The sequence below is a fragment of the Protopterus annectens genome, chromosome 8.part0 (assembly GCF_019279795.1).
Source record: "Protopterus annectens isolate FY-2018-M chromosome 8.part0, PAN1.0, whole genome shotgun sequence".
NCBI classification, from domain to species: domain Eukaryota; kingdom Metazoa; phylum Chordata; order Ceratodontiformes; family Protopteridae; genus Protopterus; species Protopterus annectens.
This window is the reverse complement of record NC_056741.1, coordinates 1,584,443,000-1,584,515,088: the sequence shown is the minus strand read 5'-3', so window position 1 is coordinate 1,584,515,088 and position 72,089 is coordinate 1,584,443,000.

Here is a 72,089-nt window from a genome sequence, read left to right as displayed (position 1 = left end):
GCCACTGAGGATGCACAAGCCAGTGCATTTCTTTGTGCCGGTCCCAAGCCCGGATAAATGGGGAGGGTTGTGTCAGGAAGGGCATCCAGCGTAAAACTTCTGCCAAAAATTACTGATGCGGAGAACTTTTCATAATTGCATACCGGATCGGTCAAGGCCCGGGTTAACAACGACCGCCAACAGTACTGTTAGCCAACAGGGTGCTGGCGGAAATTGGGCTACTGTTGGCCGAAGGAGAAGAGGAGGGCGAAGGCATGCCCGAAGGCAGGAAGATAGGAGGAAGGTTAGGAGTGTAGCAGTGAGGGTAGGAAGTTTGAATGTTGGCAGTATGACTGGTATAGGAAGAGAGCTAGTTGATATGATGGAGAGAAGGAAGGTTGATATATTGTGTGTGCAAGAGACCAGATGGAAGGGAAGTAAGGCCAGGTGTTTAGGAAACGGGTTCAAATTGTTTTATCATGGTGTGGATGGCAGGAGAAATGGGGTAGGGGTTATACTAAAGGAACAATATGCCAAGAGTGTTTTAGATGTGAAGAGAGTGTCTGACAGAGTGATGTTTATGAAGCTCGAAATTGATGGTGTAATGATGAATGTTGTTAGTGCATATGCTCCACAAGTTGGGTGTGCGATGGATGAGAAAGAGAAATTTTGGAGTGAGTTGGATGAAGTTGTGGTGAGTGTACCCAAGGGTGAGAGACTAGTGATTGGAGCGGACTTTAATGGGCATGTTGGTGAAGTGAACAGAGGGAATGAGGAAGTGATGGGTAGGTATGGTGTTAAGGAGAGGAATGCAGAAGGTCACATGATTGTGGATTTTGCGAAAAGGATGGATATGGCTGTGGTGAATACGTATTTTAAGAAGAGGGAGGAGCATAGGGTGACGTACAAGAGTGGAGGAAGATGCTCACAGGTGGATTATATCCTATGTAAGAGGGCCAGTCTGAAGGAGATTGGAGACTGTAAAGTGGTGGCAGGGGAAAGTGTAGTTAAGCAGCATAGAATGGTGGTATGTAGAATGACGTTGGTGATCAAGACGAGGAGGAGGAGTATGAAAGCTGTGCCAAGGATTAAATGGTGGACATTAAAAAAGGGTGATTGTGAAGTGGAGTTTAGGGAAGAGTTAAGACAGGCACTGGGAGGCAGTGGAGAGTTACCGAATAACTGGGTAACTACAGCAGAACTAGTAAGGGTGACTGCTAGAAAGGTGCTTGGTGTGACATCTGAACAGAAGAAAGAGGACAAGGAGACCTGATGGTGGAATGAGGAAGTACAGGAGAGTATACAGAGGAAGAGGCTGGCGAAGAAGAAGTGGGATTGTCAAAGAGATGAAGAAAGTAGACATGAGTATAAGGAGATGAGGCGCATGGCAAAGAGAGAGGTGGCGAAAGCTAAGGATAAGGCATATGGAGAGTTGTACGAGAGATTGGACACAAAAGAGGGAGAAAAGTACCTGTACCGATTAGCTAGACAGAGGGGCAGAGCTGGGAAAGATGTGCAGCAATTAAGGGTGATAAAGGATAATGAGGGAAAGGTACTCACAAGAGAGGAGAATGTGTTGAGTAGATGGAAAGAGTATTTTGAGAGGCTGATGAATGAAGAGAATGAGAGAGAGAGAAGGTTGGATGATGTGGGGATAGTGAATCAGGAAGTGAAACAGATTAGCAAGGAGGAAGTAAGAGCATTTATGAAGAGGATGAAGAATGGAAAGGCTGTTGGCCCAGATGACATACCAATGGAAGCATGGAGGTGCTTAGGAGAAATGGCAGTGGAATTTCTAACTAGATTGTTTAATGAAATTTTGGAAAGTCAGAGGATGCCTGAGGAGTGGAGAAAAAGTGTTTTGGTACCTGTCTTTAAGAATAAGGGTGATGTGCAGAGCTGTAGTAACTACAGAGGGATAAAACTGATTAGTCATAGCTTGAAGTTATGGGAAAGAGTAGTGGAAGCAAGGTTAAGAAGGGAGGTGATGATTAGTGAGCAGCAGTATGGTTTCATGCCAGGAAAGAGCACTACAGATGCAATGTTTGCTCTGAGAGTGTTGTTGGAGAAATACAGAGAAGGTCAGAAGGAGTTGCATTGTGTCTTTGTAGACTTGGAGAAAGCATATGACAGGGTGCCTAGAGAAGAGTTGTGGTATTGTATGAGGAAGTCGGGAGTGGCAGAGAAGTACGTAAGAGTGGTACAGGATATGTACGAGGGTAGTGTGACAGTGATGAGGACTGCAGTGGGAGTGACAGATCCGTTTAAGGTGGAGGTGGGATTACATCAAGGATCAGCTCTGAGTCCTTTCTTATTTGCAGTGGTGATGGACAGGTTGACAGATGAGATCAGACAGGAGGCCCTGTGGACTATGATGTTTGCAGATGACATTGTGATCTGTAGTGAGAGTAGGAATCAGGTTGAGGAGAATCTGGAGAGGTGGAAATATGCTCTACAGAGCAGAGGAATGAAGGTCAGCAGGGCTAAGACAGAATATATGTGTGTAAATGAGAGGGAGGGCAGAGGAATGGTGAGGATGCAGGGAGTAGAGTTGGTAAAGGTGGACGAGTTTAAGTACTTGGGATCAACAGTTCAGAGTAATGGTGAATGTGGAAGAGAGGTGAAGAAGAGAGTACAAGCAGGGTGGAATGGGTGGAGAAGAGTGTCAGGAGTGATTTGTGACAGACGGGTACCAGTAAGAGTGAAAGGGAAGGTCTACAAGAGGGTAGTGAGACCAGCTATGTTATATGGGTTGGAGACAGTGGCATTGACAAAAAGGCAGGAGTCAGAGCTGGATGTGGCAGAGTTAAAGATGTTAAGATTTGCAATCGGTGTGACTAGGATGGATAGGATTAGGAATCAGTATATTAGGGGGTCAGCTCATGTTGGACAGTTTGGAGACAAAGCAAGAGAGACGAGATTACGTTGGTTTGGACATGTGCTGAGGAGGGATGATGGGTATATTGGGAAAAAGATGCTAAGGATGGAGCTGCCAGGTAAGAGGAATAGAAGAAGGCCTAAGATAAGGTTTATGGACGTGGTGAGAGAGGCTATGCAGGCGGTTGGTGTGACAGAGCAAGATGCAGAGGATAGGAAGAAATGGAAAGAGATGATCCGCTGTGGCGACCCCTAATGGGAAAAGCCGAAAGAGAATGATGATGATGATGAATGTGGCACTGTGGTTTCAAGCATAGCCAATTTCCTTTTTTTCTGCTCAAAATGACCTATCCTATTTGGTTATAGACTGGCCTTACCCAAACCATGCTCCATAATTATATATTACTCCTAATAAAATAACTGGAATCATACCATTGATAATTTGAGATGACCCATTCATGGGATAAAGCATTTAGGAGTTGCTGCTGTGCATTAGTAGTACAGGGGGCAGTCCTGTGGTAAATTTTCTGTTTCCCATCCATGCATCCAAGTTGTGCTTGAATATGGACAGGGATGAACTTTGTTTTATGCAAATGGGGAATCTGTTCCCCAGCAGTGGTATTCTCTACCAAGTTTACCTGTCCCTCCAAATCCTTCTGTTGATGTTGCAGAAGAGGTTTAGATGCCTACAACAAGTATTTCTGATGCCATCTGAATTGCTGATGTGTAGTACAGTAATTGGTCAGAGGATACCTTGTATGCCAGACACTAGTCACCTCTTATTAATCTGTAGGATATCAAGTACAGTAACAGGGCTTTGAGTTGATCAGTGTAGGACAAGTTGTTTAAGCCTCATATCCTTTTAGTAAGATATCTCTGTGGATGTTCCAGTTGTTGCATTTGTCTGGACAGATACATGCCATAGGGGGCATTATATTCAATGACTAGCCTAATGAGAGGCAAGTAAAGGGGAGCAATGACATCCCTAGATCAAGACACAATCCATTTGTTTATAAGCTGTGCAATATAGAAGGGCTTTCTTACTACAATGGAAACATGTTGGTCAAAAGTTAGGTCCCTGTCTACATAAGTTGTGAAAATCCTGAATCACTGGGTCAACACTTAGGGTTGTATTGTCATTGTGGTAGTTCCCTTGGATAGATGATTTCCCAAAGGATACAATAATGTATTTTTTGGCATTTCATTTCAGTCCACGATTTTAGCACCAGTTATGTATTTGGGGCAGATATTCCTGCTAAGTCATTTGGGGACTCAATGACTGCTCCCAGCTTGTAGCCATCTGCAAACTTAGCCACTGAAACTTAGTTTCAGACTGAGATTCTCAAGAAACACAAAATAAAAATATCAATTGATTAACAACCTGTTTGCAACATGCTAGTTATGAATTTTCACATTCTGTTAGTCAATCACTTTGTATAAAAAAGTCAAAAGTTTCAAAATCTATGCAAAAAATACTGAAATTAAGGGCTCTTATAACCCCTTTTTAATCACTGAAAAGTTAACCAACACATCATTTTTTCAAAAAGTACTTTCTACATGGTACTAGCCCATAAGGGTAGATCATGTCCAATGTATCATAAGCACCCACTACAAAGCACTAAACAATTTAGAAATAGTTTCATGATATTCCTTTATTTATTTTAAATTATTTGTATGACTATATTGTGCATGTTAAATGTGTACGTAATGCCTGCAACACAACCTGCCCACTTAATCCCATACAAGAAAATATTTATTGGTATTGTAAACTGATTCTTATGGTATATCTTTGTTTATTTAACTTTATTTTATTTACTTCACTTCTCAACATTATATACTGAGTAACTGGCAGTTGTAGGAATGCATTGTGTGCGTGCCAGATATCGACAACACAACCTGCTTATAGCTACATATTTTGATTGTTCAACTATAAAAGTTACTTTAACAGCAGTTCTAGGTACAGATTGTACATGTCATATGCCAAATGAGGTGTAATTCCAGCAAAAAACAATGACAACAAAGCTCGATATTTGCCTTGCTCGACTAATGTATTTTATTATATTTTCTTTTACTTTTGCTCTGATGTTAAGAAATGTCCTAACTGCACTTCTAAACATGAGTCAGAAGCAACTGGTACAATATAGTTCAGTACACAACTTTTATACAATGGGATAAATGCACAAATTCAACCTACTGGGAATTAAATATTGTCTAGAAGGGCTACCTGTTACCAAGCAGAGTACAAAACAAAAGCACCCATTATCAAGTACCTGACCCAGCACTTGCAGCAGCTTGAGAAACAACAGGGGTTACTTGCAAAAAGAAAACATGGAGTAAATAACAAGGCCTAAGCAGACTGTCTCAAAGCCCTATACCTGAACTTTGTCTTCCACAGACTGCTGCATGGTGATCCATGCATAGCCTACAAGGCGTCCTTCAGTTCCACTGTGAGAAAAGGAGGTACTGCCAGCGCAGCTAGATGGAATTTTCTAAATAATTATATGTCATTTGTGAATATCAAACTAATTTAAATAAGATGCTTGGTTACAAATGTATTAGAACTGTAAGTCATGCGTATATCAAACTGCGTTGTACAGATGTTTATGCTGAAAAAGTATTTTATAAAGTGTGTTTGAAATGTATCCACAGTGTGCCCTACTGCGGAGAACAGAAATGCACATGCACTATTGTAATTGTTTAAATATTAAATGATTTAACTGAGGAAACTGGAGGGTTAACCTCAATCCAGCAAACTTTAGAAAAATATCTGAAATGAAATCACTTTATAGGCCAGGCCATAAAGATGCTATATCACAGGTTTCAATGCAGCCAGAGACACAAAGTCTGTACTAGAAGTTTTCTGTATTGTCTTTGGGGTGAAATAATCACTACTCTGGAAGCACAAGGTATGCAATTGTTTTAGGACTTCTAGCATCTGCCAAAGATGTGAGCAAAACCCCTTGTGCATGTATTTTTACAGGCAGGTGCTAAGTCCTGCCAGCTGCCAGCAATGATGGTTAACATGAGAACTACAGTCAGATGATAAGAAATTATGTCGTTTTGCAAGCTATCCAGATGTAATATTTTAGATATTATTTTGAAAAGTCTCTTGGTGAGACAGAGCATTCTGCATTCTGTCTTGGATGTGACAACAAGAAGAACGATTCACCACATCATCTGCCAGGTTTCCTCAGAAGGAAAAGAGCACCCAGTGCTATATCTCAGCCATAGGCTCCAACCCAGGGAGGAATGCTATGCAGCTGTGGAAATGGAATGTCCAGCCATAGTGTGGGCACTGCAGAAACTTCAGCCTTATCTGTCTGGAAGGAAAGTCACTGTAGTTACAGACCATAATCCCTTAACATGGCTACATTGAGCCAGCCAGAAAAATGCCAAGTTACTAAGGTGGAGCCTAGGGTTTCAGGCATATCATATGACAGTGTAGCACCGTACTGGGGTCAGCAATGCCAACGTAGATGGGCTCTCAAGACAGGGAATGGTGTAATGTATTCCCAGATAGGCTCATTTCTCTCAAGCAACATTTCTCACGGGACACTTGAAAAACTAGCTTGAGTCTTTGAAGGGGGTGACAAAAGGAAGTACTGCCAGCACAGCTAGCTGGAATTTTGTAAATAAGTTTATGTCATTTGTGAATATCAAACTACTTTATATAAAATGCTTGGGTCATTATTTTGAGAAGTCTCTTGGTGAGACAGAGCATTCTGCATTCTGTCTTGGACCTGACAACAACAAGAATAACTATTCACCACATCATCTGCCTTGCCCTATTAGTAAGTTACTAGAGGATAGTATAACTCTCTTAGATTCAGTCAGGAATATAGTGAAGCTTAGTTTAGATATTATTTTTCTTCACTTGTTTGAGACTGTCCTTCAATGTTGTTTTAAATATTTCCTGTGATTTTGAACTCTGTCACTGTAAATATATACTTAGTATTTTCTCATTCTTTTATTATTTATTATTAAATATATTTAAACATTTCATTGTGACTGATCTTTGTAGAGATATTTAAGTTTCGAGAGTACCTGCATATTTATTTGGTGACACTGTGTGGACCACTCCTAACAGCCTTGCTCTTGGTCAAACTACCATTTGTATTGATATTCATATTACACAGTAAGACTGGACACCCTTTGTTAAGGGCCTTAAAGTAGTTGTCAAGGGGTTCTTGTGGCAGTAGTAACTGCCTTACAGCTTGGGCAAAAGGGGGCATAGCTAGTAAACGTGTGCAGCCTTTCCCAGGTGTGTGTGTGTGTGTGTGTGTGTGTGTGTGTGTGTGTGTGTGTGTGTGTGTGTGTGTGTGTGTGTGTGTGTGTGCATGTGTGTGGTTGCAAATCAAAATGTCAAATACTGTGTGTGTCAGCTACTTGGGCAGGGACACGAAGCACTGGTTGGACAGACAAAGTGTTGGAGAACTTGGCTTGGAACCCTGGCTAAGAACTCAACTCTATAGCTGTGCCAGTGGGGAGTCTTACAGGAGATCTGGAGAAAGAAAGAGAGAGAAACCAGCCCCGGACTGACTGTGGTCTCTGTGTGCTCTTAAGGGAAATTGCAGTTGATGCAGAGAGCTGCATCTGGAAATACTGCATGTGAACCTGTTATCCTCCCAGTGAACGTCATCCCAACAGGTACCCGTGGTGAGGATTGAGGCTCCTTGATTACTGGCTCAGAGATGGGATATCCACGTCACATACTGGGTGGCAGTGGTGGGTCGTCACACACACACCTGCAAAACAAATAGCATCAGAAACACCACTTCTAAGGACCACAACTTTATTTGTGACATAAGTACGGCATGTTGGAGGGAGAGGTATGTGTCTCAGAGATTAACCCTTTTCTGGAACAGACTTTCCATCCATGTGAAACAAACCTCATCCCTAACTCTGTTCAAATGTAACTTGTACCAGTGGATGGGAAGTTGCAAGTTTGGCATCTATGTCCCTAATGGACATGGGCAGCCTGTAAACACGATGTGTACAAGCCTATATCATAACCAGAAAATTCAGTGGGGTATTGACAGATCAGCAATATTTTGTTAAATTTGTAGTAAGCTTGGCTAAGCTTAAAATGGCTCTTGGGCCAATAGCCTTATAACTACCTACAGACCTATAAAATTTATGACCAGAAGGAAAGGAATTTGGAAAGTCCCCAGTTATAGTGGGAAGTAAAGCAAGCTCCTTAAACAATCAAATGTCGATCAATCTTTGATGCGTGAATGGCTAAGGAGGAGTGAATTTAAAAAAAGAAAAAGAAAAAAGAAAGATAATAACAGCAGCACAAAATTATGTGACCCATCATATGTACAGTTATCTATATAAAAGATAGTTGCAAACATAGATTCTGCAGCAAAGCACAAGAAACCGTTGCCCATCTCACATTGTTGCTGGTTATAATATACCTAAGGCTGAGGATCTCTACAGAGAAATGAACAATAACGTGGTCAAAGTGTTAAATTGTGGATCATGAAAACATTACAGTATGCAAGTAACTGAGAAGTATGGGAAATCTGAACCACAAAGAATTGCTTAAAATAAAAACATAATGGTTACATGGGATTATTTACTATTAACAGGTAAAAAAGCAGAGGCAAGAAAAATAAAGGTAGCCTATAAAGAGAAAAGGACATATGTAGTGTTTCTTACTGAAACCGCTATACCAAGAAACAACAGTGTCCTGCACATTGAGAGACAAAAGTATAGAATATTACGACATACAAGCAGAAAATACAGCAATGTGAAACAAGAACACCTAGGCAGTTCCAGCATTAATAGCAGCAACTAGGAAAAAAAAAAAAAAACAAGAATTTGCATGAATGTTTATATACTCTGTATCAACTACAGAAAGTAGCAATTCTATGTACAATGTGTTGGATAAGAAAAGCTCTGTAGCCATAGGGTAAAAACTGAAGCTATACTGATTTCATGAACATTGCCAATATCCTGGTGTCCTTTCCTGCCACTCAATTAAAAACCCTAAAGTTTGGAGAAATTAAAGAAATAAAGCAAAACAATTTACTCTTGTTACATTTGGGAAGGCAGACTTTCTTAACTTGTACTATAAAAGGATATACCATTAAACTGATGCACTCATTCCTGACTGACATGAGAACACACACACACAACAGAGATATGATGTTCTTTTGCAGGAAAGCAATTGGTTTCACTATTTGTTACTGCTTGCGAAATGTGGAAATATGATTATCCTAGAGTACAGTGAATGCTCTGTATTAAGTGGACTCAGTGGAGGTCGTTTGGGCATATCATGAAAATCCACCCTGAATACCTCTATCTCAGCAGTTCTGCTATGTATGTCCAACTAGAAGGAGACCTTGGAGCATGCTTAGGACATGTTGGAATGGCTATATCTCCCAGTTTGCAAGGGAATGCCTTAGGATCCCACACCATATGTGGGAGACTGTTTCAATAATATGGAATTCTGGTCTAAACCATTCAGTGTTCTAACACCTGACCCTCATGAGGGCTTTAGAAAATTGATTAATGGATGGAATGCTCTATGTTTAATAAAATATATCTGAAATACGTTTTGAGAACTCTCCAAATACTCTCCTTAAACACAATACTCTCAAACTCTCACTGAAATGACAAAATCATTTTTATACATAACTGCTGCTTGCACAATCCACTAAGATGCACATGGGCTTTCTCTTTGGTAACTTTCACCTCTGCAAAATTTTAGAATGTATAAATGTAACTGCTGTTTGTGTATAAATGTAAATAGAAATGTAACTATCAGTGTTTATCTGGAACTTAGTATAATGCTCTGTAAGCAAATGGAGCTTTCCTGCCCAGGCCTCTGCTGAAAATGGGTATTACCCAGTCAGACTTTCTTGGTAAACAAAGACAGACAAACAAACAAACAAATAAATAATTAAAAGTGTAAGTACAGGGCAGTAATAAATTTAAAAAAGCAATGGCACTTGATTATAAATGCATCTTTAATGGACTGGGCCAAGTGGCCCAGTCCTTATCCATTATGAGTTGATCTTTCAAAGAAAATCTGCCCAAGAATAAGCTACATCCACTATTAATATTACCTTAAGAGGTCATTCATCAGCATTCCCTTTAGAAAGGGTCTCTGACTCTACCTGTCATCTACAATGCACTACCATTCTCACTATAAAATTTGTGTGCTTTTTAATTACTGAAACCATTCTATTATGGGAGACTTCAATCTAAATCTACTAGGCACATTGGGAATCCATATTAATAAGTTCTTAGAAGGACAATGACATTTTCAACTCATAAAGGAATCAACAAGGTCCAACCTAAAATCAGGTGATCACACTATTCCAGACTTAATTATAACCAATAACCCTATGAGTATATCAGCTATTCCCATTTAACTACCGTACCTGACAATCACTGCCCATTACATTTAAAAGAGGCAACCAATACAAATTGTAACCTTCAGTGAAATTTTTCTTCAAGCCTAAAACACAAACAAAATATCTCATATTACAAACAAACCACACTAACCTAGGACCAGGCCTGTTCTTCCCTTGTAAAGGCAAACCCAATCTGCTAGGATTCTGACTTCCTTCATTCTGTCTCCTGAAGGTAAATTTTTTGCCACTGCAAATACAGTAAAGAAACCTATGTCGAACAAATGGAATTTAAAAGAAATAAAGGAAATTCTTTGTTTGGGCAAAGAGAATGCACATGGCTCACTGCAAGCAATCGCTCGACCAAGACACCCAAAGACACCAAGAGTCATTATTCTTACTGATTTCCCACATGAATATATATATATATATATATATATATATATATATATATATATATATATATATATATATATATATATATATATATATATATATATATATATATATACACACACACACACACATATGTATACAGACAAGCATACACATACAAAAATAAATAAAAGCAGTACCCAGATGTCAAGTCTCATACTTCATTCATGCCCACTCAAAACACTTCTGAAGATAGACCAACCCCCTTACCAGCTGATTTTTTTTAAAGCACAACTAATCCTGAGTAACCAATGTACAATTCAACAAAGAAACAGCTTTTTGAAAATGACTGCCCTTCTGAAACCTTCCATCTTATCTCACTCCTTAAGGTTGCACACACCAAATGACATCCTTCTGTACATCCCATTACTCTATTCCAGATGTAAAACAATCAAAGAAATCGAACAGATCACTTTCTATTTATCATAGAAATCTGAGAATTTATAACTATAGGTCATAAATTCTGTAACTAGACTTGAAATTAGCAACACTCTAACAACAAGTACCCCCCCCCAGTGAAGAACAGCAACTGGACCAACTCAAAACCACCTTCTGGAGCTTCAAGAACCTACAATGGGAAGAAATCTACTTCAACTTTTGCATTGAAAAGAAACTTGTTCGCAGAGGGCTCAGAATTCAGAAGAAACCTATCTGCAACAACACTGACAAAGATCTCTCCAACAAATGGAATGATATACTAAAGGAAACTGGCCTTAAGGTTGTAAAGGTTTTACTAAAGCATAACAGGAAACTCCAAACCAAAACCACTGATGAACTAACTGAACTTGAAAATGCCTGTTCTATCTTGAACAACAGATTGGAATTTATTGATGAGAACACCAATAGAAAGGAATTAAAAAACAAGATCAAAAACAAAGAGATCTTCACAATGAAAAGAGATTACAATGATGAACACAGGCCTGATATCTTCACAAGTTACAGCACACCACAATCAAAAAAAAAAAAAAAACCTGCACACCAAATGCCCAATTACCATGATCTAAAGCACAAACTATGTTGGCAACAATCCAACAAGAACCAGCAGCCACTCCCAAGATGAGAAATATGACACAACAACCACTGGAGGAACAAGATTTTCCAAAGGTCCAAGATACACCTGTGCCAGATCCAAAACACCCATCCACACCCAAACACACCTCCAAAACCTTCAGTGACAAAGCTAACAGCATCACTGAGAATATCCCACCCTCACACCAGTCCCAAGAGGTATGGCAGCCCAAAATACTGGAAACCCCACAAAGCATCCCACACCAGAGTGACAGGACATGGCAAGCAATAGAGACCTAAAACACCTTTGGCAACCACCCATGGGCCTGCACAGCAAGCAGAGTCAAAGAAACAAAGAAAACACCTAAAACTAAACACTATCTGGAACCATTCCACTAAACCACTTAGCAAAGCAGAAAGATGTATCCTCCAAAAAAGGGCTCCATTTTTTACCTCATCAAAGAAGTAACTTAGTACAAACCATCACTGACCTTGAGATATTTACAAGGAAACCAAACCTCAAGATTCATTTTGAAAACAAGAAAACAGCTGAACCTACCATTGGAACAGGCACAATGCTGACCACAAAGTGGAAAAGCCCCAACAACTATTACCCACCTCCACACCAAACCATCATGGCATGCAAAACTGCTGCAAAGTAGACATTTGCAAAATCCTTTTACAACCACCTAAAAAGAAATTTTACAACACCAACAGGACCAAACTCCTAGTCCTGAAGAATCTCAGCACAGACAACACAAGATGAGTCATGAAGGCTGACAAAGGCAGCAGAATTGTAGTTACTGACGCAAATAGGTATAACAACAAAATAGTATGAATGTTAAGAAACCCAGCATGCTTTGAAACTAATGATTATAGCAAAGTAAAGATTGCTTATGAGGAACTCCCATCAGCAATTACTAATCTCCACGATGAAGGACACATTAGCAACAACCTGTTTGATTTTCTGTCTCCCACCCCAGGATATCACATTTTACCGGGATTCCCAAATTTCACAAAAATACACAACACCCACCATATAGACCTGTTATAGCCAGTGGACAAAGCATTACTGAACCCATGTCCATATACCTGGAATTATAGATCAGACCCCTGGGGGAGAACAGTTCATTTATCCTAGACACCTGAGACATCCTTAAAAAGATGAAAAACATTATGGTGGCAAAAAGATGCATGGTTAGTGACAATAGATGTGGAGGCCCCCTACACAGTCCTCCCCCTGCCTGTTGCATTAGGGCCATCACCGAAGCCTACCAAAAGGAATAGGAAGCAGTCACGAAGGAACTGAAACAAATAAGCCACCTCTTACAACTTCTCTTCAGCAACAGCTACTTTAGTTTCGAGAGCCATTACTTCCAACAAACTAGAGGCATCACAATGGGGGCTGCTATGGCCCCAAGCCTGGCAAATACTGCACTTGGAAAATGGGAAGAGGTGGTGATCTACAAGTCTACATACTACAACCACATGGCCTGTTACTACAGATTCACTGATGACATATTCCTCATTTGGAATAGTGACATCCAGCACCTGCAAACATGCTACGATTATATCAACAGGTCCACCATCTTCCTTAAAATTATTACTACCCACACTACCCACAGCCAAATGTCTGTCAATTTCTTTCACCTAACCATCATGAAACCAATACTTAGAGGACATCTTGCCAACAACCTATACTGCAAACCCACCCAAGCAAATCTACTACTCCATAGGAACAGAATGACTCCTATAGTACCAAATGAAACATTATAAAGTCCCAGGGATTCAGAATCACCACAGTCTCCAAGGAGCTCACTTTTTTTACTAAAAACATCATCAACCTTGAGAAAGACTTCTTAGCAAGGGGATACAGAAGAAGATTAATCAAACAAATATTTGACCCAATCACCATGCTGAAGAGCAATCTAAATGACTTATCAACCAATGCAGAAAACATCTCTCAACAAACCGACAAAATCCATAAGGAAAAATAGACAACAAAAAATGGAACACCAGCCTCACACTGATGTACTCTGTGGATTACCACGAGATAAACAGGTTATAACAGACATTGTAACCACTTTATGTAAATGCAAAAAAGTACCACCAAAGACCAGGAACTTAAACCTCCAACACGATATCAGTAAAGGTTCTTTAATTCAATAATAAATGTACCATATAGCAGCAAAACAGTCTTTCTTAGCGCCTCGACTGAAACAGCCTTTACAGAGTAAATAACACCTAAACAATGTTGTAACAGACAACTGGTGCACAATCAGTGAGAACAACTCCCTCAACAAGTTACTTACACTCAGACTGAGGGTCACAATAAGAAGAAACAAGAACATCAGGGACATACTCAAGAACACAAGCCTCCCACCACCACTGCAACCCCCTCTGGTACTTACCAGGTGGTCCTCCAAACAGAAACTATTGCAGATACATGAGTGGAAATCATTCTTCTACTGCCCTAACAGAAAAACCTACAAAATTCCATGGTTAGGAAACTGCAATACTGATACCATTGTCTACATGGTCCAATGCCAGAAATGCACAGCATTTTATATAGACAAAAACATCAATAAAAGCATGACACAGATAGCCCATCACTACACAGACACCAAGCAAGCAGTAACCATCAACCCCATGGCCAAACCTACCACAGAGAAACCCAGACACAGCATTTTCTTTTTTCTAATCATTGATGTCAATAACACAGCATAATTCAGAGGAAACATAAATGACAGACTGGAAGAAAGGGAACTCGAATGACAAATAAGGCTTTAAGCTAGCAACCCCCGACAACTGAACATTGCCTGCTCTATTTAATGTATATTGAACCTAAGGAAACTCAACCAGCAATGTTTTTACTAAAATGGACATCATTTTAATTGTTTCTTTGTTTCTTATGGGAGAGTCTCTTATTTTCAGGCAGTTTTTATGATGACATTGGGCAATATGCGTTATATGCAAAAACAGTAAGTCAAACCATAAAAACATGAAAGCAATTGGTTACAGAAGGTTTTTGTTCTCCCTAACTCAAAACTTCGATTAAAAAAAATCAATATATTAAGGATTTAACAAGGTCACATAACTACAGTCACCCACTGTCTCCCTCTTGTTATCCTGTCACTCTTCTCTTCTCTTCACTTCGCTTCTCTTCTCTTCACTTCTCTTCTCTTCTCTTCTCTTCTCTTCTCTTCTCTTCTCTTCTCTTCTCTTCTCTTCTCTTCTCTTCTCTTTGCTTCTCTTCTCTTCTCTTCGCTTCTCTTTTCTTCTCTTCTCTTTGCTTCTCTTCTCTTTGCTTCTCTTCTCTTCTCTTCTCTTCTCTTCTCTTCTCTTCTCTTCGCTTCTCTTCTCTTCTCTTCTCTTCTCTTCTCTTCTCTTCTCTTCTCTTCTCTTCTCAATGTTGCTCAGATACAGATACTCCATGATTTTTTCTGGTCACGTTTTTCCATATCCCACTCATTCTGTCCTTAGAAATCTCTTCTGGGCACTTCTCTAACCTCTAAGACCCCCAATACTCCCATAGACATCCCCCCAGTCTTGTAAGATATTCCTATGAACTCAATAGCAGCACAATACTTTATCTCCCCTGCAGCATCTTGGGTCCAATGCCCCATAGAAACAAGTTAAACTCCTGGTCATATTTCTACTGAAACCTTAACAAGACCTCTTTTGAACACCCCCATTCCACCCACACAAGTTACACAGCCTACCCTCCTGACAGTACACAAAGCAGAACAATTCAACCCCACTCCATATATGTAACTCTGAATCAAATCAGGCTCGGATATAGACTAGAATACTCTAACATACAGATAATGCTCCAGTGTCCCCTATTTTAAAAACTGCAGTTAAACAGGTATTAATCATTTGCATCAGCCCCTGATCCCAGGCAGAATGGAAAAATCCAACAAATTTCAGTCGGGTGACTGTGACCACCATATCCTCTGGGCCTGTCCTCCTATTTCCAACCCACACAATCAAGAACTGTTAGTTTATTTCCCCCACAGCATCAGCTGTCCAACTTCTTTAACACACATCATTTCTATTGTATCTTCACTTAAAATTAATATTAATCCAAACCCCAAACTGCCTGCACATTACACAAAGCAGAACTATTTAGCCTGACTCCCTACACATGGATCTAAACTAAACCAAGTATAGATAGAGATCTGAACATCTTAGCAGGCTTACATTGTTCCAGGGCCCCTTCCCCTTTATTCTTAAGCATTGCAATTACTTTTGTACTAGTGCTTGATGTCAAGCAGTAAAAAGAAATCCAGCAACTTTCAATTTGGTGCCTTCAGCCACCATTGCTAGTCCATGCTCACAGTAGATCCATGTCCCAACCAACTCCAGACCTGCTGAGAGGTATGATACCTCTCTCTAAGAAGATTTGGCTGTGTCGTTGTGTTGTTGCCATCGTAGCTATGTATATATATATATATATATATATATATATATATATATATATATATATATATATATATATATATACACCACCTGGAAACAACCTTCCTTTCCTTGAATCTATCCTATCTTAGAGTTCTATACATATCTTCTATGACACCTTACTACCTGGCAACGTAAATATTGACTGGCAAAACCTATCTACCACCTCCCCCTCCCATTATATTAATTTCCATCAACTTATATCAACTCATACTCATTTTAACAATAAAAACAAAACCTACTCCACTTTGGACTGGATTCTTACCTCAGAGCCTACCCTATATCATAACCCCAGAACCCTACCCAACTCCCTAAGTGACCACCTCTCTACTCAAAGCATACAACAATCCTCTCTACTACCCATCTCCCACCATATTAGATAAGCACAATCTTTCTTCATTTAATACTGAAGTATTCAATGACAGGCTCTCAGCCATTAACTGGTCCTACTTGAAATACCTTCCCCTTAATGACACAGTTCTACAATTTAATCTCACATTCCTGGATATCCTTGACACCTTAGCTCCCCTACAAAAAGTTAGGATCAAATCATCCTACTCTCCTTGGCTCTCTGGAGACACACTAATTCTCATGAAACAGAGAGACAGTTACTGGAAACAAAGGCTAAAATCCAAATCTGCAACCATTCTCCAAAAATACAAAGAACTTCGAAACCTTTAAAAAAAACTAATCAATAATGATAAGAAAATATTATTTTATGACACACAGTTTACACATAAGTCCAAACCAAAACAATTCTGGCACACCATGAATAAACTTCTACACCCTGGTCAACCTATCACCCCCAATCCATTTCCCAATGAATCTCCCCAAGAAACCGTCACTTCACTTAATACCCATTTTATTGAATCAATTCAAAAACTAACCCAAATCTGCCAAAGTCAAAACACTCCTCACACTTCACAAACTACACATTCTACTACCAGCACTACCCCTTTATTTCTCAACCCTGTCCCCACTACTTACATAAAGTCCCTTTTACTAAAGCTCAAACCATGCTCTCCCTCCTCTGACAACCTTCATCCCCACTTGCAGCCCACTCTATAGCCTATCCTGTCTCAATCCCCATAAACAGATCCATCCAAGTAGCCACTGTCCCTGATATTTAGAAATCATTTTTCACCATACCACTACACAAAGGAGGTAACTCTTCAGACCCATCTAACTGCAGACACATTGCTATTCTTTGCCCACTGTCCAAAATCCTTGCAAAATGTATTCACGAACAGCTTCTGAAACACCTAATTGACAAAAATGTTCTCACCCCTACCCAGCATGGCTTCAGACCCATAGTACCACCACTGCCATCCAATCCTTCTCCCACACTGTAGCTGAAGCCAGAGACAAAATTCTTCTTGTATCTTCCCTCTTTCTTGACCTCTCCAAGGCTTTCAACACTATCTTTCATCCCAAGCTAATTGCTAAACTAACTAATCTTAACCTATCCCCTTCCTCTATCCAGTGGTTTACTTGCTATCTCTCAAACAGGCTCCAGTCCGTGCGATGGCAATCCACTTGTTCCCCTTTCCTACCTATCCAAACTGGTATCCCTCAAGGCTCTACTAGCTTTACTAATCAGCTATACTCTGCCTGTACCACCTCTTCCCTCATTCAATATGCCGACAACTCAACACTCATCTCTTGCTCCAACATCTCCAACCTTCTTTCCATCACCAAAAACACTTTCTCATCTGTGGAAAAATGGCTCACTGACAACCAACTTATTCTCAACCCCAAAAAGACTGAGCTTCTATTATTCCTTCACAGATCTCTCTCCTACCACAAATCCACTTTTACCATCTCATCCGCTGGCAGCACCCTGAAAAATTAATTTATGTAGGTGCTGCTGTGCTGTACTGTACTGGAACTAAAGTCTTCCTAGGACACAAAGTCTTGTTGGCTGTTTACTGCTGAATTGGAGTCTGTTTGTAACACAAAATTTTGCATGACTGTATCTGCAGTCTGTTTAAAACACAGAACCTTGTAAACTGCACTGATGAGAAAATATACTTTGCAGCGCAATACTTTATATAGCACAGTTACTACTAAATAACCTATCCTTGTAACAAATGTACTACTGTAGTTTACAGGTTTAATGTGCAAAGTTTTATCACAAACAGTATAGATGATAGTTTTCCATTCTCCATTTACCTCGGAACCTAGGTTCCTACAAATACCTCTAACACAGTTTAGTTTACAGTTATTATATACCCTTTTAGTCACATACTTTAGATCCTATTTTTCTTTTGGACTTTTTGCTGATACTTGAATTTGTAGACTTATTTTTCAAATAAATATCTTGTGGGAAAGGAGTACAAATTGATATGTCCATTCATCTGTGAAAAAGTACATCAAGCTTTTTCTAATCAGGAAACATCTTGTAAAAGCACATACTGCTGATTTATCAAAAAGCATGTCCATTCATCTGTCAACTTCTTTGCTGATACTGTGGGAGAACATTTTAGGAAACAGCTTGTAAGAGAGCATGTACTGCTGTGTTTATAAAAAGCATGTCCATTCATCTGTCAAACTTCCTTGCTGATAACATGTAAGAGACGTTTCTTGTTTTTTTCACTTATTATAGCCAGAGCTATGTCACATAGTATGGATGACAATTTTACTTTGCTAAGCTCTATACCTACATTTAAGCAAACTTTTATTCTATGCTTTATCTTTAACCATATTTACAGCAGAATTCAACACACACTAACAGTTCCCTCTATGTTTAAAACTGTTTTTATTGATATGTATCTTTTGGTCAGATTATACAGAAAGCACATTAGGAAACAAAACCTATAGTCTTCTTTTGATACAAGTCAAACTGCAATTTTTTACACAGTTAATACAATGATAAAAAGTATTACTACCAGAACTGAATGTATAATTCAGTGTAACAACTTTTTTTCTTTTACAGACCATTCTGTGAAAATATCCCACAAATTCTGGGATGTGTCTGCTTTAGTTTTATTCTCTAACTTGATTAATTTGCTCTTTTACAATCACAGAACTTGACTTAGAATTGTTTTATTAACTTTCTACAGCTGTTGAATTAACTGTTTACTTTTATTAATCACCTCATACCAAGAGTTTAGAGATAGACTAATTTCTACAACAGGCAAGGACTGTGTGCTACTGCAAGGATTATTCAGTGCTGAAAATACACAGTTTTAATGTCATTTTAACCATAACATTGTGGCCATATCTCTGAACTCCCCATGCACTTTACATATTTAAATGTCAGTATATTCAATACTTAACGATTAAAAAAAACAAAAAAACATGGTTTATACATTGAAGAATGCTGTTTACATATTAGTCCATTAGCTGTATGAGTACAATATTTTAATTTAATTTTCCTCTAATTGGGGTAACCAGTACTGGTATGGATAAAATTGTGGTTCAAAAACCAGTGATAAAATTACAACTAGTGATACAACTACAACTTGAGAAATTACTTTTGAACTTGTTACATTATAATGTGTCCTCTACAGTATTTATCTACACAGACTGTTTGCTACCCATGCATTTCAATCCAGTTGGTACTTGGGACTCAGTTTTTAAACATGGTTTTTCACACATATTTATTAGACATTAATTTTATTTACACTGAATTCTTTTACATTTGTACATACAAAGACTGCAAAGTACATTTAGTCTAATCTACAAATTTAGTAACATTAACATCAAGCAAAATCTTTTTGAAAATTGTTATGCCTCTGTAGAAGTATCTAGTGGAATCCAGAGGCATTACCCCTGCTATTTTAGGTATTAAACTACATACCCAACAATCAGAAACATTCATGCTTTTTGCATGCCAACATTGTCTTGCCAAAAGCACATTAAAAGATGGTGACCAGTATTGCTAATTTTTTTTACATAATTTTACTCTCTCATATAGCTTTACAGTTTAACAGGTTGTAAATACAATGTAATACTAATACTATGGAATACAGTAATAATTAACATTTTAGCTATAAGCAACTTGTAAAACATCTTGGCCTGTCAGGTTTAATCTGTTTGCCAGTATTTCTAATGCACTTATGCCTGTCCCCTCCCCCCTAAAAGAGTCTTGTTTTTTACAGTCAGTAGTGTCAAGAGGGAATGAGATATTTTTTTCCTGTAGCTCTGTTTAGACCCTTCTGCAGTACTGTTTATACAGTCAGTGTAAAACTGAAAAAATGCCCTTTTATCTTGCAGTATACAACATATATGAAGATACATTTGCTGTACGTTTTGATAGTTGGACATATACTTGTCCTCTGGCTGTCTTTAGACTAAGACACTCTGATAATCTTTCCTTTGATCAATGTGACATTTTTGTGTAAAGATATGTTTACTTTACATTGTGAAAGCTAGATATATATCTGTTTTTATCTGTCCTCTCAAATGAAAGGTTTTTAACACATTTGTCCCTCTGGACAAGAAATATTACCTTGAGTTTTATCTGTAGTGTGATTTACCTAGTACAACATTATATTAGTAATATTACTTTTGTATGCCTTTTTTTCTTCAGGGTCTCTGCTATTCCTCGTATTATTATACAATTACAAAAAAACTGTATTGGTTTGACTAGCATACACTTAAATTTACATGTTTTTACATAATTATTTATATATGCTGTTGTCTGCCTTTTACTCTTCTGTATTGTAAACAGGTACACTTGAGGCAGCTTTATTTTTTAAAGAAAATACATGCATGTCACTTTTGTGTCTTTATGTCTTTACTCCTTTTAACTACTCTCATTTGATTTCTATGCACTAGAACTGTTGTTTTCTTTTTTACCTTTTTGATTTATCTGGAACACTATTTTAAAATGGTCAGCTTGCTCCATTAATTTATCTGAGGAGGTGATTTTGAAATTATTTAATATATTAGCTGTGAGAGGCTGTTTCTTTCTGAATAGCATTAAAATGGCAGTTATACACCCTGCTTTACTGTCTAATTTATAATTCTTTTGATTTAACTGGATGAAAGTTTTAAAACATTTGAGAATAAAAATCCAAAAGCATTTAAGTAAACTACTGTTCATACATTAGATTTTAATGTGTATATCATTTTTTTAAATATAAACATGTTGTAAAATATGCCTTTTTGTACAGATCAGCTGTAGTTTCCTGCTCTTTTGCAATGTTTTCTTAAGCTCAGCTGTAGTGTGCTGGAAGTCAGTCTTTGTCAGCTCAGCTAATTTATTTTCATTGTCCTGTAACTGCTGTTTCTTTAATTCTTTACTAACCAGATTGTTGTTGTCTTGTGACTGCTGTTTAAGAGTTTCAATTTCTTTTTGTAATTCTGCGGGCTGCCTGATATTTTTCAGTAACCTGTTGTGGTGAATCTAAAGTTCCTATGCACTTCTGAAAAAATGTTTGTATAACTTGTCTAAACTTCATGAACTCATTTTGTCTGTCTTTTAGAAGTTTATTAAATTCTTTTGTAACAACATGTACTGGAGATTTAGTCAATAAGGGATTTGACTGTTGTAACTCTGAAATAACCTTTTACATGTGGTGACAGGACATAATGTAAGCATATTAACTTTTGCTGGTTCTTTACCATTTAAATATATGTTTGTACAGTCTAACCTTTGAACAATAGCCTGCCATTGTACACAGAAAGCAGTTTCACATGACTCACACAATAAACATTTATTTCATACAACACATGGTTTTGTTTGAGATACCAGTCAAATACTGTAATCCATTTGCATAATGCCTTATTATAAACTTGACCTAATAATGTTTTACATTTACCAGTATGCTGTATATAACAACATTGCAGTCTGTTACTGTGACCTCTAATGGCACCCATACTGCATGTAACATAGAAAAACTTCTAACCAGTCAACAGAGAGGCAGATGGCCAGGCTGCTTACTGTAGATGGTTGAAAAGTCTCTGTAGTCAGTCATGAAGTTGGTGAAACAAAACCGGATGTTTCCGCTTTGATACCTTGTTCTTCACCTGACTTGGAGAATTTATGGCACTGAGACTTTCTTGCACTGCAGTCCTTCACAGGATTCAGACGTCTGAGAAACTGTACTGCTGCAAACTGTAGAAAACTAAAGTGCTCACCATAAATGTTAGTTACTGTGCCTTTACTAGAGTGACCTTATACAAGGCATCACTCCCCCTGTGTTCAAATGCAGGTTAGGGTCACCACTGAAAAATTAATTCACGTAGGTGCTACTGTGCTGTACTGGAACCATAGTCTTTTTAAGACACAAAGTCTTGTTGGCTGTTTACTGCTGAATCAGAGTCTGGTTATAAACAACGTTTTGCATGATTGTATCTGCAGTCTGTTTAAAACACAGAGTCTTGCAAACTGCACTGATGAGAAAAATATACTTTGCAGCACAATACTTTATAGCACAGTTACCAATAAATAACTTATTCTTATAACAAACAACATGTACTACTGTAGTCTGCAGGTTTAATGTGCAAAGTTTTTTTCATGGCCAGTATAGATGATAGCTTTCCATTTTCCACGGAACCTAAGTTCCTACAAATGCCTCTAACACAGTTTAGTTTACAGTTCTTATATACTCTTTTAGTCACTCACTTTAGAGCCTATTTTTCTTTTATTTTGGACTTTGTACGGAAACATCTGTTTGCTGATACTTGTATTTTTCGACTTATTTTTCAAGGAAATATCTCGTGGGAAAGCAGTGCAGATTGTTTTATCCATTTATCTGTGAGAAAGTACATCAAGCTTTTTCTAATTAGGAAGCATCTTGTAAAAAGCACATACTGCTGATTTATAAAAAAATGTCCATTCATCTGTCAACTTCTTTGCTGATATTGTGGGAGAACATGTTTTTTTAGGAAACCACTTGTAAGAGAGCACATACTGCTGAGTTTATAAAAAGCATGTCCATTCATCTGTCAAACTTCCTTACTGATAACATGTAAAGAGAAGTTTCTTGTTTTTTTCACTTATTTTAGCCAGAGCTATGTCACATAGTATGCATGCCAATTTTACATTGCTAAGCCCTATACCTAAGCAAATTTTTATTCTATGCTTTATCTTTCAGCATATTTAAAGCAGAATTCAACACACACTAACGCACCCTAATCAAAGCAGAACTGCACAGCAAATTACTTGGAGCTATAATTGATGACCAGCTAAAATTCGACAGTACAACACTGTATATAAAAAAAAAAAACAAACAGAACTTGGGTATTCTTTATAAAAATAAAAAATCCTAGCTCCCAACTCCAAACCCACTCTAGCACAGGCCTTCATCCTTCCATGCCTTCTTTATGCCTCTCCAATCCTGACCCATGTCCAGTCATTCCTACTTACCAAGCTTTAACAGACCTATAACAATATAGCCAGGTTTGCCTGTGACCAACCTTGTAGAACACATCATTGCCTTGCCCTAAAAAAAACTTCAGTGGCTTGAATTCCCCCAGCTCCTGCTTCTTTTCCCAGCTGCAGCTTACACACTCCTTGCTAGACAAGTCCTCTATCTGTCCACCTCTTTCTTCCTTAGTATCCCCTTACATCCCTGCTCATTAACTTTGTAGCTCTGACCAGAAATTACTTGTCATTTATAAACCAAACAAAACTATTGGCAAACTGCTCTACAAAAACTCAGCGTCCCAAGCTTGGAATAGGCTTCCTCCAGATATACGTAGTATTAACTGTACCAACTCTTTCAAGGCTGAAGTCAAAAAATATTTCTTGAACTCAAAATCCTGCCCTTGTCACCATACCACCTAATTTCCTCTCTCACTCCCTCTTCTTTCCTGCCTCTCTTCTATCCTGCTTTCTCAAAATACTTTGTTCCCCCTATTCTTCTCCTTTCTTTTCTACCTCTCATCTATCCTACTTTCTCAAAATTCTTTGCTCCTCCTTTTCACCTATCTTGCTGCACAGCTATGTACTATTTCAATGTTATGACCATATCTACTTTATTGTATTGTCTATGCAATATATGTACCCTACATTGTATTTTGATATTATATATATAATTTGCATGACAACATCTGTATTTCCCTGTTTATACTACTTCTGTAATCCTACTACTTTTTTGTAATCAAATTTAATTTTTCTGTATACTGGAGCTTTTCACCTCGGGTCTACACTGAAAAAGGGTCCTATGACTTAGCTGGACCAACCTAGTTAACAAATATCAAATAAATAAATAAATAAAATAAAATAAAGGTCCTTTTTAAATCATGTACAACATTAAGGACCTTTAAACCTACAACCCAAACATGAAAGCTAACATAGCCAGCACACAGTCATGTAACAGTCACTCGAGTGACTCTCTGACCTATATCTACAGATTATAAAGACCAAACTTTCATCTAACTCAAAAACTCATCTTAACCACATGGACCATTTTACTTATTCTGTAAAAAAACAAGCAGACTGAACTAACTGCAAAATGCTAATCTTTGGCATGCCTACACTTATCCCACAGATTAACTTCTAACCCCTTCTAAAGATGTTTTCCCGTGAGTTTCATCCATTCCCACAGAAAAAACAAGATACAACTTAACAGCAATTCACATGTGGACCCGGGAACCCACAGCAATTACACCTGCAGACCAATAATTTTCTAGTAATTAATTTGAAATAAATACTTAAAACACAAACACCCTACAGGAATTCTATAATTAGGCAAATCCGATGAATCTTTAGCAAAAAACGTTGACAGAGTCTTTTACTGTTTTAAAGGGACAGACTATAAGATGTTGAAAAAGAGCATTTTCTAAAAAAATGTTTAAATCATGCTGTTATTCATAAATAAAAACATCCCTGCTACATTTAATTTCAAAATTCTTGGTGTCAAAACAATTCTGAGCTAAACAGCTTATGTCAATCGATCTTACTTAGTTTAGGACACACCCCAAATGGACTGATACCGGGATCATAGCAACTGTAAACTCTAGGTATAAAAAAATGCACTGTTGTGCACACTTACACCTAAAGCAATGCCCATCTGCCTAAGATAAATAATGACAAAAGAACTTGAAAACTTTAAGCCTGAGTTTACTGCATTTATTTTTATGGCAAAGAATTCTACGGGGTAGATTTCTACCAGACAGACAAGAAACCACTCCACAAAAGTTTATCTAAAGAAAACCCACTAAGGTTCTAACAGCCAGGTTGATTAGGTTCACTCCAGACTTAGCTTTCCAAAAGTCTGGCATTTTATTGATAACTACTTCAAAACCAAACACACACACACACACACACACACACACACACACACACACACACACACACACACACACACACACACACACATACACACACAGTCATGGTGTCAAACCTCCGTTCAGTCCACCTATAAAAATATATAGGTTCATAGGTTCATAGGTTGGTACTAGTCTATCAGCCCTAGGGCCTATACAAGCCTAGCCATAACAATTCCCTGGCTATTTCTTCCCACACTATTTATTTCCCTGGACCCCTGTCTAACAGGGCGACTGACGTGATCCCCGGGGTGAATTTCCTTTCTCCCATCCAATCATCAAGGTTCCTTTTGAAGAGGGCCAAAGAGGCACTCTGCTTGACATGTATGGGCAATCTATTCCAGAGTCTGGGGAGTCTCTGGGTCAGGAACCTATCCCTCCAGCATGTTTTGTTTATTGTGATGACAAGGTTTAGATCCCTGGAGCGTGTGTCTCTGAGGGGTTGGAATTTCTTTAAGTGTAGCATGTCCAACAGCTCTGGGTTTGACATGGCCTTGTAAGTTAAGCAGAGATCGCCTCTGAGTAGACGATATGCAACAGAGTATAGCTGGAGTTTTTTAAGGTGGTCAGCATAGGGCATCTGCTTTAGGCCTGTGATTCTTTTAGTGAGGTATTTCTGCGGCCTTTCCGGTTGTTGCAGATTTCTTGAGAGGTACAGACCAAATGGGGCATTGTATTCTATAATGGGTCTAATGAGGGATGAGTACAGTGGGACAATGACCTCCTTTTTTCTGGATGAAAAGCCCTTAGTGATGAGGTGTGCCACATAGAAGGATTCCCTGAGTGTTGTGGCGATGTGGTTATCGAAGGTGAGACCACTGTCCACCTGTGTCCCTAAGTCTCTTATCACACTTTCGGTGTTTAGTGTACTGCCACCTATATGGTAATTCACGGATACATGTTTTTTCCCAATGGGGATAACTATACATTTCTTAGCATTGAGCTTGAGCCCATGGCTCTGGCACCAAGCATCTGTTTCTGTAAGGCCCTTTTTTAGAGTATCCACATCATTTGGGGATTCAATAATGGCTCCCAGTTCGCAGTCATCTGCGAACTTTGTTAGCCAGAGTCCCTTAGTGTTGGCCTGTACTTCAGAGAAGTATATGCCAAACAAGAGCGGTCCCAGGACTGAACCCTGAGGTACTCCACTTGTCACTTGTCTGGAGCTAGATTTGGAGCCAGCTACTTTTACAGTGTGGATTCTATCAGTAAGCCAGTTAGCAACCCATTGGGTGACGTAGGGATTAATGCCCAGCTTAGTAAGTTTATCTATGATTCCAGAGTGGGGGATGGTGTCAAAGGCCTTGGCAAGGTCTAGATAGGCAGTGTGGACCACCTTACCCTTGTCCATGGCTCTGGAGACTGATTCAAAAAAGTCAGTCAGGTTCAGGAGACAAGATCGACCCTTCACAAACCCAAACTGGGTGGGGTCCAGTGTTTGAAGGTTGCCAATGTCTTTGTTTATAAGTTCCATGATAATACGCTCCATGGCCTTGAAGATAAGGCTTGTTAGACTGATGGACGGTAGTTTCCGGGATCCAAGGTGGATCCCACCTTGTGGAGTGGGATAACTGTAGCTTTGCGCCACTCAGTGGGCACAAAACCTGAGGTGAGGCTATGATTAAGCATGACACTTAGGTGAAGTGCCAGTTCATATTGTAGTTCATGTAGTACACAGCCCGGGATGTCATCTGGTCCCATGGATGCTGCATTTGTAGCTTTGGAGAGTGCGTTTTTTACCTGTGTGGCCGTTATTACCAGAATTTGGCAATCTTCTGGTATTGAGATGGGCCATTTAAGGGGTGAGAGGGGGGTGAAGTTGGCACTGAATCGATCTGCCAGGATATTGGCAATATCCTTGGGATCAGTATATTTAATGCCATTCTGTTTTAGCTCAGAGCAGATCTGAGCATTGCCATTTAGATTCTTGACATAGTTATAGAATGCCTTGTGGTTGTCTTTGGAATCTTTGGCAATTTTATTTTCATAACTAACTTTGGAGGATTTTATGAGGGATCTCAGTTTCTTACTGAGGCTAGTAAGGGAGTTTTTTGCATCCTGGGATTTTCCTCTTTTCTGCAACACTTTCTTCCTTTTGTTGTAAAGTTTGTTTATGGCAGGGGACCACCAGATTGGCTTCCTTTTTTTGGATGAGAGCATCTTGGTTCTATTTGGGATGGCATGATTCATGCATGAGTGGATGTGCTCGTACAGTGCCTTAGTGTAGGATTCAGCAGTTGAACTTTCAGTTCCCATCTGCATGGGTGTCAGGAAGTTTGTCACTTCTGACTTGAGTAGCATGAAGTTGGCTTTGGAGAAGTTTTTTATGGAGGTTTCCTTACTGGGGGAGGGTGGGATGTGGATGTTAAGGGTGATTAGCTTATGGTCAGACCTGACTAACGAGGGGGTGACCATAGGTGTGGAGCATCGATTTTCCATGTTGGTAATGACCAGGTCTAGGATACTGGAGCCCCTGGTGGGAGTATGGATTAGTTGATCCAGGGCATTGGAATTTATAAATTCCAAGAACCGTTGGGCAAAGGTGTTGGTACATGAGTAGTTTTCCCAGTTAATGGCAGGATAGTTAAAATTGCCCAGTATTAGGGTGTTTGGTTCTATCTTAATATTTTCCAGTATGTTTAGAAAGGTGTAGTGAGAATCTTGGAGTATGGTGGGGGATCTGTAGCAAGCTACAATTTGGATTGCAGTCTTACCTAGTGTTAGTTGCACTTGGAGAATTTCAGATGCATTGTGTTGGGCAACTAGCCTGGTGGTGTGAATATCCTTGGTGAATATTGACACTCCTCCACCTTTAGTGTTTCGGTCCTGGTTTGCTGGCCAAAAAGTGTGGTAAGAGTTGTAGCCTGATATTGCAGGGGTGCTCTCTGGAGCCTTGAGCCAGGTCTCAGTTACTGCACAGATATCGATGTTCTCCATGCCTCGAGAGAGTGCATTTTGAGGTTTAGACTTCTAGCATTGAGTAGCATTACCTTCAGATTTTGCGTGCTTGTACCTGTTACATTGGTGGTTTTGTCCTTTGAACTTTGCCTAAAAAAGGCACTATAGGGGTGGCAAGAGCCTTAGCAAGTAACCTGAATTACCCCCTTAAGTAGCCAAACCCAAGACATTCTGACTACTGACCACTGTCCATCCTCCCAATCCCATAGAAGGATCCTAGTAATACAGTTACTGACAATTTATAAGTAGCTATTTCCAACTCATTCTGACTACTGACCACTGCCCATCCTCCGAATCCCTTAGAAAGATCCTAGTAAAACAGTTACTGACAGTTTGCTGAAAACCTGCTAAACTATTCCTTTCTGTCAAGACATGCTAGTGGTCTCTGGACTGATTGCATGACCAGCACTGCTGTACACTTATAAATGACTTGTAACGAGGATACCTAATGGGATTTATATTTATAAATATGCTAAAAGCATATTGATGGAGACTGTAACTGGATTATACAAGTTGTAGAAATTATTGTAACTTTTATTAATGTTTTTATTTACTGGTGATTGCTACATATGTCATTTCTGTGCACTATTACTTTTGTATTATAGTGTACGTCTCCCACTCCTTCAGAAGAGCTGCCCGCACTAGATAAACAGCTGTTAATTCCTGAATCAGTACCACTATCACTTGCTAATCTCTTTCTGTGGACGGGTATTGGAAAGCACAGCCTCTTTGGAACACCTTGACCCTCCTACCACAATAAGAATTGTATGTGACCTTTGTGATATATACAATTTTTCTGTACCAGTTTCTCTAGTATATAACTGTAGGCGTTTTATTTTTGGGGCACGCTGCTACAAGGGAACTCACCAATACTTTCTCTCTTCCACTTCCCCTGCCATTCCTTTCTCTTCTCTTTCATATTGCCCTACCTAACGTGTTGACCTCCACATTTTGTCAGTGGCTTTTGCCCCTCTCTTTTTCTGCCATCACCCCCCTGTTTGTATCCTTTGTTCCTGCCCCTCAGTATAACCCCTCACCTCCTAGCAATTATTTTCTCCTATTACACTCTTTTATATTTGTCTAGAAGTGTACTCAGCAGACTTTCTAAATGTTTTACCAGGTATAAAAACAATTTGTAGTTATTTATTTATTTATTTATTTATTTATTTATTTGCAGTTGGTTTACCAGGATAGTCCATTGGGCCAAGAAGAAGCCGTTTTCAATGGAGTCCCGGGAAGAAAAGCTCCAAAAACAAGCAAGGTTACAAAAAGTTTTAGATTACAATTTTTACAAATGTTACTGACTAGAGCAAACATTACAAATAATACAGACTAATGAAGAACTTTACAGATTATACAGACTAGTAAAAAGGGACATTACAATATAAATACTGAGAAGCCATTACATATTAGGAAACTTGCACTAAGAGGTACATTCTAATACATTCTTTATAAATAGCTTAGAAAGTACAAGGGAAGGATGTAAGAGTTAGGAGAGAAAGTAAAAGGAAATTGCCAGTATAAAGAGGGGGAGTGAAGAGAAAAAGGAAAATGCCAGTGTAAGTTATGTGGGGTGGGAGCAGGAGCATTCCCACTGGGATATTAGATGTGAATGAAGAGATTTTTTGAATATAAAACGGTTAGAGGTGGTATGAATGGATGGTGGGAAGAGAGTTCCAGAGACATGCTAGACCATAGGATAGGAGATTTTTACCTGGGGGACGAGTTGGTTTGTACAATTCTATTAGGTTTTGGTTGTTAGACCTTAGTACTCTGTCGGGCAGGTGCATTTTAAAGGCAAAGGAAAGGGAGGGACAGAGGGAGGGGTTGAAAATGAGCTTATGTGCAAGAGTAAGTTGTATATAGGTGAGATGATTGGGTAGTTCTAGCCATTTAAGTTTGTGGAGAGAAGAACAGTGGTGGGTGGAGGACTTGTGGCTGGTAGCGAACTTGGCGATTTTGTTGTAGCAAGAGGAAAGTTGTGTTTTAAGGGAAGATTGTAGATTGGTTAGGAGTGGAGCTCCATAGAGAAGGGAGGGGATAAGAAATGAGGTAGAGAGAGGGATTTTAGTGGAGGGTGTAAGATAGCGATTTTGTCGGTAGAGCATGCCTAGTTTTTGATGTTTTTTTTTATATTTAGTTGGAGGTGGGGATTAAATTTAAGCTGACTGTCAATTTAGACCCCTAGTAATTTGGCTTCTGACACCAGTTCCAGAGATGTGTTGTTATGGCTAGTGATAGAGAATGTGTTTGTATTGAAAGAGGTGACTTTAGATGGAGTAAATACCATTAATTTGGTTTTAGAGGCATTTAGTGCTAGGTGATTTTTTTTCATCCATTGTTCAGTGGTTGAGAATGCATCCTGTGTAAGCTTTAGGAGTGTCAGGATGGATGTGGAAGAACAGATAATAGTTGAATCATCTGCGTATTGGATGATATTTGAGAAAGGGATAGAATTACGGAAGTCGTTTATAAAAATATTAAAGAGGAGGACACCCAGTATGGAACCTTGGGGAACTCCAGTTGGGGTATTTAGGAATGAGGAGGTGGCCTTTTTCCATTTTACTGCTTGATATCTATTGGATAAGTAGCTGGAAAACCAGTTCAGAGAGGAAGGTGATAGGTTAAGCTTAGAGAGTTTAGTTAGAAGTAGGTTGTGAGAGATAGTGTCAAAGGCCTTAGAGAGGTCAAGTAGTAGGGTAGAAACAATTTGACCAGAGTCCCGGGCTTTATTTACAGTTTCCAGGAAGGAGAGGAGGGCTGTCATAGTCCTGTGACCTGGTCTAAATCCATGTTTTGTGGGAGTTAGTAGGTGATTGTCTATGAGATGTGGTAGGAGTTGTAGTTGGATACGCTTTTCTAGGAGTTTAGAGATGGGAGACAGGATAGCGATGGGACAGAAATTAGTAACATTGTTATTATTGCCGCCTTTATGTAAGGGTATGATAAAAGCCTTTTTCCAAATTTGGGGAACTATGCTTTCTTGGATAAAGGGGTTTATTAGAATGCTAATGGGGTAGGCAATGGCTTCGGCAGCTATGCTAAGAAAGTGTGAAGGAATGTTATCTAGAGCATTAGAGCATGGCTTCAGTTTCTGAAGGAGTTTTTTTTTATGGTAGCTGTGGGTATAGGTTTTGATGAGAAAGGTGGGGGATAGGAAGAGGGGGTATTTGAGGGTGATGATGATGGAGAAGAAATGAGAATAGAAGTAGAAGTGGAGGGTAGAGTGTTAGTAGAGGAGGATGGGGGTGAAGCAGAAGTGGAGGGTAGAGTGTTAGTGGAGGAGTATGGGGGTGAAGTGGAGGGTGTGGTGATGTTAGAGAATGATGAGGTTAGTTTGGAAATAGAATCAATGAAAAAATAATTAAATTGTGTAGCCAAATCTATGTCGGGAGCATTGGGGTCTGGGGTGGGGTTGTCTGTTTTGCTGGGATTTAGGAGGGTGGAGATTCCTTTCCAGAATTTCTGAGGGTTTGTTTTATTGTTGTTTTGGAGTATGGAGAAGTAATTTTGTTGATCAGTGATGATGAGCTTTTTGACTTTATTTCTAAGTGTTTTGTATTCATTATAGATGGGGGGAGTCCTATTTTTCTGGTAATGTGCCCAAACTTTATCTCTGTGTCGCATGGTTGCTAGTGTGTTTTTGGTTAGTCAAGGGGTAGTTTTGATTTTTATTCTTTTTGTCCTTAAGGGAGCATGGTAGTCTAGGAGGTTTAAGAAGGTTGAGTTGAAGTGGGCAACAGCATTATCTAGAGATAGTGTTTTTAGAATGTTCCAATTTATTGCTTTTAAAGAGTTAGAAAAGGTAATTGGGTTAAAGATTTTTTGGTTGCGAACAGTAATATAATTGTGTGTACGGTGTAAGGGTAAAAGGAGTCAGTGTGTGAAGGTGGGTAAGTGGTCACTAAGGGGATCGGGAAGTATACCACTGTCAGAGAAATAATGGGGATGAGAGACTAAAATCCAGTCTAGAATGCTACTACTAGAGAGGTTTTTTGAGGGGCGGGTTATGGAGTTGATTAGCTGTGAAAAATTATAGAGGTTGATGTTAAATGGGTTTGTGGGAGACTGAATGGAGGACTAATTGATATTCATGTCTCCTAAGATTATTGTTTCATTGCTAATGCTGTTGGAGAGCCATGAGAGGATGTTCTCAAGTGTAGAAATATTGTCATCAGGGAGGATGTAGAGGGAGGCTATACATATGTGCTTGTGTTTGTTAACTTGAAGTAGTGCTAGGAGTAATTCAGCATTATTGAAGTGGGGAGTAGGTTTGTTATAGGGAGTAACTGACAAGGAGGATGAGTATAGGAGAGCTACTCCTCCCCCCTTTTTGTGGGATCTGTCCTTTCTAATGATAGAAAAGTTGGGTGGTGTTATTTCAGTCTTTTATGTGGGGTTTTAACCAAGTTTCAGAAATGGATAGGATGTCAGGTTTATTATGTATAAGCCAGGCATGGAAGTTTGGGATTTTGTTAACTATACTTTGAGAGTTTAAAGAGGTAAGTAGTATGGACTTGTCTATAGTGGATGAGGTGGGGGGCCAGGGTTAGGATGAATATCTCCTGATAATAGAATGGTAATTAGATATAGGATTAGGTTGGAGAGGTAATTGGACAGTTTAGAATATAGATTGGGCTTAATTATGATTATGAAGGATTTGTTAGTTACTAAGGGGGTAGAAAATTTATGAGGGGTAATAAGTTTGTATGGAAAGAGTAGATTTTTTTATAGGATATATGTGGGGAGATATTGGGGTGTGTGAGTATAAAGGAGGTGAGGTAAGATGGTTGGTTACATGGAAGGATTGTGAGTGGTTGGTAATAGGCTGGGTGAGGTAATAAACATAGGATATGTTGAGGAGAAGTAGTAGTAGAATGGAGATGGATGAGGGTTTTGAAAGCATGATGAAATAGAGCTGTTAAGAGTTGGTATGTTGTTGCTGAGTTATTTATAGGTGCAAGAGTGTTGTATGTACAGAGGGGCAGGTAAGTCTCTAATATTAGTAAGGGAGTGGAGAGTTGAGTGATGGTTGATATGGGGTGGGATAGGGAGTGGGTGTTGACAAAGTAATGGAGACTAATTGGCTAGGTAGGGTATTCTAGGTCAGTTGAGTGATGGTTGATATGGGCGGGATATGGGAGTGGGTGTTGCCAGAGTAATGGAGAGTAATTGGTCAGGTAGGGTAGTGGGTGTGGTTGTGAAGGAATAAATATAGAGGTGCTGGGGCGGGTAGGAATTGGGGGAAGGGTAGGGGAGCAGAGTGAGCCAGCAGGGCGAACGGAGCGGGTAGAGCCAAGGAAGGCAGGATAAGAGTGAGAACCTATCAGTGGAGTGTTGATTGCAGAAGGTAAGTACAGGGGACAGGGGTTTAGTAGGATAGAGTGGACTATGATGTTTTAAGAAAAAGAGAGAAAAAATAGAGAAGTTAGAACTTAAACAGAATGCAAGAAGTAAGTGAAGAAGTGGAAAGTCAAAAATAGTGGGGAGAGGGTGCCATCTAGTGAACAAATGCTGAAGTGCACCTGTGGCTCCACCAGGGCAATCCCTGGACTTGATTGTATTGAGGAGAGAAGGGAGCTAGTGTAAATCAGGGAGCTAGAAGAGGGGCAAGTATGGGAGATACAGAAATTAAGAAGGGTTTGGCTGCTGGCTTTCCTGGCAAGGGAGCGTACTGAAACACCTAGCAGGGCTTTAGATAAATATAGTAATACAAAGGATTAGCAGCAGTTGCACATACTTCCTTAGTTCCTTCTAGGAGAAGCTTGGTTCAATTCCCATAAAGGGGATGAGGCGTCAGAGCTTGTTTTAATTTAGTTTAGGTCTAGGCCCACCAAACAATTTCTCTCAGGTTTGCTTTGTTGGAGATAGCTTTTCTTCTCTCTCCTCATCTCTGCAGGCCAGCTCAGCCTGCTCTGTTTACCCTCGCTCCGGGCTCACTTTGCTCCCTCACCCTACCCCCATTCCCACCCACCCCTAAGCTCATTACATTTATCTCTGTCGTCAACTCCATCCTTTCTCTTCCATTACCCAATTATCTCCCTCCACCTCTGCAAACAGATTCATCCAATTTTCCTACACCCAATTAACTCCTCAATCACTATGGCCCCTCCACCTCTCACACATCATCACCTAATTAATATTATTTCCTGCATGGTCCATATTGTAATTCTATTCTTACTAACACAAAATACATCCATACATAACACCTTAAACCCCCCACCAACCACTTTTGGCACACAAACCCTTCCTATAAAACTAAACAGACTTAGTTACTCTAATATCTCTCCATCTCTAATATCAACCAACACAATCACCACATATAGATTTAAACTGCTACTGCCTACCCCTAAGTATTACACGACATACCCACCACCCTTAGACAACAGAACCACATCAAACTGTACCTACTCCAAATATTAACACAATGTGGAGATATCCATCCAAACCCTGGGCCAACTCAAATTCATACACCCACCAATATCCAAGCATACCAGTCACATCATCACATCCATACATCCACCACTACTCTACAGAATCACACATCTAACCATACACTTCTCCTAACAACAATAAACACTCATAGTATCTGCAATAAAATAACTGAATTCCATACCTGGCTATCTATACACACCCCAGATATTATTGCTTTAACAGAAACATGGCTAAAACCACACATAGCTGACACTGAAATTCTCCCTCCTAGTTATAATATAATCCATCCAGACAGACTCCATAAAAAAGGTGGCAGTGTAGCACTAATCAATCTCACTACATATGGCTACCTATACAAAACCCCTCCCCACTTTTGAAAACCTAGAACTCCTACTCACATCCCTTCACATAAATAGAAACAAACAAATATGCATAGCTGTAATCTATATTCCCACAGGCCACAATATCCACATACTCGAAGACTTTATATCCTGGATTAATCAGAATATACTGCATTAAACTGTTATTCTAGGAGACACCAACATTAATTGGTTAAACATAGATAGCCCCTCCCCTGCATACAGATAAACCTTCATAGTTTTACTCAACTTATCACTATCCCTACCCATGGACTATCAACAGACTCTGAATCTACCTTAGACTGGATACTAGTAACACATCTCCAAAACTACACAAACTCAGGCACCCTACCAAACACACTAAGTGACCATCTCCCAGCATATACTTATAGGACCTAACTTCAATCAAGTAAAACACATTCATATAGAACCTCCAGAAACCTTGCCCACTTTGATAGAGATCAGTTTATAAATATCCTAAACTCCCACAACTGGAACCCCTAAAAAAACTCCCCTTAGATGAAGCCATTGATTATTTCAACAAGCTCTTCCTAGATATCCTCAATAGCCTAGCTCCTATGTGTACCAAATGAACCAAAACCAATCATGCCCCTGGTTAAAAAAACTAACCAAACAAACCATCTCTCTGAGAAACAAAGCTTGGAAAATATGGCTAAGAGAGAGAACAAAACAAAATGAACTTCACTACAAGCAACTGCGTAATAAATCAAAAAAGCTTGTGATACAGGACAAAAAAGATTATTTCTCCACCAAGCTGTCTTCCTCATACAACAACCCCCAAAAATTTTGGAAATCTGTCTCCACTTTACCAGAAACCCAGGTACTATCCAAAACCCATCCCCAGCACCAGAAAAAACATCACAAGAACTTTCCCAAGAATGTAATACCCATTTCATCTCTACCATTCAAAATCTACTCAAAGGTAGCCCATCAAGCCCTAATACCCACCTGCCTCTACCTACTAAACACACCCCCTCCCTTTCAGATCACACCAATATTCCACCAGCAAACTCCTTCTCTATCCACCCTGTACCCACCTCCCAGGTCTTGAAACTCTTACAACAACTCAAACCTTGCTCACTATCTGCAGATAATCTCCCCCTGAATACCTGCAGCTAGCAGCTACAGCAATAGCATACACAGTTACCATTCTCATAAATCGCTCACTCTCTGAATCATACATTCCCCTCCTATGGAAAATAATGTATCATTTCCCCTTTACATAAAGTAGGAAACTCTCATGATCTTTCTAACTACTGCCCCATCTCCATACCCTCCCTACTATCAACAATCTTGGAAAAATGGGTCCACTCACAACTAGCTAAACACCTAACTAGTAATGCTTTTCTATCCCCCACCCAACATGGGTTTCGGCCAGGGCATAGCAGTATCACTGCCTTGCTCTCCTTTACTGACATTGTCAACAAAGCCCTAGATGCTGGTCATCATACCTCAGTTATTCTACTAGACCTATCTAAGGCCTTCGCCACAGTGTCACATACTAAGCTAGTAAGTCAACTATCAAAACTAGGCTGCTCCCCAAATTCCCTAGAATGGTTCATCTCTTACTTACAAAGCAGGGAACACTCAGTAAGGTGGCAAAATGTACAATCCACTTACCAACCCAACAATATAGGAGTACCACAAGGATCAAGTTTAGGTCCTCTAATGTTCAATATTTTCATCAATGACCTGCACAAAGCCCCCCATATCCAGAATCTCATCCAATATGCTGACAACTCAACTCTGATAGCCTCCTCTAAGACCTCCTCTGATCTTCTCACAGTCACACAACAGGCTTTTACCTCCATTGAATCATGGCTTATCAACACACAACTTATGCTAAACCCCAGAAAAACTAAACTCTTACTTTTCTCAGCAAAACCACCTGACCCTGGCTTCAAAATCTTTGCAAAGGACGGCACACAAACAGAACTAGTGAAAACAGCTAAATTACTAAGATTAACAATAGACAACAAACTCACTTTTGAACCGCACATCTTAAATGCAGTAAAGAAAACTCACTTCAAATTAGGCAAACTATATAGACACAAACTCTATATGGATAAATCCACCAAATCAAAATTAGCCAATACCCTACTCATCCTCTCCCTTCTATATGGTAGTGCTATTTTTACCAATCTACACACAACCCTTAGTAACAAACTACATTCTTGTTACAATAAAATAACCAAATTCACCTCTGAAAAACCACACCACACTCATCACTGCCAAGCAATTACCAAACTAAAATGGCTCGAATTTTCCCACCATCTACACTACACTACACCCAACTAACTTTAGCCTACAAGCTAATCAGTAAACCAAATCAATGCCCAGCTCTTGGTTCACTGCTACAAATGTACACCCCCACAAGAACACTACGATCTTGCTGTAAGCACATGCTTTCTGTTACAAAACCCAACAAAAGAGTCGGACAATGTCTGTTCTCCCATTCAGTCGCCAAACTATGGAACATGTTACCATCCGAATTAACACAAACTGACCATCTAAAAAATTCAAAGAAGCCCTAAAATCTCATTATCTAAATAATCCTTCCTGCTCATGCCTTAGAAGCAAACATCCTTAAACAACACACACAACACAGAATCCTAGACTGGTATATATTACGTACACTAGCCAATCACAAAAATAGTGTAAACTACACTGTCTGAAAATTAATTTACTGTATCAAAATCCAAGTGTTTCCACTGTCGTAACATCCTAACCTATGTAATGTTTTCCTAATGCATTATCAATGTAAGCCTATACATTTGTAAATTGTAAAATGTATTATTACTATTATATTTGTAATACTTTTAAATCTTATGTTAAACTTTATCTCTTTTTGTAACTCTTTATCTCTTATTGTAATACTCTGAGGAGCTTTTCTCCCTGGGCCTCCATTGAAAATGGGTCTTTGACCCACTGGACCTTCCCGGTCAACAAATGCTAACAAATAATAAAAAAATAATAAAATACAAGTACTAGCAATCAGTCTACTGACCATTATAAGCATAGCCAATAAATCATATTCAGAAATGACCTCCAGCCTCAAAACAGGTAAAAGAAGACAGAAAAGGGGAGACTATGAGGCTGCACATCCAATTACCTATTTTACCTTAAAGGTGGAAAGTGGTGCTACTCTTCTTAAGGATATATTGGGATATAATTCTACCACACCTTCTTTTTCTTTTGGCTTTTCCCAGTTAGGGGGTCACCACAGAGGAGCTCCGGCTTGCTAATGACTGGCAGTGGATTTTTACGGTGCTGAGTTGCCAGCTCGATGCCCAACTTTCAAGGAAGGCACACCCATTCACACATGCACCTACTTGCATGTCTTTAGGAGTCATTAAACCATGAGGAGGACATGCAGGCCCCACACAGAAGGCGCTCCAGCCAAGAATCGAACGGGAGAACCTCTTGCTGTGAGGCAACAATGCTAACCGCTGTACCACCGTGGCCACCAATGTGCCCAAGTTGGTGATGAATGGTTAATTTGTTCAAGTGGGTATCTGAGCAACTATTTGTTCTGCAAAGAAAACTGAGGTCCAGGAGGTCTGGAATTTTCATGCTGAAAAGACTAGGCACAGACCAACATGGAAATGCCTGTAAGAGAAATAGTTCAGAGATGCAGCAGCCATCCTATCCAAATAACTGCTCATCTTGAGGCCACTGATCCCTTAAGTTAGGAATCTCTGAGATCTCTCAAGCTGAGTAGCAGATTTTGAAAAACACATGCCAAAAGGGGGCATTATACTAATTAACGGACCTGGTGGGAGATGAGTACAAGGAAATCAAGACTTCTTTTGAGCTACATGAGATACCACTGGAAATTGTATGAGCCAAATATAGAAGGCTTTCCTTACTACTGCTGGACCATGACTATGAGTGCTTAAATCCTTTAAGACAGTGTCTGATTGAAGGATGCATTACCTATATATATATATATATATATATATATATATATATATATATATATATATATATATATATATATATATATATATATACACACATATATATATATATATATATATATATATATATATATATATATATATACACACACACACACACACACACACACACACACACACACACACACACACACACACACACACACACACACACACAAATATAGATATAAATAAATAAAAAAATATTTATATATATATATATATAGAGAGAGAGAGAGAGAGATCGGAATGATTTGTTTATCACAATGAATTATTCACTTGATTTTTTTTGTGTTCATATTTAATTCTCATTGTACCAATTCATAACACAGTTTAACCCATATTGGAACACTTATGAATCAGTGGGAGATCATATATCACCACCTAATTTACATTCTACTACAAATAAACCCAAGGGACCACTGCTAGCTTGAATGTTTGAGAAATGGAGGCCAAATAAGAGATGGCCCAAAACTGTCCTGCATTTTATAAAGGGTGACATTTTTAATCTTAGTAGTGACATGCAAGTGGTCATGCAGTTAGCTATTCACTGCAGAACATACAGAGTTATATTCAAAGTTACAAGTCTGTTAACAACGCCTGGATGGTAATGATGTTAAAGGCCTTGGTTAAGTCCAAATATGCTGTATGTACTGTATAACCACTGCCTGTTTTGGTTGAATTTTCCAAGTAAGGTAATGATGTTAGACATAATCTACCTTCAATAAAGCCAAATTCGTGAGGGTCCAGAGTTAAGAAATTTTCAATGTCAGTGTTACTGGGGTCTGAGATATAATGTTCCGCAGCTTTACATATGAGGCTACAGAGACTAAAGGGTCTGTAGTTACCAGGGTCCAAGGTTGGGACGCTACAATGGCTGTTTTCCAGGCTGGGTGAATGTAACCACTGTAGAGGCTTAGAATAAACAGGTTAAGTAAGGGTTCACATTGGCCATAATTTATACTGAGCCACAGACTTTTGACAGGGCTCAGAAGACTGTTCTATAATAATTAACGGGGGTGGCTAGGATTGTGGAATACTTGTAACTGTAGGATGACCGAAATTTGCACTAAAATTTTCACCTAGGACATTAGCCATTTTGTTTGGGTATTTTAGTATTATTGTGAACCATGTCTGAACATTTCTGGGTAATAGTTCTTAATTTCTTGACATAAATAAAAGAAAGATTTGCAGCCATCTTTGGTTTCAGTAAATATTTTAAGTTTATATTCAGCTTTGAGTTTCCAAATAGTCCCCTAAAGTTTTTCACTACTCTGCTTAAGTATACTTTTAAATTCAGTAGAATGAGACTATATGTAAGCATTAAGTAAATTATTTCTGTTGTTATACGGCTTATTTATACAGGAATTCTGCCACAGTGGTTTGTTTCTAAATTTCTCATTATATTTGGTGCAGATAAAGACTGGCTTATCAGTACAACTATTTAAGTGGTGATACAAGTCAGAAGCATAGCAATGGAGTCTATCAGAAGAGGATTACAAAGGAATGTATTTAGGTCATAAAGTAACTGAAGAAAGTTGTATTCTGAGAAGTTCCTAAACATGACAGCATATTTACTGGAAGTACAACTAGTTTTGAAGGAAAAGTTCACAGATCTGTGATGTGATTTAATGGGTGAACATTATAAATATGAAGATATGGAAGAAGTGGTCGTACTTGTGAGGACAAAATCAAGAGTACCTTGTAAAATGGTTAGCTATCTGTACAAGGTGTCAAAGAAGTGCTAGGCTTGCCAGCCACAGGCAATGAAGATCAACCAGTTTATCAATACATTTATTTGTTTTTACATTCTTGAACAAGTGGGTAGAGTGAAACTACAGAAATGAGAGTAACTGAGTAACACAAGTGAGAGTATTTCTGAAACAGATGACTCAGTCATATATAGCAGTTGCTATACAGCAAGTAAACCCATATGTTCTTCCAGTTGTTCGTTCAAGTTATACAGCATACTAAAGATTCAAAACATTGTACACTAATATAACTATTTATATATTTACTAAACAGAATGTCCCCTTCTGAGAAGGGTGTGAAGGTACTGTATCTTTAGGTTTACAAGAGGGGATTACAAGTAGTACTTGACAGAGAGATGAGAAGGGGAGGCGATTAGCCCTCATCACGGAAAACTTAAATACTTTATGTTGTTTTAAGATGTTCTATTAGTTTTTCCTGATGTTGAAGTCTCAACAGAAAGGTGATGTGTTTAATAGAGATATAAGCTAAGGTGTAGAGACAGCGATTGCAGCCATGGGAGGATATACAAGGTGTTCAATGGCTAGCACTGGAATGCTAATTAATATGGCTTAGGTTGATTTGGACATCAAGGCATTTAAATTTGGTGTCTAAGAATCAGCAGTGATGTGATGACAAATGCTGATACTTCCTCACAACATTCAGAAGATAAGGAAGAGAGACCGCACTTTAATTGCTTTCAAACAATGTCTCTGCAGTGACACACATATGATAATGTTCAAGGAAGGCATTAAGTTCATAGGTTCATAGGTTGGTACTGGGCTATCTGCCCAAAGGCATATATTAGCCCAGCCACATTGTGCGGTATTCACCGCTCATTTAGTAGTTCCCTAGACCCTTGTACTAGCAGCTAGTACCCTTGGCCCCTATCTAGTAGTGCTGTTGGTGTGATCCCCGGTGTGAACTTTCTGTTACCCATCCACTCATCAAGGTTCCTCTTGAAGAGTGATAGTGAGGGGCTCTGTCTTATGTAGATCAGGACCCTGTTCCATAGTAAGGGAAGTCTCTGTGAAGGGAATCTATCCCTCCAGCATGTTCGATTCATTGTTGTGTTGAGGTTTATATCCCTAGAGCGTGTAGCTCGAGTAGATTTGGTTTTGCTAAAATGGAGCATGTTCAACAATTCTGGGTTGGACATGGCTCTGTACATTAGACAGAGATCGCCTCTGAGAAAGCAGTATGCAACAGAGAACAGTCTTAACTTTTTCAATCGTGCTGCATAGGGCAACTGTTTGAGGCCAGTAATCCTCTTGGTTAGGTACCTCTGTGGTCTCTCCAGCTGCTGGAGATGTCTAGCCAGGTACATTCCAATTGGTGCATTGTACTCAATAATGGGTCTGATGAGGGAAGAGTAGAGGGGCAGCATTACATCCTTAGATCTTGATGCGAACCCTTTCGTGATCAGGTGGGTCACATAGAAGGATTTTCTAACCACTTTGGCAACATGGTTATCAAAGGAAAGCTGACTGTCTACTTGAGTCCCTATATCCCTTATTTCTTCTTCAGATTTCAGGGGATTACCTCCTATGTTGTAGTTTGAGTGTACTCTGTTTTTTCCAAAGGGGATTACTACGCATTTTTTTGCATTTAGCTTGAGACCATGGCTTTGACACCATGCATCAGTCTCATTTAGGCCCTTCTGGAGGATCTCCATGTCAGCCAAAGACTCTATTATAGCACCCAGTTTGCAGTCGTCCGCAAACTTAGTCAGCCACAGCCCTTCCGTGCTTGCCTGTACTTCTGAGAAGTATATGCCAAACAGGAGGGGCCCCAGGACAGAGCCCTGAGGCACACCACTCATTACTTGTCTGGATTTGGACATAGATCCCACTACTCCTACTTTATGGGATCTGTCTGAGAGCCAGTTTGTGATCCATCTTGTGACGTAAGGGTTTATGCCCAGGCTGGTGAGCTTATCAATAATACCTGAATGGGGAATAGTGTCAAATGCTTTAGCAAGGTCAAGGTAAGCCGTGTGTACCTCCTTTCCCTTATCTATAGCCTGAGTAACTGTCTCAAAGAAATCCACCAGGTTCAGGAGGCATGATCTGCCCTTGACAAAGCCGAACTGTGTGGGGTCCAGCGACTGGAGGTTCCCAATCTCCCCATTTATGAGTTCCATAATGATTCGCTCCATAGCCTTACAGATCAGACTGGTCAGGCTTATTGGTCGGTAGTTTCCAGGGTCAGTTGTGGCCCCACCCTTGTGTAGCGGGACCACCGTTGCCGTGCGCCATTCTATGGGCACATATCCTGTGGAGAGGCTGAGACTGAACAGGGTATTAAGATGTGGGGTTAATTCCTTTTGGAGCTCGCGTATGACACAGCCTGGGACACCATCTGGTCCCATGGAGGCAGTGTTTTTAGCTTTAGATAGAGCCTTGTTAACCAACGTATCAGTAATAATTGTACTTACACAATCCCATGGAATGGTAATAGGCCCTGTAGGTGGTGAGGGGGGGGGATTTGCATTGAACCTGCCAGCCAAGATGTTGGCAATGTCAGAAGGGTCAGTGTATTTTGTTCCATTTTGTACTAGCTCAGAACAGACCTGAGAGTTACCATTTAGGTTTTTGACGTAGCCATAGAAGGCCTTATGGTTATCCTTGGCATCCTTGGCAACTTTCTTTTCAAAATTTCCTTTAGTTGACTTGATGAGGGCCCTCAATTTCTTACTAATGCTGATCAGGGATGATTTTTCTACTTGAGATTTGGCATTTTTTAGTATAAGTCTCCTCCTTTTATTATAAAGATTGCTTATGGCCGGGGTCCACCAGACTGGTTTCTTCTTGCTTGAGGAAGGAGTTTTGGTTTTATTTGGGATAGCATGGTCCATGCATTCCTGAAGATGCATATAGAGTGCCTTGGTGTAGGATTCTGCATCCTGGATATCATTATCCTTCTGCAAGGGAATAGTGAAGCTTTCCACTTCGGATGCAAGTAGTTTGAAGTTTGCTTTGGAAAGGTTTTTGACTATGATTTCTTTGACTGGGGGAGGTGGAGGGGTGAGGATGTCCAGGGTTATCAGTTTGTGGTCGGATCTGACCAAGGAGGGAGTGATAACGGGTGTGGTACAATGGGTGCCCATATTTGTGATGATTAAATCCAATATGTTCTCCCCTCTAGTGGGGGAACATACTAGTTGTTCAAGGGCATTTGAATTTATAAATTCTATGAATTGCTGAGCATAGGAGTTGGAACATTGGTAGTTCACCCAGTCTATAAGCAGGGTACTTGAAATCACCCAAGATTATGGTGAAGTGTGGACATTTCACTGTTATGGCTCCAGCCACTGAGTAGTGCTAGTGCCAATTTATCATGTTGCGAATTAGACTTCATTAGGCAATAATATCCATCACGTGTACTCTGTCCAATAAAAGCAGAAAGTGGGGAAAAAGGCTGCATCCAGAATTCAAAAGATGTGGCAAGAGAGGTAGAGAAAATTCTTGGCAGTGCAGGAAAGCTCACCAGCAATCCTGTCCCAAGCTGAAGCATACTGTACCCCCTAGAATGGCATCAGTCATTTAGCCAAATATAAAAGCCAATTACCTCATCACTGAATAATGGCATCAATCCAGGTGATGACAAAATACCCCTCAGGATCATTGGCTTTCTTGCCACAGGCACATGCATAGCAAAATTGGTCATAACCTTCTGCATGTTGCTCTGTAGAGTAAACCACCTTAAGCTTAATAGCCTCCATGTGCACCAGTAGCAGATCATAACCATTATTTGCCAGGATGGAGGTATCTTAAGTGCTCTTCTTACATCCCAGCTCCTGGCTCCAACCTTCACCTTATTCCAATCCAGCTGGGATAAGAGGGCACCCATTTACTTAACAGATTCACATCTTACAACATCATTACTGTGGGTATATGCAGTCTGAATGGGCCTTAAGGTCGTGTAATCTGTTCCCTTGTATGTACTGGTTATTAGTCTGCAGGTTGATGTTTGGAATGCTGGCGTGTGAATTAATGACTAAAACTTCTTAGCCTTTAATTTCAGAGGCTTAGACAGTGTTCTGTTAGGCTCAGCATAAGCTGATGTAGTAGAGCTGTTCTGTGTTGCAGTTAAGTGTGCGGTGCAGTAAGCAGTTAGATTCCCAGTTCAATAAATATTTCCATCTCTGACATACTAAAGCCATGTGAGGAAGCAATTCAGTGTTTTCAGTCAGCATGATGCCTAGAATAGTGTTATCAGCTAGGCTACTGAAGTTAAAGACAGGAATCAGATTTCATAATGGCCAGTGCAGATTAATGGGTATAAGAAAGCTGCTTAACCTAATAATCAGGGAATAAGACAAAAAGGGATAATGGAATATGATCAGATAAACCAAAAGCTGCTTCAGTGTGTTCTTGTATCCTTTACCTTGAGTCCAGTGGCCACCCTTTTTATCAAAGATTACTACTTAAATACATTTGTCAAAGTCAAAGTAAGAATACCACTATTCACTCCCACCCACTCACCAGTGGTATCCAGTAAGGCTTAGAATTAGATTCTCTCATTTTTCCAATTCATCAATAATCAGTCCCCAACCTTACCATATCTCCTGATCAAAATATACATGGATGATATATTTCAGAGGTTTCCAAGTTTATACTAAGCATAGGGCTGGACAGCATGTCATATATTTTGTAAAGGAAGGAGAGCTCTCATTGTGTTGAAAAACATGTATGTAATTACACATGTATGGATATCTTCATGGGTATGGTAAGTCTGACTCTAAAATACTGTTTTTTGACATGCTATGCCTCCTTTGCCTAATGATAACCATCCACTTTCTGGCCCATTTGCATATTTGTTCCCCATCACTAAGGCATGAATTGCCTGGGAGGGGCCATCAGTAAAGAAGATGTCAGGAGTGGTTTGCGGGTTTTTTTTCAGTAACACCCCTGCACACAATTGGCTATCATGGGGGATATCACAAATGCTACTCTACACCACTTCCCCCAAGTACACATAACATTCATGTAGGAGCTGGTAGGGAAGGATGGATGGGAAGGGTTATTGCCAGCTCTCCCATCCAGGGGGAAGGCATTGGCTATAGTCTGCAACATAGATGAAGTCTCTTGAGCACTGTGTTTCAATGGTATACCTTCATATAAGTGGAAATCAAAATTATGATCATGCTGTTGTGCAACTCTAAAGTGCGAAATTTAAACTGCAAAAGACATCAGAGTTCGAAAATCAGTATATCGAAAATCAGATTTGCTGCTTTTCAAACTAAAACTCTGAATACACATCGTAATGCAGGGGGGCAAGCCCCCTGTTCCACCCATGTGGGGGGCTGCAGCCCCACACCACCTTACTTTAATACACTGACTCCGAGATTGCACTACAGTGGGGAAAGGGTTCATGTCCCGAGCCCTGCTATAGTGCAATCTGCACCCAAAATGCTGAATCTGCAATGAGCGAATGCCATTGTGCATTCACTCATTGCACATTTGGACAAGTTTCCGCTGATATTGTGCAACTTTGGAAACCTCCTTTCGACCTTAGTAGGATCACCCAACTGCATCACGCACATATGAAGGTATGCCGTTTCAACAATGGGATCTCAAGCCTAAAGAGCCTGTACTACCAAATTCAGTCACACAGCATGTTGAGAGGTATCCAGTATATGGAGGCAATTCCCTGCTGAAGGTATCTTTTGTGAAGCTCGGAACAGTCACAGAAAAGAATAGGGCACTCCAATGTGGGAGACAGTAGGCCGACTTGCAGGACAGCAAGCTGACCCATTCCCTACCATGAGACTCTAACGATAGAGCAGATGAGTTGGCTGTGTTCTCAAGCACAACTAAATGGGCTGCAGGACTGTAGCATAACTTAAGGATCCTCTGTTTTTGTTACCAAAGGACGAATGGATTGGTTTGGTGAAGGTGGAAGAGTCAATGAGCTTGGTCCAGTGGTGGAATAAAAAATAAAGTGCATGTAACTTGCCTCACCACTACCGATCTTCTTTAGTACTGAGGCCACAAACTGACCCCAAATTATATGGGCTGGGGTCAGGGCTCCAGCTACACCACAAAGCCAGATGGCACCAACATTTTGTTGTTTAAGCTTCTAGCATTATGCAGATCAGCCCTCAGGTTGCTAAAACTGAAATTTCCCATGTGGGTATATTCACAAGTTGGAACATTGATAAAATAAAGCCATTTCAAGGGAAGCAGAGGTTATAACCAGTATGTAAAACAAACGAGGTACAGTCAGCAAGGCAGGAGGGTCTGCTGAACCTCTAGTCCCAGGAAGACATGCAAACAAATACACACACACACACACACACACACACACACACACACACACACACACACACACACACACACACACACACACACACACACACACACACACACACATACTTTATCCTTCTAGAATGACAACCCTTAAACCAATTATTGCATCTTTGAATTAGACATCATTCTTAGAGGGGGATGAACACTACTCAGGACTTGTGGTTTACCATTAAAGAAAAACTGTATTTGGTGCATCTGGCTTCACACATTCAAACATAAAACAATGGAAAATTATCTCTATAACCACCAACTAGTTAAACAACAGGAATGTTCACTTAATCTCTTCTAAAACTACAGCCATCATTTTTGAAACGTGTCCTGTCAAGCCGGCATATATCAAGAAGAACTTCTAAACATTTTAAAAGACTACAACCTTCAAATATCTAGATCTCTGGCTAGACCAGTATCCTAAACTTTGAATCACAGAGACAGCATGGAACAACAAAAATTAAATATCACTAAGTTTTTTCAGCATGGAATAATCTTCCATTTTCTCTTCGTAGAGGTCAGGGTTTTTTAGTAGAAAAAAGGTATTTTATAGTCTTAAATGAATATATAGTTCAACTAATTTTGACAAACCTTCAAAGAACAATGTTAAATCCTTCCAAGCAACATCCAATAAAATCTGCAGATTTATTGCCTGCAGGTCCAGGAAACAGCCCTTTGGGGGTTTCTCCTTCTTATTGTTCTTAAGTTTTTTACCTTTCCATTTCCCAGCCAGTAAACTCTTCCTAGGAAACCTTTTTACAACCTCAGATCTTATCCTAGTAATGCCTTGGTAACTACTAAAATGATATGCCTTCTCCTTCCCTAGCCAGTAAACTCTTCCTAAGAAAACATAGCTACAACCTCAGATCTCATTCTAGTAATTCCTTTTCTCTACTAACTCCACACAAACTCCACTGCAGCAATCACATGCCCACTTCTCAACCCCAAACAGTACTGAATCACTTCTATCCTCCATAAAAAGTCTAGACTCCTACCCAGAATCTCATATAGGCTTTACATTCCATCCCATGAATTTAGGTCAGGGTTAAGTCCTTCTCTCTTAATGGACCACCTGAGGTAAACACCAAAGTTCAAATAACTCACTTACCCAAACTGTCTCAACCTCAAGCTTATAATTGCAATATAAATATAAAGTTTGGGCTGGCATAGTGCTCTCAAATATTTCTTCATAAAATTCAACTGTTTTGCCCTACAACAATTAGTAAATCTATTTTTGTCACATCCTGACCCTCCTGAATAAATATACATGTCATGCGTATCTCAAAGCTCCTTCAAATTACTAGCTTTGATTACCCCTGTTTTATGTGTAAATTTTTTCCCTATTTTTTTTAAGTTCTCTGTTATATTCAGTTCTAAATATATCTCCTGGCTGCAGCCGAAAATTGTTAAACTAGAATCACAGCTCTTCCCCAGTAAATAAACAAATACATAAATAAAAACACAGTTAAGTAAGTTAGGAATTGTGTAAATAAATTCAGTGCATGCCAAAGCATCAGACCATTATGACCAGTACCAATAGTTCTCCAAAGCTATACTAAACTTAAAGAAAAAGAAAAACACACATCAAGCTGTCATACTCCTTTATATTCAATATTATCTACCATAAATATATTCCATGAAGAATTTGATCTGTTTTTTACTTTTCACATCAAGAAGGAAAAAAGTCTGTTACTATGTATTCTGTAAATCCTACACCACAGCAAGGCACTAGTCAGACCTTCAATCCAAATGTCGTACAAAACTGCAAGCTTCAAAGCTAACACAACAGAATGCCCCCAGATAGTTTAACATCACAACACATCATATTCCCACTAACCAGGTGTCTCAGGCACACTTCAGATCCTGTGGAATTGTGGACTTTTGACTAATATAAAGTTAGATTCACCGAAGATCCACTTAAGCTTGTTGGGTTATCTGTGACACTGATCTAGTTTTGATAAGTGTTGGTTGGATATGGCTTACACCTGTATTTTGAGCAACTTTCTGCAAAATCAAAACGGTTGAAGACTTCCTTATTTTATTTACAGCAGATGTGTACTGCTTTGTCTGAATTTAATTTTTTCTGAAATCTTGTATGCTGTTCACAAGCTTAATAGTTCTACTGCTAATTCAAATTGTTGTTTTCAAATGAACACATAAAATTCTTAAGAATGAGTCTGTAACCATGGAAACCTTTTGTCATTATGACATCATCAAAAGTCTAAATGCATCATTTTAACATAGAGACAAGTTTTCTCAAGGAATATCAATTAAAATTTTGTTATGAGTCATTACACCCAGTATAACTGTTTTGAACTTTTTAGTCCTACATTTACTAGCATGGTGTTTATAATTTACCATTTAGTTAACTTGGATAATTTTATTATCGAATCTATTTTTCATTACTTCCTGAGAATTTTACCCTTTTCTGCTATATCAGGTGACCCCCTACTGTATAATCTACCCATGCATATCACTTTCAATTATCTGTAAGAACACTACAGTAATGAGCACTTCACTCAATAACAGATAAATCTTCACTTTTCTTATATGGATATGTTAACTGATAATATGGTACTTATTATCGCAACCACATTTGTCACTGGCGGCTGGTTCCTGATCCTGAAATATGCCCCGTAATGGTTTTAAAAAGGGATGTGGTGTGTGTGTGTGCATGTGTGTGTGTGTGTGTGTGTGTGTGTGTTTTTTTTTTTAAACCATACAGGCTCTTTACTGGAATTTTATCGAAATCATGTCCAAAATCTCTACTGTCGTTGTTTGTTTGTTTAGCTGGTGTACTGAGAGCATGTTGGTTATTGCAACTCTGCTCGATGAACGTTCCTTTTTTTCCTGCCAGTAAATGCAGGTCAAGTAATGGGTTACACTCACATTTGGCAATCAAAGTTGTATCATTATTGGTAGTGTGACTGGTACAACACACTGTTTTACTTACTTTAACAGACATGTAGAGTGAAAAGTAGCATTCCCAGAAATTAAAAAAAAAGAAAGAAAACACTGGTTAGAAGAGGTAGAGTGACTGCGCTTCTGGCTGAGCAATTCCCACCGCAGAGAAACAGAAAGACATAGTGACAGTGATCAAGATCATTGCAACAGTAATCCATAGGTTCATAGGTTCATACTAGGCTATCTGCCTAGGGCATTTATAAGCCTAGCCAGAGTGTGTTTGGCTTTTGCCACCCATTTTAAATGAATTTTGCTATGCCCTTTTTCGAGGTTAGTATACTGTGCCTCTGTCTAACAGTGACACAGAAGTGATACCCGGGGTAAACCTACGATCTCCCATCCACTCATCAAGATTCCTCTTGAAGAGAGTTAATGAGGGACTCTGCCTAACCTGGACTGGGATTTTATTCCAGAGTGAAGGGATCCTCTGGATTATGAATCTGTCCCTCCAGCATGTCCTATTTATTTCAGTGCTGAGGTTCAAGTCTCTCAAGCGCGTAGCTCGATGGGATTTGGATTTTCTGAGGTGCAGCATGTCCATTAATTTCGGGTTGGACATGGCTTTATACATCAGGCAGAGATTGTCTCTGAGCAGGTGGTATGCCACTGAGTAGAGCTGGAGTTTCTTTAACCGGGCAGCATATGGCATCTGTTTGAGCCCTTTGATCCTCTTGGTGAGGTACTTTTGGGGTCTTTCCAGTTGCTGCAGGTGTCTGGTAAGGTACATCCCAAAAAGGGCATTGTACTCAATTATGGGCCTGATGAGGGATGAGTAAAGAGGCACGATGACCTCCCCTGATCTAGATGTGAATCCCTTCATGATTAGGTGGGCTATATAAAATGTTTTTCTAACCACTTTGGCCACGTGGTTTTCAAATGAGAGATTGCTATCAACTTGGGTCCCCAGGTCCCTAATTACTTCTTCCGTACTTAATGGATTACCACCTATGTGGTAATTTGTGGGCACTTTGTTTTTGCCAAAGGGGATGACTATACACTTTTTGGTGTTTAGCTTGAGGCCATGGCTCTGGCACCAGTTGTCTCTTTCTATGAGGGCCTTTTGTAGGATGCTTGTGTCGGCTGGAGAGTTGATTATGGCGCCTAGCTTGCAGTCATCTGCGAACTTGGTCAGCCACAGTCCTTCCGTGTTGGCCTGTACCTCTGAGAAATATATACCGAACAAGAGAGGTCCCAGGACTGAGCCTTGTGGGACGCCACTTGTAACTGGTTTGGAGTCTGACATGGCTCCAGCAATTCTAACCATGTGGGTTCTGTCCTTGAGCCAGTTTGCAACCCATCTAGTGACATAGGGGTTTATATTTAAGCTGGTGAGCTTATCCATTAATGCCTGAGTGGGGTATTGTATCGAAGGCTTTTGTGAGGTCCAGGTAGGCTGTGTGGACCACCTTCCCCTCGTCAATGGCCTTGGTGACTGTTTCAAAGAAATCAACCAGGTTTAAGAGGCAGGATCTGCCCTTAACAAAGCCGAACTGGGTAGGATTCAGTGTCTGTAGGTCCCCAATATCTTTATTTATGAGGTCCATGATGATCCTTTCCATAGCTTTGCAGACCAAGCTAGTCAGGCTTATAGTTTATAAATATAACTTATAATAGCTTATAGATAGTTTCCAGGATCCGTTGAGGCACCACCTTTGTGGAGAGGGACCACTGTTTCTGTAAGCCACTTTTTGCATACATATCCTGTAGTAAGGCTGAGATTGAACAGTAGTTTTATGTTTGGGTTTAGCTCTTCTTGGAGTTCATGTAGGACGCAGCCCGGGACACAGTCTGGTCCCATTGATGCTGTGTTTTTTGCTTTGGAGAGGGCGGCTCTTACCTGAGCATCTGAGATGTCAGGGGGGCAGCACTCTGCTGGGATAGATATTTGCCCTTTTGGTGGGGAGGGGGGGTGAGTTTGCACTGAACCTGTCAGCTAGGATGTTGGCAATGTCTGTGGGTTTGGTGTATTTTTTGTCATTTTGGACTAATTCTGAGCATGTCTGGGAATTCCCACCCAGGTTCCTAACATAACTAAAGAAAGCCTTGTGATTATCCTTAGTGTCCTCTGCAATTTTTCTCTCTAAGCTGGCCTTAGACGATTTTATGAGTGCCCTTAGTTTTTTGCTAATACTGATCAGAGATGCCTTCCCTTTTTGGGATTTTGCTCTATCATGTAGTAGCTTCCTCCTTCTATTGTATAGTTTGTTTATGGCTGGGGTCCACCAGACAGGATGCCTGCCTTTGGAGGATTGGGTCTTGGTTTTATCTGGGATTGCATGATCCATGCATTCCTGAAGGTGTTCATTGAATGTGTTTATAAAGGATTCTGCGGTCTGGGCCATATTTTCCACAGGCCCAGGGGCTTTGAAGGATTCCACCTTGGTTTTGAGGAGTGTGAAATTTGCTTTAGAGAAGTTTTTCACTGTGGTTTTCTGGGCAGCGGGTGGGGCCAGGATGTGAATATCCAGTGAGATTAGTTTATGGTCTGATCTTACCAGTGAGGGATATATTTCTGGTCTGGAGCATACAGCCCCCATGTTGGTGATGATCAGGTCCAGTATGGTTTCCCCTCTTGTGGGAGTGGTAAAAAGTTGTTCCATAGCATTTGAGTTTATAAATTCTAGGAACCTTTGGGCTAGGGTGTTGGAGCTAGAGTAATGCTCCCAGTCTATGTTTGGGTAGTTGAAGTCACCCAATATAATGGTGTTTGGAGAGACCTTCATATTTTCCAGTGTTCTCAGGAAGGCCAAGTGGGGTTCCTGGGTTTGGGAGGGTGGTCTGTAGCAGGCTATAAACTGGAAGGCAGTTTTACCCACTGTTAGTTGCACATGGATAGTCTGTGATGCTTCGTGCTGTGCCACCAACCTGGAGGTGTAGGTATCTTTGACGAATATTGAAACTCCCCCTCCTTTTGTGGTTCGGTCCAAGTTTTGGGGCCGAAAAGCATGGTATGAGGTATAACCTGGTAGTGCTGGGGTGCTCTCAGGAGCCTTGAACTAGGTTTCTGTTACTGCACAGATATCGATGTTCTCCATGGTAAGGAGAGTTTCGAGTGCGTGCATCTTGATTTTTAGACTTCAGGCATTGAGTAGCATTACTCTTAGTTTCTTATCCCTTGTGATACCTATGGAGGTGGGTTTGTCTTTTGAGCCTTGCCTAAAAAAGGCACTATGGGGGTGGCAAGAGCCTTTGCCAATATCCGAAAGCCCAGGGGTGACAGGTGCAAGCCGTCCCTAGCGAAGCATCATGGCTTGTCGAGCATGTCATCCCAGGCTGACAGGCATTGGATCCCCTTTGAATGACACCAATACTTAAGCCAATTGTTGAAATTGATCATCTTGTCTTCATATTGTGGCATCATTCTTGGTGAGGGTAAGATGCTACTCAAGGTCAGGGTCATACCAGCCTGGGCTACATGCTCAGAGAGCTTCTCTATGTCTCTTTTCATGTAGTCCAGGTAGGTACGTCTCAGGTCATTCACACCAGCAATGACAATGACTGAGTCATATTTGTATTTGCCTTGGAGTGACCTGAATGCTTGTGTTATGTGGCGGATCCTAGCGCCCGACAGGCAGCTCACCGTGACCTTCTCCTTGTTCAGCCTGGTGAGCGGGACGTCAGTGTGCCTGATGATAGAGTCACCTATTACAAGTGTATCAGGTGTGTTGTTTAGCCTTAAGGGCTGTGACTGTTCGGCACACTGGCTTTGTGAGCTATGTGTTGCACGTGTTTTGTTTTGGGGTAGTGGTTGCTTAGTTGTCTGCTTTGGTGGTCACTGCTGCTTAGGCAGATTTTTATTTAGAGCCTCCGACTATGTTTTTGTGTGTTTATGTGTTTGGTTTGCTGTCGTGGTAGGTCTATGTGAGACTAGAATTGTTGTGAGTGTGGTTTCCTTCTCCTCCTGGCTGGTTATGCCAGTACTGAGTTGAGAGAGCTTAGCCTCCAGTTTGGCTATATGGTTGCATCTCTCACATGTGTTGGAATTTGTTGGGAGGAGGAGAGGGTTGTCTGTGTACATGATGCAGTTGTAACATTGCCTCAAGATTCCCAGATTCGCCAGCTGAACTGGAGGGGAGATTGACAACTGACCTTTGGACATGCTAGAATAGTGTTGGGAATTCCTTTATAATTGAAAAAAGGGCCAATGGGGAACAAGGTACTCAAGGGGAGTTTGTGAGGGTGTAGTGCTTTTAATTTTTAGTGCTGACTTATATAATTGCTTTAGTGAGCAAGTGCCACGCTTTAGAGTAGGAATAGGGTGTTTATTATGAGAACTAGATCAGTTCTAAGGGAAAAAGTGAAGAGCAGACTTTGTGGAGCCGAGAATGGTTTAAACCCAATTAAGCGGAGCTGCCCGATGCTGCGCTATGTGCAAAATCGTGCAAAGCCGTGCCAAAGTGGGTTTTATACAGGGGGACTTGAAAGAGCTAGAAATTGGCCCAAAACAGCCAATGGACTACCAGATTCTTGTGCTGGGAACACTCCTCCAGGGATAGATAGGCTGCTCTAAGCTCCCCACTGCCACTGGTGAACAAAAAAGCCTCCCTTTATCCAATAAAGGAAATGGGCAACACAGGAACTTTCCAAGAGTCCAGAATACAGCAAAGCCTGTATTTGGACTACTCTAGGTCAGGAAAGACGGGAAACAAGGATAATGTTTTAGTTTTTTTTTCTTTTTTGCAACAAACAGCAGGAAAATGCAATAAATATGTAACACAGGCTAGCGCACTTGAGTGTGTAGCCTCAACAGGTAAATGCAGCAAACAGGACAAACTTTAAAAGTGCAGGTGCAAAAACAACTTTAAACAGTTTAAAACAGTTCAAGAAGCAGAAATACTTGCAGTTTAGCTAGATCAGACAGTCGCCCAGGTAGTAGCAGGAAAAAAAAAACTTTTATCAGGTTAGCAGTCACTCTTTTAGCCTCTCTGCTGCTAGCACCACTCTGCAGGACCATGAGGAGCTTGGCTGAGTAGTAACAAGCGCAAAAACCGCGCCAAAGCGGGTTTTATACAGGGGGACTTGAAAGAGCTAGAAATTGGCCCAAAACGGCCAATAGACTATCAGATTCTTGTGCTGGGAACACTCCTCCAGGGATAGATAGGCTGCTCTAAGCTCCCCACTGCCACTGGTGAACAAAGAAGCTTCCCTTTATCCAAGAAAGGAAATGGGCAACCCAGGAACTTTCCAAAAGTCCAGAATACAGCAAAGCCTGTATTTGGACTACTCTAGGTCAGGAAAGACGGGATACAAGGATAATTTTTTTTTCTTTTTTTGCAACAAACAGCAGGAAAATGCAATAAATATGTAACACAGGCCAGCACACTTGAGTGTGTAGCCTCAACAGGTAAATGCAACAAACAGGACAAACTTTAAAAGTGCAGGTGCAAAAACAACTTTAAACAGTTTAAAACAGTTCAAGAAGCAGAAATACTTGCAGTTTAGCTAGATCAGACAGTCGCCCAGGTAGTAGCAGGAAAAAAAACACTTTTATCAGGTTAGCAGTCACTCTTTTAGCCTCTCTGCTGCTAGCACCACCCTGCAGGACCACGAGGAGCTTGGCTGAGTAGTAACAAGCGCAAAAACTGCGCCAAAGCGGGTTTTATACAGGGGGACTTGAAAGAGCTAGAAATTGGCCCAAAACGGCCAATAGACTACCAGATTCTTGTGCTGGGAACACTCCTCCAGGGATAGATAGGCTGCTCTAAGCTCCCCACTGCCACTGGGCAACACAGGAACTTTCCAAAAGTCCAGAATACAGCAAAGCCTGTATTCGGACTACTCTAGGTCAGGAAAGACTGGATAAGGAATATATGGGTGGGTTTTATACAGGTTTTATACAGGGGGGACTTGAAAGAGCTAAATTTTGCAAAACAGCCAATGGACTACCAGATTCTTGTGCTGGGAACACTCCTCCAGGGACAGATAGGCTGCTCTAAGCTCCCCACTGCCACTGGTGAACAAAGAAGCCTCCCTTTATCCAAGAAAGGAAATGGGCAACAAAGGAACTTTCCAAAAGTCCAGAATACAGCAAAGCCTGTATTTGGACTACTCTAGGTCAGGAAAGACGGGAAACAAGGATGATTTTTTTGTTTTTTTCTTTTTTGCAACAAACAGCAGGAAAATGCAATAAATATGTAACACAGACACTTGAGTGTGTAGCCTCCACAGGTAAATGCAACAAACAGGACAAACTTTAAAAGTGCAGGTGCAAAAACAACTTTAAACAGTTTAAAACAGTTCAAGAAGCAGAAATACTTGCAGTTTAGCTAGATCGGACAGTCGCCCAGGTAGTAGCAGGAAAAAAAATACTTTTATCAGGTTAGCAGTCGCTCTTTTAGCCTCTCTGCTGCTAGCACCTCTCTGCAGGACCACGAGGAGCTTGGCTGAGTAGTAACAAGCGCAAAAAACGCGCCAAAGCGGGTTTTATATGGAGGACTTGATAGAGCTAGAAATTGGCCCAAAACGGCCAATAGACTACCAGATTCTTGTGCTGGGAACACTCCTCCAGGGATAGATAGGCTGCTCTAAGCTCCCCACTGCCACTGGTGAACAAAGAAGCCTCCCTTTATCCAAGAAAATGGGCAACACAGGAACTTTCCAAAAGTCCAGAATACAGCAAAGCCTGTATTTGGACTACTCTAGGTCAGGAAAGACTGGATACAAGGATATTTTTTTTTTTTCTTTTTTGCAACAAACAGCAGGAAAATGCAATAAATATGTAACACAGGCTAGCGCACTTGAGTGTGTAGCCGCAACAGGTAAATGCAACAAACAGGACAAACTTTAAATTACAAGCGCAAAAGCGCGCTAAAGCTGGCTTTAAAGCAGGGGGTTAGAAAGTGATAGGAAATGGCCCAAAACGGCCAATAAGCTACAAGTCACTGGGCTGGAACCACTCCTTAAGGGACAAATAGGCTGCTCAGAGCTCCCCACTCTCACTGGTGAACAAAGAAGCTTCCTCCTATCCAAATAAGGATAAGGGCAACACAGGAACTATGACACAGCCCAGAGATCAGCAATACCTGAAGACTGGACTATTCTAGTTCAGTAAAGGCAGGAAACAAGGATATTTTTTTTTTTTTTTACAAAGTAGCAGAAATTAGGTACAGAAACACAGTAAATGCTTTAATTCGGCTAGCGCACTTGAGTGTGTAGCCTACCAGTTAAACTAAGCAAAAACAAACTTTAAAAGTGCAAAAAACTCAAAAATACAGGCAGGAATGCAATAAAACAACTTTGAAGAGCTTATTTAGTTAAAGAAACAGAGAAGTCTACATATACAGAAAAGCGGCTAAAACACACAAACACTTCAGATGCAGTGCAACCTAGAGCACTTGAGTTGTAGCAATATTAAGGCAATTACAGTTATAATAAATGCTCTGAAATATACTGTATATTTCCAAAATGTTTGAGAAGCACAGTCAGAACACAAGAAGATTCAGGCAAAAAAAAAAATGTTTTTTTTTTTGTTTTTTTTGAAAGGGAAAAAGGAGAAACAGAAGGCCTTATCCAATGTTCTCTCTGTATTAGGTAGAATGAGCTAATGACACTAGACTGGGAGGAGTGTCACAGATCAGATTTACAGTAGGGGCGGGCAACTGCAAAGCCACCAAGTATAACAGCAAGACACCAACTGGGAGGGTGGGGATAAAAACAATAACCTTAAAGAAGTACTACGTGGTTTTCCCCGAACATGCCAGTACCAGAAATCACAGCCTGCGCTGTAAAAAGAAAATCATTCCATATTACATTTTATCATGACATTAACCCGATTTGTTGTAGGGTACAGGACCTGTTCAGTTCATTTCAGTTTCAGTAACTGGGAAGATGGCATGACATGCTGCCGCTGGCGGGGAAGTGCAACATGCATCGACAGCTTCAGTATTTTTTCTAATTTTTATTCATAACCCTGCATAAAGGACCCTACCTTTTTAAAGCAAACACATTGTCTCCCATTTTTTAAAACATTACTGGTCACATTTCATTATCGGAAGCAAATGTTATGATCGCAAAAATTTGGTTGCGATAATACGTAAGTACCGATAATACTGTATCCCCTGACTTCCTTAACTACACTGCCCTGCTTACAGAAATCACTCCTATAAACCCACATCTTCCCATTGGTTATACCAACACTGGCTTACATACCTCATGGTCACATATTCCTTTGCAAGTTCACCTCCTTTACATCAAAACGCAGCTCACTGTATTTAGAATCAAACACTCAGTCAATCTCCTTTGAAAGTATATGCTCACTGTTACATTTGTAGTATTATTCCAGATTTGCTTAGCTGCTAACATTGAACTAAACCCTGGTCCACAAAATTGTTGGTATGTCCTGTTTCAATGCATATGAACCACATGTAAGGAAATTTAGATATAGTGCAGGTCTTAGTAAACACCTCTGTATATGTTTTTAACTCTTATAACCACCACCAGCAAAATTTTACTGTAGCTACTGTCCACTTAGATTATTCTGAGAAATGGGCAGGCATACAAACTGCTACTATTTTTAGAACAAAGGACAAAGAGCTTGGAATGCATGTCACAGACCAACCCATAATAGCTAGACAGTAAACGATTTTCTATTAATTCTGATTGTACAGGGGTGGGTCCATTACCATGGCTCTCACGTTAAAACTATGAATGTGTGATCATTAAGGCATCAAAAGCCACCTTTCTGACTAGAGAGATAAGGAAGGCACAGTTTGCTGATATGGCTGCTATAGGACATAATACATTGTCTTTACAGGTGGAAGGTGAAGTAAAATAATGCTGAACTACCCTTTGTCTGTCCTAAGTATTAGTAAATTCGGTATTTATGTGTTATCGCAATCACATTTCGAACAGGAGAAATGGCTCTTTTCCAAGCTGTACAGCTGTTTCTCCTGTTTGAAATCTGATTGTGGTAATACGTACTATTCTAAAATCCTATGTTTTGCAAGGACACCAAAAATTTTATGAGGAGGACAGACCAAAAAAGGTATGAGGCAAAAATATGGACATTCTGCAAAAAACTGGAGAGTTGAGAGGTATGTTGCCCACGTATTTCATAGTTATAATGCTGTGTACCAGCACTGATTTTTTAATAGTTTTTGGGCTTTGAATAATTCCAGACATCTCAGTACATGTGGGACCACTGGTGTGCATTAAAAGCAATGTTTGTATGTTTCTGCTAAGCAGAGGTTCAAAGAAAGACTTCTCTAATGTAAACGTACAACAATATGACAGCTGCTGTAATCATACGCCACCCACGAATACAAAATGTGACCGTTACTCCTCTTCCTGCCTCATACACAATGTGACAGACTAATAATTAGTAGTTCAGACACCCCCTTTAAGATTAACAGAAATATTTTCATCAAAACCTAAGGAATTATCGCAGGTTGGAAATGTAGTTGCAATAATACGTAAGTACCGTAAATTCTCTTACTATTTTTTTTCTACTGCCTTGGTAATAAGGCTGATCCAAACACCCATCACCCCTCCTGTGAAACAATACTTTCACATCTTTCATAAAACATGCAATCTACATCTTAAAATGAGAGCTTCTTTGTTTTCAAACATCTCTGCCTGATTCTGTCTTCTTTTGTCTCTCTTTCTCTCTCTCTTGTTGTAAGATGGTACTTATTTGGGCTCTGAATTTTTCCAACTCATAAAGTTTTCTATAACTCCCCCATATGCCTTCTTTCCTTAAGACGTATCTTAAGCTTTTCCAGTAACTCTCATATGTCTCTTTAAACAGCTTCAAATGCAGACCACATTCCCCTTTTATAAATCTGTTATCTCCATACAGTAGATTACATTCATGTGAAATCCTCATGCATGTTTTACCATATCTCATCAGTAGTTGGCTGCTTTATTTCCTACTTGTATTATAATATAACTTTCCATTGCTTTTTTTTCATTTTCTCTCCCCTCCTTTCCTCATTCTAGCCTGTTTTTGTCATCTTCTCCCCATGTCCAGGGACCTTTTGACAAAGTCACCTCCCCACAATGTTTTTGTCTTTTTCCAATTTTGACTGATAAAGGTTTTAACTCTGGCATTCAGCAGTCAGAGTTAACTTCTCTTTCTTTCCAGATGCTATCTTCTTTTGTTATGAACCATTTATTGAATTCCCCAAGCTCACTCTGCTTCCTTTTGAAATATGTCTCCACAAATCTACTGTGCATGACTCCAGATGACTTCTCCTCATCCACACTCCCAAAACATGTGCATCATGCCTGTTTCTATCTCCTGACATTACGATCCTCCTTTCTGCCCTCCTTTACTAACTGTGTGGGGGTTAAATACTACCTATGCAGTATTCTCAGGCTTTGATATCCCACTCTGTATACTTTCTGCATATGTCTCGCTGTCTAAGTAGTCTTCTGCCAGTACACCGCAGCTCACTTTCATCCTTTCTCTCTATCCTCCAGTTCTTTCTCCTTTGTTTTCCCTTTCTTTTCTGTTACCACTTCATAGGTGTATTTCATCCTTTGCCTCCCTAACCTCTTATACATCCTCCAGTATGCCATCCTCACTCCTTCTGCCCTCCTTTCCTGGCTGTTCGTTTCCCCTATTGCTCTCTCTGTGCTCTTTTTCCAGTCTCCTTGCATAACAAGTAGTCCCACCTCTGGGCCCCTGGTATCCCATAGTAACTCCTCTATTGTTTTAAATCCTTCCCCACCATTCTCTTCTCCGTTTACCAAATCTTCCTCTTGAGCTATCCCACGTCTTCAGATTTCATTTTTCCTGTTTGTCTTTGACCACCACCCTTATGTTTCCCATCATTTTTGAGGTTTTCTTCTCCCGACCTCATGGATCCCAGTTCTGTTAGTGTGGTTTCATTCTTGTCCTTTATTAACCTTCTGCAGGTCTCCCTCTCTCTCTCTCTCTCTCTCTCTCTCCTTACTGTTTTGCTTAACTTCCTTCTCTTCTGTTTTGATCCACTGAATGAATTTTACACATTAGAGCATAAGACGGGATACCCAGGACCCCCCCTCCATTTTCCTATTGATTATAATTTTTACCTTGCTAACTATTTTTCCCTTTCCTTTATGGACTCAGTGCCCTTTGTCTTTTTGCATTTCTTGCAGCTTTGATGCCCCAAGGATTAATTAGTATGTTCTGGGGTAGGTAGAGGATTATTGATATCATCATCATTATACTTGATGCATTCAGTCTCAGAAGTAATGTACAAGTCATCTCCACCCCCACAGGAAGTATCTCTTACCTTTTGTCCAACTTCCTCTAAATTATTCACTATTGTATCTCTCCCTGTATTCCCATCAAAGATCCCTAAGTACTTGGAAAACTCTGTCTCTTATATCTCACCTGTTCCCTCTTCCTTTCCCTACTATCACTACAATTTTTTTTTACTTAAGCACTGCCATTTGCCTAAATGTTCATAGGTTCATAGATTGGTACTAGGCTATCAGCCCTAGGGCCTGTACAAGCCTAGCCATAACAATTTCCTGCCTATTTCTTCCCACAATATTTATTTCCCTGGACCCCTGTCTAGCAGGGTGACTGACGTGATCCCTGAGGTGAATTTCCTATCTCCCATCCAATTGTCAAGGTTCCTTTTGAAGAGGGCTAAGGAGGCGCTCTGCTTGACATGTATGGGCAGTCTATTCCAGAGTATGGGGAGTCTCTGGGTCAGGAATCTATCCCTCCAGCATGTTTTGTATAAAGGCTCTTTCATATAATTCATATAATCTTCTGAAATTAATATGTGGTCATCTAAGTATAATGTAAACTGAGATTTTATGCCCTCCTTTTTTTCAAGCATTGATAAATTGACTCTGACGCATGAGTATGAACCTCTTGGCACAAGAAATCTGAACAAAGTTGAAAGATACAGGAAGGAAAGAAGGCCAAAAATTTGGACGGATATTAAATATTGCTCCTACAAACTTAGAAAGTTACTAGCATGATGACATTCATGTTAGCCTGCATTTTTTTCTGAAGGATATGAAGTTTGAAACTCAAATGTTTGTCATTATTTAGTGACTTCATCCTTCAGTGATTTGCAAGAAACCCACAGATTTTAGACCAAAAATGTGAGGCAAAAATCTGGATATTCTGCAAAAATATGACCAGCTGAGAGGTATGACTGACATCCACTGCCAACTTCTCAATCATAAGTGTGAGCAGACCTGGGAATAGTGTGCACCTCATATCTACCTCCCCCTCTCAATCCTTGTTTCCTCTGATACTCCTCCACTTATAAGAAATTCAGTTTCTGGGTCCTGGTATATGGTCTTTTCCAATCTTTGAACTTTACCCTGCCTGCCATTGCTACAGTGGCTTCTGTAGGAATTCCCACGTCACCATAGCAAAAGCCTTTTGCAAGTTAAGCAGCAGAATCCACTTTTCCACTTCCTGTTTCTTTTCCTCAGTTATTACAAACTGCAGCAGGTTCCAATATTTTTTCTGCCTTCCTTCCATTTACAAAACCATTCTGCCCTACATGTACTTTTTTTTGGCAAAGTTTCACCCAGTCTTCCTACTAATAGGTTTGCCAAAATCTTCATGTCTACGTTAATCAGAAACAGAACTATAATGCCCCCATTCTTCTTTCTCCTCTCTCTTTAGGTTTCATATTTATTCTTTCCCCCCTCATACATTTAGATAGTTTGCTCAGGTTCTGTCTTCTTTTCTAAATGAAAGAACACAACATCTATGTGCTCCACATCTGGCATAAAAAAGACATTATCTTTATTAATAAAGGTGCAGTCATACCTCTCTTTCTTTATTCTGGTTGCCCCACCCATGTGGGCCCAGGTACTCTTCATATCCTGTTCTATCTGTGCCAATATTACACCAGTTGGCATAATGGCTAAGGTATTCGCCTGCCATCCAGAAGGTCTAAGGTTAGATATTGATGTCTGTCCAATGCCTCTTTGGAGTTTGCATGTTCTTTCTTTGTCTCTGTGGGGTTCCTCCCACCTCAAAAATCATGCTGAATATTTCCATTTTAAATTCACCAAAAGAAAGGAGCTGTGGGCAGCAGCACAGAGTCTACATGGTGCCCTATATGGGCAAGAGTTGTATAAACCAACTGCTTTGGGCAACTACTGTAGTGCATCATATCCTCAAGATAAAAGAACATAGATCACAGACCATGTACTGTGATAAGGCTAGCCACTTGATGGTGTAAAATATGGCTCTAGGTGATTCGGTCATGTTAAGTAGTGTCTCCCAATTGTTCAGCCATTGATAAGTGGGATGAGGACCCGGCCTATTCCAACCTATGCCAGGGACCCATGTTGGGAAGGGTGTATGTGCCCGTATTGGCCAGTGTGTGTCTGCTATAAAGCCCAGCAGCCTTGTATCAATAAGCTACTGTCTGGCTGGTGTCCACTTGCCCAGCTTGGGTTACCTGGGTTAGCTCTGTTTAGCAAAAGCTGGATGTAAAACCAATCAACATGCTAAACATGAACTAAGAATTGCTACACTCAGTGTAGGTTCACTGACAGGATGCAGCTTGGAAATGAATGACACAATGGTAAGGAGGAGGATGGATATGTTATGTATCAAGGAGACAAGGTGGACGGGTAGTGCAGCAAAGCCACTTGACTTGGAATCCAAAGTCTGCTATTCAGGAGGAGGACAGACTAGGAGTTGTGGTGAGGGGAGAGGCTTCAGAAGACAGTGAGGGATGTCATCAAAATTAGTGACAGACTCATGGTAATCAGACTTCAGCCTTATGATAGGCTGACATTATGAATACTGCCCTATGTCCCATTGCAGGGTTGTGATGGTTAGGAAAAGGTATATGTGGACAACAGTTGTAGGACCAACTAGATAAAGCAGGACAACATGAACTGGCGTTAATAACAGGTGACTTGAATGCACTTATCTGGACAGACAGAACAGGATATGATGATTGTCTGTGTCCACGTGGGTGGGGCAACAGGAATAAAGCAGGACAGGCCATTCTAGACTTCTGTCTAGCAAATGGCTTGACAGTAACCAAATCATGGTCTCAGAAAGACAAAATGTTACAAGATCACATACAAGAGTGGCCAAAATGCAACTCAGGTAGATTTCCTCCTAGCAAGGAAAGGGAATTGGGGTAAAATCAGCAATTGCAAAGTCATTCCCAGTGAAACAGTTGGCCCACAGCATAAACAGCTGGTTGCCACAATCAGCCAGAAGCAATGGTCAGAGAAGCCTCTAAGGTCAACAGAGACCAGGCTGAAGACCTAAAAATTGACAAGAAAGAAAGCATAACTATTCAAGGAATTACTCAGAGTTCTAGCACCTCAAGAAGAAGAGGAAATATGTGGAGCTGAAGAAGAACAGCAGCACCTTAAAACAGCTAGTGTGAGGACTACATCACATATATGTGGATGAGACAGGTATGGAAATAAGGTACATAAGGAAAGCAAGTGGTGGAATGCAGAAGTCCAGGAAGTCATCAAAAGAATGGAGTGCAAGAAAAAGTGGGAAAAAGAAAAGACAGACTATGCTAGGAAGGACTATTGTTTGGCTAACAAACAGGCTAAGAGAGCAGCTGCAATAGCAAAGAACAAGGTATCAGAGGCACTCTACCAGCTTCTGGGAAGCAAGTCAGTAGATCGCCCAAAGCACTGTATCAGGTTGCAAGACAAAAACTGAAAGATAAAGATAGTGAGACACCTTTCACAAAAGATGCCAACAACAACCTGCTCAGTGCTCACCAGGCCACAGCACAAATGCAGATGGAAGGAGAACTTCCAGCAGCTTCTGAATGCAGAAAACCCCACATAAGCTGTATTGCCCCAGGCACAGCCTATGATGTGAGAAGAGGAGGAGCCCAGCATAGAAGAAGTAACAACAGCACTAAGGAAAATGAAGTCAGGGAAAGCAGCAGGCTCAGATGAGGTCACAGGACATATGATAAAGATGCTTGGAGAGATGGGGAGAAATAGCTCCTGAGTGTACTCAGAGCAGTGTGGAGAGAAAGGCATATCCCAGAGGACTGGAGAATAAGCATACTAGTGCCAGTGCTCAAGAACAAAGGGGACTTACACAACTGTGGGCAGTACAGAGGCATCAAACTCCTACCATATTGCATGAATGTTTAGGAGACGGCGACTGATAAATGAATAAGCAGAGTAGTCCAAAGTAAGATGGGAGATGACCAATTCAGATTCAGATCAGGATACAAAACAACTGACCTGGTGTTTGTAGCAAGACAGATAGTTGAGAAGAAGCTAGAAATGAGGAAGGAGTTCAGCTGGGCATTCCTATCCTTAAATAAAGTATATGACAAGGTCCCAATAAAGCTGATATGGGCAGTCATGCAGTGATTTGAAGTGCAAAAAACAGTGGTAGAATTACTGTAGTTTATGTACAAGGACCGAATTTCTGAAGTGCCTGTGATGGGTGGTGGAATGCACACTGTGGGACAGATGAAGAAATGAGGATATAAGAGCAGAAGCCAAAGTAGCTCCAACTGAAGAAAAGGTCAAAGAGAACAGATTACAATGGTTTAGGCAAATGTGCTGAAAATCAGAAGACAATCTGGTGAAGATGATTTTGGACAGACAGGAAGAAAGCAAGAGGAAACAGGAGCATCCAAAGAGGTGGATGGATTGTGTTTGAGAAGATCTGCGACAGTCATGCATGAGTGCTGAAGACGGTAGGAAAGTGGCACCAAACAGAGACAGATGGTAACAGTTGAAACAACACCGAGACCCCCATGCAGAAAAAATGGGGAAAAGGGGGTTGATGATGCTATTGACAATGATGATGATGATGATGATGATACAGTCATAACAACAGAAGGACCTGTTCCTAAAAAGGTTTTGGAAGAAGGGGAAAAGTATTAAAAACTGGAAAACCAGTATTACCTGTACACCAGGGAGAAGAGAAGTGAGCCTATCATTGTCATCACAGGATGTCAAGTGGTAGGTGTGAGATTCTAATCACAACTGGATATAGCTTCAATCCTTTTTCTAGAAGACCAAAATATTTTTAAATACGTAACAGGCTAAGGAGGAAATAAAAAGGAAATTTACCCAGTAAAGTGTCAGCCAGCAAGCTGAACAGGACTCAGCTTCTCATTCAGCCAACAATAAAAAAGCTCACAGAGAGAGAGAACTTTCCAATGAAATCTTTTCCACTGTTCCAAAGATAAATGATTGCACAGCAGAAAAAAAACTCAGCAGCTGACTAGAAAAATCAGGAGTTATCTTAGAGTAGAACCAAAGACCAGTGTTGAGTGGTCCAGAAGGAGATGATGACAACCAGCAATAATGTGCAATTCCTAAATAAGTGGAAGAATTGTACAGTATCATTTCCATAAGATGTAGTGTAGACATTAATTGTTAAAATGGCTGGATGTTTGTTGATTGTTAAATTAGTGGAAGGACTTTGTCTTCCCTGTTTAGGAGGACTATGAATAGAGAGAAGGTACAACTGTTAAGTTGAAAAAATAATTTGTCCTTAGTATTGTGTGTAAAGTTCTTGAAGTAAATTGCATATTATATGTGAGGTGGGGAAATGTTATCAGTGACAGCTGCTTATGCACATGATATTAAAATAAATTTATTTTTTCTTGACTAACTTATCCGGAGATACATTTTAAGAAGATAATGGCTGGATAGAAGCAATTTAATGTGATTATGGGCTGGGTTTATGTTTGTAAAATTGCATTCATCATATTATGAAATACTGTACATTAATTTCTTTATTTATACAGGAAACAGAATTAACCCAGAAAGGTCAAGTCAGGTCTGTTAGCCCACCTATGGAGAGGTTAATAGGACTAACCAAAACAGAGTACAAAGGATTAGTCCAGATAAAATCTCTTTAGCTAGCAGAGTTAATAGATTAGCGACTGTTCTTGTTTTACTACATTACATTCAACAGGTTAGTTATTTAAAGCCAGTTACAGACAATGGTGGGAGGGTTCCAGGAAACTGCAGGAAATTCTGGGAGATGGAAAAATAAGGAGCCAATCTCAAACCTTAGAAGTTCGTCCCTTATGTGAATGTTCCTGAAAGACCTGTGAGAGTTCAAAAGTGCAGCACCCCAAGGATCCTCATTGTTACTTAAAAGATTATAACATTTTTTTTATTAAGAAAAAAAAATGACATCACATCATGAGTTACCACTACAGAACTTTTTTGTATGAAAACAATTTGTCCAAAATAACACTCAGTGGCCTTTCAGCTCTTCTACTCCACCATCCATTTAAAACGCACAACCACTTATGTATGTGCCTCTTCCTTCACCTTCCCTTTTATGATGAGGAGGGGTAGTATGGCAATGAGTATTGTTCTTATGTAAACTTCCTTTACTACATACTGTTTCCTGCTCATTTTCTTGGAGCTCAGCAAAGCTTGAAGTCCTTGCCTGCATTTCAGAAGTATTTTACTTGTATCCAGGGCCATTCAGGCAAACGTAAGTACCCCTGAATGCTAAATCGCATTTAAGTTATTTTGAGTGATCACTTTGTTCCCTATTTTTGTGTGTGCATTTCACTGAATGTTTTGTAAACAATAAAATAAATAAATAAGTAAATATGGCTCTTCTCACTGTTAATGAATTGAAATTCCCTTCAGCAAGGGATTTCCAGCTAGTTGTTTAAGTGGTTTGTGTTAGCAGTGCACTTGTGTGAAGTGTTTTACATTAGAAGGACTGGGTTTATTCATCTTGTAGCAGAGGTTGTTTGCCTGGTCTATGTAAGTTGGAAAATAAACAAAAGCACTCATAGTGTATCCATTTCTGTGCTGCTATAAATTTTGCATATTTTCTTGGGTTAGGAGTGCCCTGTACTGTAGCAAACGCCCAGAAAACACATTTTCTCTGTAGAAAGTTCCTTAAAAATGTAATTTGTAAATTAGTAATATAGTACAAATACCTTGTGTGTCAACAAGGTTAGAGTAGATAGTTGGGCGACCAGTGGCAATAGCTACAGGTCTAGTAGAATCCAGTATTGTGTAAACAATAAAGTAAGTAGAATTTATTTAACATAATCATCCCCAATAAAGCATCCTTATTAGTCCACACAAACAAAAACAAATCATCCTGAACAGCCTTCAAACTCCAATATAGCACCCCCTTATAGCTCACAAATCAAAGGCTTGGACAGTATGGATATACAATTTCCTAACTTTTCTGAAGCCAGCTTGGTTGATATGGACATACTGAAACAATGTAGCAATTGTTTCATGTTTACTGACAACTATTTCATGATTACAGACTCAGACACAGTATGCAAGAGGTATACATAAACAAGGACAATGGTGGCTAAACTCTCGTATACAAATACACATTACATTACTGAAACCATGCACACAACACCCACCTCGTATAGCACATAACACACACATAGACTAATATATGATGAGGCACTTAAAAGCAACCTTCCTAAACAACAAAGCACCTAGAGTAAAAAGTGAAACAGAAACAGACACATCCAAGGCTGTTTTTATTGCTTTTGACTTTGGAATTGTTTGTTTTTACCTGGTTTTGCTTTTAACAAAGATCACCTAGACTACCCACTGTCAAAGCAATGCCTCTGCAAGACAAAGACAATAAAAAAAAAAACAACTAACACCACACATGCTATCAGTCTCGAGTGCAGCCTCAAACACTAAGCCCATAAGGCAAACAAAGACACTTGCTAGGATTCTCATCACAGAGGACTCCACTGCAAGATATACTGATACCCCTCTAACCAGGCTGAACAAGAAGGTAAATATTAGTTGCTTATCTGGAGCCAGGAGCCATTAAATCAGGAATGCACTAAAGTCATTATGCCACAGGTACAAGTATGATTCCATCATAGTCTAGGTAGGTGTAAATGACCTGACATGTACCTCCCTGGACTATATGAAGAGAGACATTATGGAGCTTTCAGACTGTGTGTCTCAGGCTGGTATGAGCCTAGCTTTGAACAGCATAGAGGATGATGTCACAACATGAGCAAAACATTATTGATTTCACCAACTGGCCATCTTTCTGGAGTCATTCTAAGGATATTTAGTCTTTGCCTGCTTGGGAGGACATGGTCAACAGACCACATTGCTTTGACAAAGATGGTCTGCACCTTTCCTCTCTAGGCTTTCAAATACTAGCTAAAACTTTATCCACCCCCATACTGCCTTTTTAGGCAACTTCTAATTGATACACCTACTGACACAGCAAAATAAACTCAACGGGACCTCAAAGTGTTACTGCTCCATGCAGAAGCCTAAATAAAAAAACTACACTCCTTCCAAGCCCTCCTCACACTTGAGTATACAGGTAACTGTGTAGGTACTGAGACATGGTTTAATGTGGTACAGAGTACCCCAGCAGTACAAGGTTTCAGTGCCTTCCACACGTTTAGAGCAGCAGCTGTACAGAGAAGGGCTAAATGTGGAGGTGTCTCAATATACATCAATAATAAGCATACATCTAGGGTAGTCAAACAGGATAACATGCTGGAGTTCCTCCAGGTGCAGATCACCACAGGACAAGTCCCATACCACATCCTACCTAGCTATAGCTCATCCTATATATCCCAAAAAGTTCACAATGCATACTTGTACCTACTGGAAACACTTACCATCCAGCCTAACATCCTACTCATGGGAGACTTTGATTACCACTCTGTAAACTGGGAATCCTACACAGTCTCAAATCTACAGGCACAGAGATTCCTGGACTTTGTAAATACAACCATCCTTGACTAAATAGTGAATATATCCCATGGAGACTCCAACATACTAAACCTCATTTTCACAAATACAGGAGAACACTACAACCCCCCACCCCCCACAATGTCTCATCCTCCCTGCTAAAGTCCAACCATAAAGCTGGCTCCTTCAAAATCAAAATCAAAATCAACTCCATAAGCCCAATAAAACCAGTAACAGTTAGGAACTATTCCAAGGCAAATTATCTGTTATTAACTGACGGTCTGTCAAAATGGAATGCCCCTCCAAACCATGAGAACACATCAGCCTATGCTGAATTGCTCTCGGAAACTATATACAACCACATTAATGGCTGCAGAGAGGCTCTTGTATCTACCAGAAGCAAGCCCAGAACTAATCACAGAAACAAACCACCCTGGTGGCATCCCAGATTAAACAGAATATACAACAAAAGAAAACAAATATGGCAAAAACCAGAAAGGGAAATTCCAATAAAGATAAAAACTCTCTCATGAAAGTAAATAGGCAATTAAGAGGGTGAATTAGGCCAAGCAAAGCTATCTTTGAGGTTAAGATATTCTTCTGGGTGAAAGATAAACATAAGACCTTTTATAACTATGTCAGAAACCTCAAAGGAAGCACACAACAATATACTGAACTAGTGGTTAATGGTGCCACATTCACCAAGCCTGGTGAAATAGCCAACCTGTTAGAGGACAAATTAATTTCCAACTTTGCCCCACTTTCATCCTCAGCCATCCCCCAGTGATACCCTCAATCATAACTCTCCAAATGTAACTGGGGAGCATGTACCAGCTGCACTCACAAAAGAAAAGAACATGGCCTTATTGGCCCCAATAACATCCCAGGATGCTTACTGAATGGTCTTAAATATGACGTATCAGGACCCCTGAGGTCATTATTTAACTGTACACTTAAAACAGGCTATGTGCCATGTGAATGGAGGACTGCGATGATCATCCCTCTTCGTAAGGGGGGACTTTCAACAGATCCTGGAAACTACAGACCCATTAGTCTGACTAGTCTTATTTGCAAAGCCATGGACAGAGTTACAATGGAAATTGTCAGCAAGGACACAGCAGACTTCCAGACACTGGATCCATCATAGTTTGGGTTTATCAAAGGACGGTCATGCTTAATGGGTCCACTGGGCTTATTTGAAAAGGTCACTAAGGAAATGGATGAGGGGGAAATGGTGCATATTGCCTACCTAGATCTGGCTGAGGCATTTGATACAATACCCCACTCAGTCATTGTCAACAAACTTAAAGAACTAGGTATAAGCCATTTATTACATGATGGATAGCTAGTTGGCTCACTTATAGGACCCAGGTGGTTTGAATTTGTGAATTCACCTCAACAAAGAGGCTGGCCACCAGTAGAGTCTCTCAGTGCTCTGTGCCAGGCCCAGCCCTTTTTAACATTTACTTCTCGGATTTCAGGGGCAATGTCAAAGGACTCTAGCTAACCAAGTTGGCAGATGATTGCAAACTGGGAGCATTCATTGAATCCCTCACACAAGAACACCCTTCAGGAAGGTCTAATACAGAGAAATGCTTGGTGCCAAAGCCATGGCTTAAAACTCAATACAAGAAATACATTATAGTACCTTTTGGGAAGCCTGCACACCAAGTAACTGTGTCAACAATAAAGCACTCTAAAAAGTTGATCACTAGTCATGGATCTGGGAACTCATGCAGATAGCAACCTAGCATTCTACCAAAATGTGCCCAAGGTAGAAAGAAATACTTCTGTGTTGCTCAACTTATAAGCAATGGCATGGTATCTAGGTGCAAAGAGGACATCATACCACTGTACTCGGTCCTCATTAGGCCCATCATATAGTATAATGCACCTTTCTGTATGTACCTGTCCAGACACACGCAGCAGCTGGAACATCCACAAAGGTTACTTATAACAAGAATACAGGGATTAAACACAATGACCTATGCTAATTGCCTCAAAGCCTAGTCTCTTTACTCAGTATCATATAGGCTTCTGGGAGGTGATCTTTGTCTGGCATACAAGGCATCCCTGGACTCTTTTGATGTTTTTTTTTTTGCACATCCACAAAACAAACGGCATCAGAAAGTACAGTTGTATAAAATCTTACCATAGCAGTAGATGTCTTTCTCTTCACTGTTGCAGTATTTCTAATGCAAGTGATCTCCTGCCAAGAATAGTCCAATTTCCAGCCTGAATACCAAAGCCTTTAGAATTTATAGGCATTGTATGTGACATGTATGCTCATCACACAAGGAGTAGGGCATACCTCAGAAATGAAAGGCCCCAGGAGGAACACAATGTCCTTAGGGACCAAAAGAAAAATGTGCAACCAGAAAGAGAAAAAAAAAA